Here is a 72,089-nt window from a genome sequence, read left to right on the forward strand (position 1 = left end):
TTCGGTCTAGATTTTGAAATGATCTTTTAAATTCAAATAGGGGATATTTAACGAATTACGCCTTTTTGAATTACTCCAATTTTTTATAAACAACTTGAAAAACTCCAAAAATAAACTTTGTATAACTTGTTAAGCTCTACACTTTTGCTTTTGGGCCCAACCCCAAAATATGCTTAGATTTTGAAATGGATTTTCAGGGTAGGGTTTAAATACTAAAAAGCGGGGTTTTCTCGAAAAATTCAAAACCTATACAAACTTTGAACTTGAGTCAAACAATACAATTCAACACTCATTACACAAATGTAAACTCATTTTAGTGAATGCATATCAAAGTTTTCACCAAATGCCAAATGCTTTGCAATGCATATGATGACATGTCAGATTTTAATACTTAAACACCCAAGGTGTTACAATCCTTCCCCCTAAAAGAAATCTCGCCCCGAGATTCAAAGCCATAGAGTAAGTAATGGAAAAGGAAATGTGTCAATCCAAAAACATCCAAAACTTGCCCATAAAATAGCTGAGGTCCCTTTACAAAACACAACTTGTACCACCGAAGTCAACTAACATTACTCTATTCTATATTGACGCTAGAAACTTTGGAAACTTTTCTAACAAGTAATCTTTTGATTCCCAAGTAGCTTCCTCTTCTGAATGTTGATTCTATTGTATTTTATAGAACTTGATTGTCCGTCTTCGAGTAACATGATCTTTCTGATCTAACACTCGGATAGGATATTCGGAATAAGTTAAATCCGGTTCTAGTTCTACTCCTTCAACTTCAACATTCTGTTCAGGCACTCGGAGACACTTCTTCAATTGGGAAACATGGAACACATCATGCATAGCTGCAAGATGTTCAGGTAACTTCAAGTGATATGCCACTTTTCCATACCTTTCCAAAATTTGATATGGTCCAATATATCGAGGTGCCAACTTTCCTTTAACACCAAAACGGGTAACTCCCTTCATTGGTGATACTTTCAGATATACAAAATCTCCTTTGGTAAATACCAATGGTCTCCACCTTCTATCCGCATAACTCTTTTGGCGGGACTAAGCTATCTTCAAATTATTCTGTATTTGCCTAACCTTGTCTTCTGTTTCTTTCACAAGGTCAACCCCAAAGAATCTTCTTTCTCTAGGCTCGGACCAACTCAACGGTGTTCTGCATCTACGACCATAGAGTGCTTCAAATGGAGCCATTCTAATACTTTCTTGATAACTATTGTTGTATGAGAACTCGGCCAAAGGTAAGCATTCGTCCCACTTAGTGGAATAGTTAAGGACACAACACCTTAACATATCTTCAAGTACTTGATTAACTCTTTCAGTCTGTCCATCAGTCTGTGGATGATAGGCTGTACTATACAGTAGTTTGGTACCCAATGAAGAATGCAATTGTTTCCAAAAATTGGAGACAAACTGTGTACCCCTATCTGACACTATGGTCTTTGGTACTCCATGCAAACTCATGATTCTTGCTAAGTACATTTTGGCATATTGAATCATAGGATATATTGTCTTGACTGGAAGAAAATGTGCTGACTTAGTGAGTCGATCTACAATAACCCATACTGAGTCAAATCCCTTTGATGTCCTGGGTAGACCAATAATAAAATCCATACTTATGTCCTCCCACTTCTAAGATGGAATAGGTAATGGTTGTAACTCACCAGCAGACCTCAAATGTATAGCTTTCACCTTTTGACAAGTATCACACTTTGCTATATATCTAGCAATCTCTATTTTCATTTTAGTCCACCAGAATCTTTGCTTCAAGTCATGGTACATCTTGTTACTTCCTGGATGGATTGATAACCTAGTAGCATATGCCTCATCTAGAATTGACTGCCGCAACTCAGGGACTTTTGGTACCACCAGGCGATCCTTGAACCACAACACATCTTCATCATCTATGCTGAAACATTCTGCTTTCCCATTCTTGACTCTTTCCTTGATATGGGCTATACCCTTGTTTTCCTTCTGAGCAGCAATAACTTGATCTTGAATAGTGGCTTCAACAATTATGTTGGTCAAACTTCCTTGTTGAATTACTTCTACATTCAACTTTTCCATTTCTTGACATAAATTCAAACCCATTATTTTCACTGCCAGACAATTACAATAACTTTTGCGACTGAGAGCATCTGCGACTACATTTGCTTTACTAGGGTCATAATGTACTTCCAAATCATAATCCTTAATCAGTTCTAACCATCTTCTTTGTCACATGTTCAACTCTAACTAAGTAAAGATATACTTTAAGCTCTTGTGGTCTGTATACATATGGCACATATTACCAAGCAGGTAATGCCGCCAAATCTTCAGAGCATGAACCACAGCTGCTAACTCCAAGTCATGAGTCGGATAGTGTTCTTCATGTTGCTTAAGTTGCCGGGATGCATAAGCAATGACTCGGCCTTCTTGCATCAACACACATCTAATACCAATACCTGAAGCATCACAATAAACATCAAACGGCTTCTCGATATCGGGTTGGGCTAACACGGGTGCAGTAGTCAACAGTCTCTTCAAAGTCTAGAAAGCCTCCTCATAATCTGATGACCAGACAAACTTAACTTGGTTCTTTAATAATTCAGTTATGGACTTTGATATTTTTGAGAAATCTAGAATAAACCGACGGTAATACCCCGCCAATCCTAGAAAACTCTAAACTTAATGAATTATGGCTGGCGGTTTCCAATCAAGCACATCTTTCACTTTGCTGGGATCAACTGTAACACCCCTGGTGTTTAGCTTCCACATTTGCACTGCATTTCATGAACATGAGCATCATGCATCCCTTTGTGAACTTATATCACATGAAACATGATTTCAAAACATTGCAACATGTTGTATGTTTCATGTGTGTTGTCTCTTTTATGAAATGTAAAGTGTGCAACACTTGAGTGCAACATGTGCCACTCACTTAGTGAAATAAGATTAGTTAATACTATGCAACAAGATCATGAAACATGTGAAACATGACTATGAAACATTTGCAACATTTCTTGTGTTTTTCATTGTTTCAGTACATACCTTGATTGATTCTTGTGTGACCAATGCATGGTGTGGCTAGAAATGCTTGTAAGTAACTTAGTTACACATAGAATGTCTTTTAGAACATTGTTCATGTTGGTCACTTTGACTAATTAGGTTTCCAAGTCATGGTTTGACCAAATTTGACCCCTGAACCCTTTTGTTTGACTGTTTAAAAAGTGTGGCTTAGGATGTTTGCATGTCTGAGCAACCTAAAGCAAAGATGTAGAGAATTATGTAAGGAACAAAAGTTATTTTATGGCCATCTCATGAAAATGAGCACAACATGCTCAAAAATGGCCCACAAGTCAGATTTGAAGGTGGAGTCAACACTTGAAAATTTTGCTAAGTCTTAACTGCCATTTCTGTTTGATTGAGCCAACTTGGGTATGATTTTACTCTCCATCCTTTGCGAATTAGACTTTGGTCTCTAAATGAGTTTTGTAGCTGGAACATAGGGCTTCAACTTTGATTTAGGGATGTTTTGCTAACTCGCCACCAATTTTGAGTTTGAACGCGTTGAAAACTCGCTGTTAGTTGGTTAATGGAGTTACTGAATCAAAAACTTCAGCCGATCATGGCCGACTGTGGCCAGGAGGTTGCCGCCGCGTGGCCGCCACGCGCTTGACTTAGGCTGACCACGCCACGTGCTGGCTGGCTTGAAATGAACGACGCCCTGCTGCCTCTCCACTCGCCTACACGCGCTCTGCCTCCTCTTCATTTTCTCCACTCGCCCGCTCTCGCGAAGCCGCTGCTCCCCATTGCCGACGCCGCTTGCTTTGCCACCATAGCTCACCATCGACACCGTGTTGTTGGCCAATCCATCTCGGTCGTCACTACATCTTCTTCAACTCCACCTCCCGGACCTGCCGCTCTACTCCATTGAACCGTTGGTAGGGCACATTTTCAATTTCCACCGTTAGAAACTTCACCGGAGCACGCCGTGCTTACAGTTCACGTGGTCGTGACGCTCCACCGCACCATGAGCTACCTTTTCCTCCGGTCCGCCACCGCACTAGCTTGCTAATTCTTTGGTAGTAATATCTCTAGACGCTACCGAGCGTGTGCCTAGGAACGCCTGGTGCACCTCACCCTGTCCGCCATGGCCGCGAGCACGAGCTCCTCATGGCCGGCCACCTTGAACCTTTCCTACCTCCTTTAAGCGCATGCATGAGGATCCTTATAAGCCTTAGTACCTACCTAGAAGACATAGTCCTCGGATTCACCGCCATTGAGCCAGAACAGCCATGCCGCCGTGATGCTCGGGGCGCCGCCGTGTGACCGTGCATGCGGTCAAGCTCATCGGCGCTACCCTAGCTGCCCTAACCTTAGGTTATCTCGGCGTGAGGTCTCTAGGTAACTCCAGCGCCTTTCACTGGGTGATATCATGGCCGGAGTTGGCTGGCGTGCGGTTGGACGTCCTCGCTGTCCGCCATGGCCGCCGCTGTCCATGCTCTGAGGGGCCATTCGCCGTGCCCAGTATATCCCTCAACGCGGTTGAGCCCGGGGATGGTGACGGTGGTGATGCAACCGACTGAGCCCTTCATGCCGGCGAGGTGAAGCTCACTGGAGCACCGCAGCAGTCCCTCCCCTGTTTTCGTCTCGTTGACGGGTGGGGTCGGCTGACAGCCGGGTCCCACACGTCAGTGGCTGTTGTTCTTAAGGATAGTTCAAATTTTCAGTTTTTACTGTTGTTTTGTAAATTTTGTAATTCCTAAAGTATTGATCCAAATGATATGATTCAAATTTTGTAAGACTCACAGTAAGGTCTAGTATTTAAGAAAAATATGTCTTGAGCACATTATGTAGAAATTTTGGATGAATTAAATAGGAACTTGAAAAGTGTTTTTGAATGCATGCAAACTTGTTTAAATCATATCTTGAGTTTCTGTGATCCAAAAATTATGAAATCTTGTGGGTAAGCTAGTCTTGTATAGTAGAAGATCTGGTTAAAATTTGAGAGTCATTGCATGTGTAGTTTTTGAGTTATAGATTTTCCTTTTATTGTTGGTAGATATTTGTGTGAATTTTTGTAAATTATCTATGAATCCTATAGCCATGAAACTTGGTAGGTAGTATCTTGGTACCTTAAAGATGCTAGGAAAAATATGAAATCTGTTGCTTGACACTTTTCACTAAGGTTTCCTAATTATGCCATTTTAAGCCATTCTGCCTTACCATTTTTGTGTAGGCTGTTGTACTTACTAAAATGGTGTGAAATTTTTATGGTAGTCTACTTAGGGCATGTAGGGTCTACTGTAATTTTTGTAGATTTAATGGTGTAGCTTTCATATATGTTTACTATTTCCTATAATTAATTAATTAAATTAAGAAAGGTATTAGAGGAAATGTTTTGGGAATGAACACCCTACTTTCTGGTGTTCTTGTGATATGTGTGACATGTGAGTAGATTTAATGTTGTCCAATTATATGTTTACCTCATGAGTTACTAAGTATTTCGCTTGCATTATGTCCCTCTGGACAGATCTGGGGACTTTAGAAAGCTCCCCATGATATTTTGGTTTTCTATGATTGTAATGAATACCAGAGTTGTAGATAATCTATGTATCTAGCTCCTGTCAAAAATTGAGGGCATTTGGCCTAGTAGCTTAGAAACTACAGCTGTTTAAAGTTAGGTTTCAGTCTTTGCTTATTCTCTACCTTGTGAGGACAGAGTTCTGTTGATTTATGAGTTCGGCCTAGTAAAGGTTTGAATCATGCTCTGAGGTCTGAAAATGTATTGTAGACAATTTTATAAGCTTTCCAGATTGTCTTGTTGCATATCATTTGGATTTATAAATCTCCAGTTATGGCTAGTTTACTGTACCGATACATAGTCTCCATTTGGTTGTAATACAAATGCTTGAGTGTATGCTTGTGCAATGTTCTCATTGATTGTTTAGGGGTTAGCCTAACTTGAGAATATGCTTAGGTGCAGGTGCTAGGTCATTAAAGGAAGATGAGCAATTATACCTTAGGTTGTATAAACGTGGTAAGTGAAAGTGATTTGAATAGGGCTTAAGTTGGAATCTGCAAACTACAACGAACATGTGCATTCCCCGAGCATCCCCGACATTCGTTCATGTGCATCTATGATATTTATCTTGCACATTCATGCAATAGGTGTGCCGGAGGGAGTGACATTGCTGGAGTTCGAGGGAGCCAACAAGGAGGAGGAACCCAAGGTGCAGGAAGCCGACGAAGCAGTCGCCGCGGAGGAATTGCTCGAGTGCCCTGACCACCAGCCTTCCTCGTTCCTGAAAGGCAAGCCCCGGAGCATATTAAGCCTCCCATGTTTTTACAAATACATTGAGTATCTTTTATTGTTGATGATGCATTAAGTATAGGAATTGGTTGGAACCCATTTGCTGCATTATATATCCTTCCTTGTCCAGATATCGCACTGGAATCCTATTTAAGTTTAGGAACAGGTAAATGCTTAGCCATGCTTAGTGCGGTAGAAGTCAGGTGATTTCCTGTCACCTGCGAGCTTTAGGACGAGGTGGATCACGGTTGGCTATATTTGCTATCGTGGAAAAGAACCATGTGAATAATGAATTAAGACCAGGCGGGGTCTTGTGTAGGTTTGAACATAGTGACTCCATCTGAGTCGTTTAAGGACCGATACGCTGTACGTCCTCATGTCATGTTGAACGCAGCCTAACACTTAGCTAGCCAGATAAGTTGTTCCGACCGCGAAGCCTAGTAGCTCGACTCAGGCCAGGGACGCGAGCAGTGGCGACATTCTGGAGGTAGTAAGGATGTGCGGAGAGCCATTGTCATAAGTCCAAGGCGGGTTAGAGTCCCGAACAACCTTGGCAGAGTGGTTCTCTGAGAATGTCGATCTGTTCAGACTCGTGACTCCTGAATCGTACCAAAGGTGACTTGTTGCGACCCTGACAGGGGAAGCAGGGTTTGTGTTTAGGAATACCCCTCCAGCTAGATAGGAATCGATTCGAATCGCCGTCTCTCCCAGATAGTGAGAACTTGACTGAGCAGCGGCAACGTAGATTCAATTAATTTAACGATATGGTTAAATGGATGATGATAAGGTTGCCACAATGAATACCTAATATGGTTATTAATGTTTGCACCCTAATAAAATGATTGCTTAGTACAGGTGCTAATATAGATAACAGGTTAATGGCTAAAAAGTTACTGCTAGTTTAGGTTAAGAGTTGATCATTATTACTTATGCGTTTCTGCGAAAAAGAAAGTGTCAGCCAGCTCCACTACATTAAGCTATGCATAATCCTTGGTGTCATTTGTTTGGTTTTCGACGGGTAAGTCTAGCTGAGTACATTCCCGTACTCAGGGTTTATTCCCTCTTATTGCAGATGACCTTCTATATCAGGGATTCTGCAAGTATTGTCTCCACCCGGCGGGTGATGAAGACTAGATCATGGGCATGATCTCTGTTCTCTTATCTAAATGCTTTTGCGGTCTGTGATCAGCAAACCAGTATGTGTATTTGAACTCGGTGTGTGAGTTAAACTAATTGCTTCCGCATGTTTACAAGACTTGTTTTGTAATAACAATGACTCTGTGATGATGTAACTTATTTGTGAACGTATGTGAAATGTTGCAACGTACGATATGTTATGTTGAATTACTGTGATCTTGGTTGTATGCAAGTTGGTTTGAAATCCTTCGAGATTTCGGTTGACTACCGGGTTTATATGGGCTCAAGTTTGAGAATTTGATCATTTCGGTGATTGTTTTTGTACTTGTGCTCTTATAAATTGGTCGGTTCTGTGACATCAACTGCAACTCCTTCGGCTAACAAGACATGTCCAAGAAATTGCACTTCCTTAAGCCAAAAATCACACTTGCTGAACTTGGCATATAGTTGATGTTCTCTCAAGCGGGTCAGAACAATTCTGAGATCTTCCGCATGTTCTTTCTTATTCTTGGAATATACTAAAATGTCATCAATAAACACCACTACAAACTTGTCAAGCTCAGGCATGAATACTGAGTTCATTAGATATATGAAATGAGCTGGAGCATTTGTTAAACCAAAAGATATTACCAAGTATTCATATAATCCATATCTTGTGGTAAATGTTGTTTTGGGAATATCTTCAGGCTTTATCTTTATTTGGTGATACCCTGATCTCAAATCTATCTTGGAGAAAACTTTGGCTCCGGCCAATTGATCAAAAAGCAAATCTATCCGAGGTAGTGGATACTTATTCTTGATGGTCACTTCATTCAATGGACGATAGTCAACACATAACCTCAGGGTCTCATCTTTCTTTTTCACAAAAAAATTGCAGGACATCCCCAAGGTGAGGAACTAGGTTGGATAAACCCTTTCTCAATCAATTCTTGTAACTGAGTCTTCAACTCGGCCAATTCCTTAGGTGGCATCCTATAAGCTCTCCGAGAAATCGGAGCTGTTCCAGGTTGTAACTCTATGTTAAACTGTACATCCCTATTAGGTGGTAGACCGGGTAAATCTTCAGGAAACACATCCAGAAATTCACACACTACCGGAATATCTCTAATCTCTTTGATAGCAGTTGCACAAATCTTGCCCACTAATCTTCTTAGAGTTGGAAGTTGGATGAGAAGTTGAGAATTACTATCAGGCAAACTCACCCTTAAGGTCCTATTCAAAGCATCTATAACAGCCTTATGTTGATACATCCAATTCATTCCCAAGATTACATCTATATCCTGATCCTTAAGGATAATCATGGTAGTGGAAAAAATATGCCCACCCAGGTTTACGAGTACCTGGTATACCATTTCCTTAGTACACAGACGTCCCCCGGGCGACTGTATAAAGAAACTTTCCTTTGTTGCCCCAATTGAAATTTCATGCTCCACGACAAATGTTCTATTGATGAATGAATGCGATGCACCAGAATCAAAAAGTATAACTATAGGGTGATTGGCAACAGTAAACATACCCATCATCACCGGCTCCCCTTCTGGAATTTCTCCAGCTTGAATATAGAACACCTGTCCTATTTTCCTCTCATCTTTGCCCTTCTAAACATTCTGATTGGGGTTCTTGTTTAGTGCCTGACTCTGTTGTTGATTGGCAGGGATCTTCTGATAATTTTGATTAGCCTGCCTAGGATATGGACATTCCCTGGAAAAATGACCAGTCCTTCCACAATTGTAGCACGGGTAGTTGTGACCCTGGGATGTTGGAGCATTGCCACCAGAAGCATTAGTTGACTGTGAATTCGGATAGGTTATAGCAGGACGGACATTTGACTGTTGCCCAGCTTGGAACTGCAGCGGACGATAAGGAGGATGATTACGATGTACTGGATGATAAATCACCCTCTGCCTCTTCTGATTTCCCCCAAAAGATCCAGATGGCACACTCTTTTTCTTTTTGAGCTCCTTATGCTGCTGATATTTTGACACTAAGGCAATTGCAATATTTATGGCCTCATGGTAAGTGACATTGGTACAAGTGGTCATCATAGTCTGCAACTTGGTATTCAGGCCTCTCATAAACCACCTCTTCTTCTTGGCATCAGTATTGACATGTTCGGATGCATATTGGGACAGATGATTAAATCTTCCCACATACTGCATCACGGTTTGATCTCCCTATTTTAAAGCAAGGAATTCATCTAACTTCATAGCCATCACTCCTTCAGGGATATAGTGGGCTCTGAAGGCAGTACGGAACTCAGCCCAAGTTATTGGAATGCCAGCTGGTTGCATAGCCACTAAGTTTGCCCACCAAGCACTTGCTGCTCCTCTAAGTTGCTGGGCAGCAAACGCAGGTTTTTGATACTCCATACATGGAATAAGGTCAAATTTCTGTTCCATGGTTCGAAGCCAGTCATTGGCCTCCAATGGTTCATCTGCCTTGGTGAACACTGGGGGTCTTGTGTCTGTGAAATCGACATATGTAGCCTCCTGTCTGTTATGGTGGCATCCACGGTTTCCATACATCTGATTTTGATTACTCTGAGCCATCTCATGAAGCAAACGAGAATTTTCAGCCGTCACATTGACAAGTGCAGTTATAGCATCAGCTAAATTTGTTGGAACTGGTGGCGTAGAATACCATCCTCATCTTGTGAAGTTTCAGGAACATACGAACCCCGCATACGACGCATCTGCTCATAACAAACCAAACTTTATTCACATGTCTTTATTGAATTGTACCAAAGCTTACTCTAGACACATTACATAGGGTTTACTAATGTACAAACAAACCCACGAGTATGACAACAAAACTATATAACTTAACTAGAGCTACTATTATACAACTCTACTCTTTTCCTCAATTTTTTCAAACTTCAGGCTCGGTATCCATTCCGGAATTATTACCGCCTTCATCATCACTTTCATCGATCATTACTAATTCTTCAGGATCTTCTTCCTCTTCCTCTCCCGATTCATCATCATCAGCAAGGATGACACTGGGGTCCATGGCATCAGCTTGAGGCTCATGATTCGGATTTAGTAGATTGCTAAGCCTATGAACTTCCTCATGTAGATAAGTATTATGTTCTTCTAAATCTTCTACATAGAATTCTAGCTCATGAGTTCTAGCTCTAGCTACATTTTCCCTCTGCCAAGCTTCATTTCTTCCCTCCACCGTACGAACCAACATACGTTCGCAGTTCCTATGCGCAGTGGTGAGATGCCTCAATTGACTCTATAATTCTCCTATTTGTATAACATCCAAAGCCCTATCTCTAATAGATTGTGCTAACTCTATAGAAACTCTTAGTATCTCTACCTGGGGGTCAGGCCTAGTACTGCTACTGCTAGCACCATCATTTCTAGGGGCAAGTTGATGATGAGGAACTCCTTTGGGTCCGGTGGACTTACGGGGCGTTATCTTGGCACGAGCCATACTGTAGGAAACCAATTTAATCCAAGTAAGACTATTTGATCGAAATCTAAAAAGTAGCTAAGATGGATTACATTCCTCAAACCAGACTCACTACTCAACTCCAGACTAAGAGGTGAAGGAAGTAACGAGTGAATTATTCATGATGCATGAATCGTTCTTACGAACAAAAACATCAAAGTTTATAATGCACATAAATAACATTTATTTTTATATAGGGCATAGTAATATTACTACTCCACCACACAACACCTTTCTAATCAAATACGGAATGGTGAGAAAGAAATAAGATAAGTCAGAAGCAATTTGGACCAAATTATCAAGTTAAATTTAGTCATCCCAAATCATTTTGAAGTTTTTGTAAAACAATACAACAAAAACCTTGTAACAATCGCTCCGATACCATTCTGTGGCAGAACTTCCTAAGTTATAGGGCCCACATGCACTTGTCACTGTCCGACGACCTTTGACATCTATGCATATGTTTCCATGAACTTAAAAAGACTATCGGGTGTCCTCGGGGAACCCCAAATCATCCACGATTTCCGAGCAGAATCACGTTACAGAGTCATTGCAGTATTACAACATTTATTCAAATATCAAAACCAGAGTAAAAAAATAGCGGAAGTCTTACGATAACATAGTTTACAAACCAGATGATTCAAACCTTACAAACTAAGTTCGATAATTATTACAAACCATAGTAGTAGTGGAGTGGCATAATTAATATATACATAACACACAAAATAAACATCCTACCCAAGGATCACACATTTACTTCTCATCGTCAGAACGAACGATAGTCATGCAGCACGATCCAAAATAGATCTGCTCATGAGGCTCACCTGCAACAAGGGTCAACGAACCTTGAGTACAAAAGTACTCAACAAGACTTATCCGAAATATTGACTGATAACTAGGAATGCAGGCTCAGGGATTCAAGGTATAGCTTTAACAATTATCAAAGTTCTTTTGCATAAAAGCTCTTTTAACAAAATTCTTTATATAGAAAACTTCATAAGAATTATATACAAAGCTGACACGATCCGTGCTGAGATCATGAAACTTCATATCTAACACCTTCACAAGCCTTATTCGAGTTCCAGTTATTAGTACTATGATGATGAACAGTGAGTTGAGTCTCCATAACCGAGGAGCAACGACGATTCGAACCGATTAAGCCCAGCTGGGAATTCTAGACCACACGACATATGCAGGTTCCAGACCTACATATACCAACCTACCCTTGGATCCTCTAAAACAAGAACGGGTCCACGCCACCCGAGAATATAGTACTCCACCAATCCAGCCCATTGCCACGTGGGTACACGCTATTCCCACCATCTCTCCACTCCCAGTGCGCAAGTAGCCCTTCTTGTAATAGAATTGCCAAGTTCAGGCTTACCAGAGAATGTGGTTAGTACTACAAATTCTCACCTCATGCAATTCAACAATGGACATGCCTTAATCGACACAGGCGGAAAGAACCTGCTCACAAGGCCTCCATGTCTTGTGGCTCACACACACCGAGTCCGCCCGGTCTAGATTTATTACTCCACATTCCCATATCACATGCTATCATAATTAACCAATGTTCCGTTTAAAACTTGCAGGTGGTAGGTAGTCACCCGACTTTCATCGTTCTACGCATAGCTAAGCAAAACTAGGCATATACGAGTTTAAAACTGGTAATATGGTAAATATGGAATAACAAGGGTGGTAATGCACCAATTAGGCTCTTACTTAACTCCTAACCACTTAATGCAGTAACAGAAAGCAAAAGTGAAATTAATTTATAAAACACAAGGTAGGGTTGTATGCATCCAGGGCTTGCCTTTGTTGACGGAAAAGTCCGATTCCTACGACGTCACACCAGTATTTGATCCGACCTCAACAGATGGAATAACCTCCTCAATAACTTGATTAACTACCATGTGTTCACCTTCGTCCACTACACGTAATAACAATGCCATGTTTAACATGATGCGGAATACGAAATATGATGCTCGATGATGGATACAAAAATTAACAATTTGAATACAACTTTCCTTCGTGGTACAGTTGCAAGTCAAACAAACTAAATCTTTTTCATAACACATACATCAACTGCCAAGGATCATTATCAACAAATGACCCAAGGTCATCACTCAATCCAAAATTACAAACAAAACCTAAATCACTAAAGGTTACTATTTGCTTTTATGAATTAATTATTTAATTCAAAATTATGAAATAAATCAACTTATTCTAATTGAGCTCAAAATTTTAGTAAATGTTCATTACATGATAACTAAGTGGCAAAACAAATTTCATAATTTTTGGACAAGTAAATAAGCCTAGAAAAATCATGGAAATCCATTTATTAATGAATTGAGCAATTTTTATCACATTCAAAAAGTACTGAAAACATTATTTCATATTTTTCTTAAATAATTTACATCGTAGAGAAGTCACACAAAAATTTTCATAATTTTTGGAGCTCTAAATAAATCTACACAAAAATAACAAAAATAGACACTATTCATTTATTTCAGAAAATAGAAAAATCCATTTTTGAACTACACAGTCACTGACATGGTGACCCCACTTGTCATCCCCTTCCTCCCGCTTTGACTACGGCGATGATGGTGCTGACCGGCGATATCTCGACGACGGTGAGATCAACGGCGACGGCGAATGCACTAACATGATCACTACATCCCGGCGCACCGATTTGTGGCACAAACGCGACCAATTACTGCCTGGACCAAGCACTACTCCGGCCATGGCGGCTGCGGTGGCACGGCGACACAACGCTGGCAAAACGAAGCCGAAAACGAGGAAACAGAGGGCATGGGAAGGTCCAGTAGCTCACCATGAACACGTTGGAGCAAAGAACGAGACCGGATAAGCTACGATGACATGGGTCGACGTTGACAGCGGTCACGGCAGAGCGATCTTCGACGACGGCGATGCTCCGGTAGCTGTGGTGGTCAAAATGAAAAATCAATGGGTCACAAAGCACTACATCATTGCAGCAAAGCCGAAACAAGACTCGACAAGGGCAGGGACTCACCGTAGCGCACTGGCCATGGCAACGCGGGCTCGACGGCGGGGCTGCCGGCCGTGGAGAATAAACACGACGAGGGGTGGTTCCCAGCGAAATTAAGCTGAATTGATGGGTTGGCTGAGCACATAAGGATAAGGCGGAGCTAATGGATGCTTTTCTGCAATGGCAGAGGCATTGGTTCAACGATGAGGGCTCACCGTAGATGATCGGCAACGTCGGGAAAAACAAAGGGCGAAGGAAGAACAACGACGACGGCGTCGGAGCTTTATAGGGCGGCCAAGGAAGCAAGGAGAAGCCATAGCGACGCCTTTCCTACGCCAGCACGAAGCCAAGGCCACCACGCACGCGCCTAGAACGCCGAAGACGATCACCGGCCATGTAGCTTCGGCGGTGAACACTACTCACAATATTTACAAGTTTGCCATTCGCCAAAATTCACAAATTACTCTCAAATTTTCATAACAACTCAAAAATCTCCAAAAACAAAAGTTGTTCAAAATCAAAAGTTCTACAACTTTGCTTTTATAACCATCTCCTAATTCAGTCTAGATTTTGAAATGATCTTTTAAATTCAAATAGGGGATATTTAACGAATTACGCCTTTTTGAATTACTCCAAATTTTTCTGAACAACTTGAAAAACTCCAAAAATAAACTTTGTATAACTTGTTAAGCTCTACACTTTTGCTTTTGGGCCCAACCCCAAAATATGCTTAGATTTTGAAATGGATTTTTAGGGTAGGGTTTAAATATTGAAAAGCGGGGTTTTCTTGAAAAATTCAAAACCCATACAAACTTTGAACTTGAGTTAAATAATACAATTCAATACTCATTACACAAATGTAAACTCGTTTTAGTGAATGCATATCAAAGTTTTCACCAAATGCCAAATGCTTTGCAATGCATATGATGACATGTTAGATTTTAATACTTAAACACCCGAGGTGTTACAGCCAGCAACTAGGACAAGTGCTCTAGACATTTATTCAATATTGCTATCTGTCACTGACTTGTGTGCCACATATACATATTTGTTCTTTTGCGTGCCTCCCAAGCTCCACATATACTTCAGATCGGTATAGAAAAAGACCCTTGCAATCTTGGTGTCACACCCTCACAGGTATCATGTACCAGCCACCGGTTGTACCGTCCACTGCTTTGCGTTGGTAAGAACCTTGTAAGAGCTTGATAAGGTGTTTCCTTTTGCTGTGATCTTGAGATGCAGCACCACTCCACTTGTGTAGTAGGATTATTAGGGATAACCTTCACTGTTTGTTGCTATGTTTTGTGTCTACGATGGCAGGTGATGATGAAGATAAGACGCCCAAAGACTTCAAGGAGTGCGCCAGCCAAGAGCAACTACAATTTGTTATAGAACATGCTCATAAGGATATGAGCAAGGCAATTGCCAAGGCTGTAACCAATGCGCTCAATGACCTCAAGCTCGGTAGCACTCTTAAGAGATTGGAGAAAAGAGTGTCCATGTTAACCAACAGGATAGTTGCATTGGAAAACCGTCCAGCGCCCGATGAAGATGTGAACGACGATGACGAGATGTATGATACTGATGGTAATGTTGATCGAGTAGCAACAAGGAGAAACATATTACATCTTCGTCTTCACACAAACACCATAGGTATGGGTGGCGCTCGACACTTCAACCGCCATCAAGGTAATCGTAATCGTGCTCCCGATGATCCTTATGCAAAGGTTAAATTTACCATACCTTCTTTTTCAAGACAATATGATGCTGAGGGATACCTTGATTGGGAGATGACAGTAGAGCAAAAGTTTAGTGCCCACCTTGTACCTGAGCAATATAGAGTTCAACAAGCTACTAGTGAGTTTAAGGACTTTGCCATTATTTGGTGGTATGGGCTAGTTGCAGAGGATGTTTTACCTGGTACATGGGAAGAACTTAAGATAGCTATGCGTGATCGTTTTATTCCTCCTTCTTATAAACATGAATGGCATAACAAATTGCAGTGCTTAGAGCAGGGCAATATGTCTGTCCAAGAATATTATACAGAGTTTCAAAAGTGTGCAATACGTTGTGGGATAGTAGAGGACATGGAAGATACCATTGTTTGGTTTTTTGGTGGTTTGAGGCATGAAATACAAGATATTGTTTTCCATATAGAATTTTATACTCTCAAATGTTTGTTCTAGCTTGCTATGCTTGCAGAAAAAGAATTGCAGGAATGTCAGCAAAAGAACCATACCAACATTGGCGACAACCTCAACCAGATTTTAGCAAGGGTGGAGCAAACATTTGCGAAGGTTGAGACTGCGATAAAAATGCGAGTGGTTACTTTCGCCACTACAACAACATCTTCACCACCACCACCTCCCACACATACCTTGGAGTCTGGTAAAACTTTAAACCATGCTGAAAATGCACAAACTAATAGAGATAGAGCTGCTAATGAAAAGAAAGAATTGGATGTTAAATCTGAATTGCCTTTGTCAAAAAATAATTATTCTAATAATGCTAGGGATAAAGAACAGCTGTGTGAAAATGCTTTTATTATACGTATGCCACAACTAGTGAATGAGTATGATGCTTTGGCTTTGGAACCAATTACTTATGCTGAACATAAAAATTTGCTTCCCATTGCTACCGGAAAAGATGAAAAGAAATTATTGTATTCTTCAAATACTTTGGGTTATATTGAGTTTGATACTTTATATGCTCTTAGTAGTTTAGAAGAGAAACTTAAATGTGTTGAATTGTCATGGTTGTCTACTTGTACATATCATTTTATTGGAAAATATAATTGTAAAGGAGAGTATATGGTGCATCGTGTCTATATTTGTTCAAATATGAAATCTCCTTATATCAAATGTATGATCAACCAAAGGATTGCAATTGCTATAATCTAGTCATGTCGAGTTCCCCTAGTTTTGTTATAAAGAAACACGTTAAATTTCAAGAAGGGGAGCAATGTTGGCTACTACCAACAACATTTTCTTCAGCTAATCACAAACCGAGGACGGTTTGTTGTCAAGAAGGGGAGGATGATGAGGACATGACACCATCGGATACGACCATTGTTTATAAGGTGAGCTCGTTCCTACATTTGCATAGTGATTTTTGGTACAATTCACTTGGTTCCACATGTATATGTTGTTATTTGAATATAGGTACAAATATGTCTCAACATGCAAGTTCATCAAAGTTGAATATTTGGTTCATCGGCAGCTCGACAGTGCTTCATTGGGAAGGCCATAACTCAGCCATCTGGAGTGCGATCGAGGTCAATGAGCACTTGATGGAAATCTTGTTTGATAAGATTTCAAATAGATCTGGTCTCATCTCAATATCACATCAGCAAGGCCTCCAAACTATCAAGATATTATGTCGCTGTTTCTGCTGGGAGCTACACTATCGTTATGGGCTTGTTATTCATCCTTGGAACCCTGGCCCAAGTGGGAGCACACCCCAAGGACTTGGAGAACCCACCAAGAAAGCCCTTGGACGTCCTCCTCCTTGGCCACCACCTTAGGAGGCCAGCAAGGACGTCCAAGCCAAGCCGGAGGCCCAGTCCAACTTGAGTTCGAGTTCATCTCGGGCTCTAGGACCAGCGTGTAGTAAAATGAACGTCCAGGTCGCATATGAACTCTATTTTTGATGATCCACATATGGATGGAAATTTAATTTGATAAGGAAGCCAATCTAAGTGGTTTCACGTCAAAAGCTCTTCGGAATCAACGGAAATCATCAAAACAAGTCAGCGTCCAGAATCTGCCAGGGTGCTGCGACACCTTCTTTTGGTCCGTTGGGCCGTGTATCGTGTTTGGGCCCATTAGGGGGCGTGTCTAGGGTAGGCGACGACCCTAAGACCTTTATAATCATACGCCGCCGCCATCATTAGGTTTTGGGTTTTGTTTTAGATCAATCTATCATTGAACAGATGCCATTATCGGTTTGCAAGACCCCAACTTCGAGTGCTTAATCATTCATCTGCAATTGTCACTTTAATTGAGTTGCTTTTTATCTTGTTCTTGCTTGTGTTCTTCGATTCGCAGCAGGGATTAGCCTTCTTGGCGAGGTCAACCGGATTGTGACACAGTTGATAACCAGAGGAGACATGGTGCTAAGGTTGCAGGGTTTGGGTCTTTGTGATCTGAAGCTAGATCGGTGTGTCGCTCTCCGAACAAATCGTTGTTTATTTTGAACCTAGCGGAAGATCGGGACCCTCGTCTACATTAAGATCCCTCATTAGTGAAAGCAAGAGAAGCAAAGTGTGCATCCACCCTTCTCATTAGGCTTGTCATGGTCAAGTGAGAGTTTGTGCTTGTTACTCTTGGTGATCGCCATCACCTAGACGGCTTGGTGGTGATTGGGAGCTTAGTGATCATCCAGCGGAGCTTATGGATGACCCAACTCAAGTTGTGAGCGGTTGTGGGTGATTCACCGTGATAGAGTGTCAAAGAATCAACCCATAGAGAGCACTTGATCCTTGTGTGGATCAAGGGGGAGCTACACCCTTGCGCAGGTGCTCCAACGAGGACTAGTGGGGAGTGGCGACTCTCCGATACCTCAACAAAACATCGCCGCATTCCTCCTTCTCTCTTTACTTTGAGCATTTACTTTGAGCACTTCAATTCTTGTCTTTACATTCATAGAATTGCCATGCTAGAGTAGGATTGGAACTTAGGTTGCAAGATTTTTTGTGCGGTAGAACATTAGAAACACTTTCTAGGCACAAGGGGTGAAGTTCGGCTAACCATAGGGTTTAATTATTGCAAAGAATTTTAGAATTAGCCCAATTCACCCCCCCCCCCTCTTGGGCATCTTGATCCTTTCAGGGACCACCTATGAGTCTCTGGTTCACAAACTAGGACATAAGGGCCTATGAACCACCAAGGAACTCCTAGACATTGCCACAAGCCATGCCTCGGGTGAAGAAGATGAGGATGTCGGCGAGGTGAGGCGAGATGAGGATGCCGGTGAAGGCACCTCCAATCGTCCTGCCAAAAAGAAGAACAAGAAGCAATGGTGCGAGGGCTCGCTCATGGCTGCCGCTGACCGAAGGGGTGGTCGAAAGCCCATGGAGGGCACTCCGAACCATTTCAAAAAACTACTCGAGGGGCCATGCCCAAACCATGCTTTCTCAGTCAAGCATCTGTACAAGGACTGCAGCCTCATGTGGCAGTTCTTGTCTGGAGGCTCCAACAAAGGGGAGCATAGAAAGGACCCTGACCCCACCATGGATGATGCTAAGGAGAAGGACGACTGCTTTCCAACATCAGATAGCTACCTCATGATCTTCAGAGGATCGGAGGCCTATGACTCCAAGCGCCGCTAGAAGATCGCATGCCGTGAGGTCTATGCGACTGAACTGGCCACACCTACCTTCCTCTAGTGGTTAGAATCTGCCATAACCTTCGACTGGACCGACCACCTGAAGAGCATCCTACAATTGGGGAGATATCTGCTCGTGGTTGACCCGATCATCGGTACGAAGCACCTCACCAAGGTACTGATAAATGGGGGCAGCGGCCTCAACATCCTGTATGCTGAGACGCTCGATGCCATGGGCATCGACCGAGCACGCGTTTGGCCGATCGGAGCGCCTTTCCACAGTGTCATGCCTAGAAAGCAGGCCTTGCCAATTGGGTTGCTCGATCTGCCCATCACCTTTGGGGTGTGTCCAAATATATGACAGAGACCGTCACCTTTGAAGTGGTTAGGTTCCATGGAACCTACCACGCCATCCTGGGGTGACCATGCTACGCAAAGTTCATGGCCATCCCCAACTACACCTACCTCAAACTAAAGATGCTAGGCCTAGGCGGGATCATCACCGTCGGCACCTCCTTTCAGTGTGCCTACGAGTGCGAGGTTGAGTTTTGCGATCACATCACAGCAATCATAGCCTCTATAGAGCTCGCAGCCCTCAGGAAGGAGGTTGCCAAAGAAGCACCCAACCCCAAGTGGTCGACTAGGTCCTTTGAGCTAGTGGAGGGCTCCAAGGAGATCCTCGTAGACCCCAAGAGCACTGAGGGCAAAATGGTGCGCATTGGTACCATGCTTTCCTCTAAAAAGGAAAGCGCACTCGTCGGCTTCCTCCACGCCAATAGAGACATCTTTGTGTGGAAACCCTCAGATATGCCAGGGATTCCAAGGGAAGTCGCCGAGCATGCCTTGAAGGTCTGCCCAGGCTCCAAGCTAGTGAAACAACGCCTACATCACTTCGATGAGGGGAAACGCAAGACCATCGGTGAGGAGATCGCAAAGCTTCTGGCAACCAGATTCATCAAGGAAGTGTACCACCTAGAGTGGTTAGCCAATCCCATTCTTATATGAAAGAAGAGTAGGAAATGGAGGATGTGTGTTGACTACACAGGTCTCAACAAAGTATGCCCAAAGGATCCATTTCCTTTGCAGTGCATAGACCAAACAGTTGACTCCACCTCAGGGTGCGAAACCCTCTGCTTTCTTAATGCGTACTCCAGGTACCATCAAATCACGATGAAAGAGTCCGACCAACTCACAACATCTTTCATCACTCCCTTTGGATCATTCTGCTACATCACAATGTCATTCGGTCTAAAGAACGTTGGGCCACATACCAGCGTTGTATGCTCAAGTGTTTTGAGGACCTCATCGGGTAGATCATTGAGGCCTACATTGACAACATCGTGGTCAAGTCCAAATGGGCTGACCACCTCATAATCGATCTTGAGTAGACCCTTGCAAAACTCTGAGCAAACAGCATCAAACTTAATCCCAAGAAGTGTGTTTTTGGGGTCCCAAGGGGCATGCTGCTTGGTTTCATCATCTCTGAGCGTGGCATCGAAGCCAATCCAGAGAAGATCTCAGCCATCATAAGGATGGGCCCGATTCAGAACATAAAGGGGGTACAGTGGGTTATGGGGTGCCTCACCATGCTCAGCCGCTTCATCTCATGCCTCAGCAAATGAGGTCTCCTCCTTTATTGACTTCTAAAGAAGGCCGATCACTTCAAATGGACATCCGAGGCCCAGGAAGCACTTGACATGGTTTAAGTAGCTCCTAACGAAGGCCCCAATCCTGGTTCCTCCTACCGAGGGAGAATCCCTTCTACTCTACATCATGGCCACCACGCAAGTGGTTAGCGCCGCCCTAGTAGTGGAGCAGGAAGAAGAGGGGCATGCCCTCAAAGTATAGCACCCTATGTACTTCATCAGCGAGGTCCTATCTGAATTGAAGACCCGCTACCCCCCAATCTAGAAGCTTTTGTACGCTGTCCTCATCACCAGGAGGAAGCTACGCCACTACTTCGAGTCACATCCAGTGACGGTCATGACGCCCTTCCCCCTCAGTGAGGTCATCCAAAACCAAGAGCCATAGGAAGAACCATGAAATGGGCGCTTGAGCTGATGGGTCAGGGCATTGCATATGCCTCCTATATAGCCATCAAGTCCTAGGTGTTGATTGATTTCATCACAGAATGCACCGAGGTCCAAACGCCACCAGTGGTCATCAATCAAGAGTACTGGACAATGTACTTCGATGGATCGCTAATGAAGAAGGGCATCGGCATGGGGCAAGTCTTCGTGTTGCCCCTTGGGGTACGCATGAGGTACATGGTCCATCTTCATTTCCCCTCCTCCAACAATGTGGCCGAATATGAGGCGCTCATCAATGGCCTACGCATTGCCATCGAGTTGGGCGTCTGATGCCTTGATGTTCAAGGAGATTCCCAGCTGGTCGTCGACCAGGTCATGAAGGAGTCCAACTGCCATGACGTCAAGATGGCCATGTACTATCGAGAAGTCTACCGGTTGGAGGACAAGTTCGAAGGCCTCAAGCTCAACCACATCCCAAGGCGTCTCAACGAGGCGGCTAACGTGCTTGCAAAAGTAGCATCCGGCCGAGAGTCGATTCCAACGGGCGTCTTCACCAGCGACCAGCACAAGGCCTCGGTACGCTATGAGAGGTTAGAACAAGGTGGTGATAGTCCATCCAATCCTGGCCTGAGGGCTGACCAACCGTCGGCTACATCCAACCCTAAAGTCATAGAGCTCAAAGAGGACCCAGCAATAGAGCCCGACCCTCTAGTCGACTAGAGGACACTCTACCTCGACTACCTCCTCCGTGACACACTACTAATGGATAGGATGGAAGCTCGATGGCTCGCATGTCATGCCAAGTCCTTTGTTCTTATGGAGGGTGAACTCTACAAGTGAAGCCACATCGGGATCCTACAGCGCTGCATCCCCTTCGAACAGGGGAAGCGTTTGCTAAGTGATATCCATGGTGGGGTCTACAATCACCATGCTACACCTAGAACCCTGGTCGAAAACGTGTTCCGATAGGGCTTCTATTGGCCTACCATGGTAGCCGATGCTGAGCAAATCATACGCACCTATGAAGGGTGCCATTACTACGCTCAGCAGACTCACCTACTAGCCCAAGCACTCTAGACGATCCCCATCACCAAGCCATTCATAGTCTGGGGACTCGATCTAGTTGGACCACTCAAAAAGGTGCCCTAGGGCTACACCCACTTGCTTGTCATCATAGACAAGTTTACAAAGTGGATACAAGCTCGACCGATTTCCACGATCAAATTCGAGCAGGCTATATTCTTCTTCCTCGACATCATCCATCGCTTCAGAGTCCCAAACTCCATCATTATGGACAATGGCACATAGTTCACTGGCAAGAAATTCCTCCAATTTTGCGATGAACATCACATCCACGTCGACTGGGCCTCCGTAGTGCACCCTCGGATGAACAGGCAGGTAGAACACGCAAATAGCATGGTCCTACAGGGCCTCAAGCCAAGGATCTTCAACCGGTTGAACAAATTCGATGCACGCGGGGTCAAAGTACTTCCTTTAGTACTCTAGAGCCTAAGGACAACCCCCAGTCGAGCCACCGGCTATACACCCTTCTTCATGGTCTATGGTTTTGAGGCTGTCCTCCCAACCGACCACGACTATAGAGCACCAAGGATCAGGGCATACGATGAACAGGGAGCCAAAGCATCCCATGAGGATGCCATGGACCAGCTGGATGAAGTGCACAACGTCCTCCTCCGCTCGGACAAGTACCAACAGGCATTGCGATGGTACCACAGCCAGCGAGTGCGGGGCCAAGCCTTCAATGTCGGGGACCTAGTCCTCCACCTCGTATAGAGCAACAAGGACTGCCACAAGCTCTCCCCACCATGGGAGGGACCGTACGTAGTTGTAGAGGTGCTCCGTCTAGGCGCCTACAAGCTTAAGAACATCGATAGCAAAATCATCACCAATGCCTAGAACATCGAGCAGCTACGTCGCTTTTACCCCTAATAAATGCACACTTTTCCTTATCAGTTTCATTATCAAACCCCCAATCCTTCTTGACATTTGACCCTAGTAATGGCAAGGGGTCGGGCCTCACTCGGGGGGCTAATATGAGTACATTTATCCTACAAACATTTTCTACGCATGCCCCTCTTTTTATGTTAGGACTTAGGAGCTAGGTTTACGGGAACAAGCTCTGAGTATAACTAGTTGGACTGCGGGATACCTATGCCCCAGTAGCTACAGTGTCTTTGCTCACCAGCATAATCAGAATTGGCTCGCCCACACTCCAAGATTTTATGACCATAACTATGGGAAGTGATGTAGACTAGGCCCGATCTTCCGAAAGGTATGATAGCGTCGATTGGTGGAGACTCGACGTTCACGATCTAGGCTTTGAACCAAGATTGATTCGGACCCCTGCAACCATTACACACTGCTTAGTTGGTTATCAACTACGCGAACGCGATTGACCTCGCCGAGAAGGCTTTCCTGCAAGCGAATCGAGAACACAAGCAAGAACAGGATGAACGCAATCTGAAATTGCAAATAAATATGAGGCTTATGAGATCAAGAAGGAGTTCAAGTCTTTATTCGAAAAGACTAATTGCCACAGGCAAACAAGATCAAGAACTGGGGCCCTGGTTCACAGCAAGTGGCCTTGGCGGCGACAGTTGCAGCAAAACGATGTCTATTTCATGAGGAAATCAAGAACTAAACAAAACACAAACCCTAAGGAGAGCGACGGCTGGTATGTATAGAGTCTTGGGCGTCACCCCCCATGGACATGGCCCCTAATGGGCCCAAACACGATACACGGTCCAACGGACCAAAAGACGGTGTCGCAGCACCCTGATAGATTCTGGACGCTGACTTGTTTTGATGATTTCCGTTGATTGCGAAGGCCTTTTGACGTGAAACTAATTGGGTTAGTTTCCTTATCCAATTAGCTTTCCATCCATATGTGGATTGTCAAAAATGGAGTTCGGATGTGTCCTGGGTGACCAGTTTAAGGCAGACTAGTCCTAGAGCCCGAACCGGACTCGAACTTGAGTTGGACTCGGCTTCCACCATGAAAAAGATGAATTGGACGCCCATGCTGGACCTCCTCCTCTACTTGGCTTGTATGCAATGAAGTAGTGATGTCCTCATCAGGAAGGGTCGAAATGCACTAAACCTCTTTTATAAAAAGAGAGAGAAGAGCTAAAAGGTTGTTTACTATAACAAAGAGCTCGTCCATTATGCACAAATTCAATGCTTGACTTTTCTGCCTAACTAAACTCTTGCATGGGATGCTCTCATCCTCTATTTCCGTAGGGAAATCTTGTCTTGATAGGTAATGCGAGTCGATCAGATGGCTTGGCCACCAACGAGAAGCGGATAAGGAGTAGACATGATCACGCTCATGTTCGGGGGGTTTCTGAACCCATCACTCTTACCATCGAGGTAAAACCAGTGCCCAGGTCGATCAGATGGCTCAAGACCACTGCTGAAAGATAAGCATCCTCACTTACTTACTTTACATATTAATTTCATTATTGAGCCTCCGACCCCAGCAACGGCAGAGGGTCGAGAAATGCTCAGGGGCTGGCGAGGGTGTCTATTCGCAAGACATTATCTTTGCCTAGCCCCTCCTTATGTTTAAAAAACTAGAGGCACAGTGTGTAGGGACAAACTTTTAGTAAGCCTGGTCAGACCGCTAGGACCCTACGCCCTAGTGGCTACGTCATTTTTTATCCACCAACACGATCAATCCTTGTCTCAGCACTCCAAACCTTAACCTCCACCATCTCAGGAAGGATTTGGAGGGGCCTACCTATGGAATCTCCATCAACGAGAGGCTATCAGGTTGCCCAAATCGATCGAACGGCTTGAGCCGCTGCCGAATGGCAGATATGGAAGAATGGGAGGCTCATGTAGGTTACATTGGTTCCATCATTAATGTCAGACCTAGACCCCCGCATGGACATATCCGGTAAGAACTCCCAGAACTCATCACTTGTGCCATCGAGGTAACATTACCGACCCCTGCTATTTATTTATATAACCATTCATACACTTATCTCATACATCTAAGCATCGCATATGCGATCGCTGCAACACAATGCTTCACGTCACGTCACAAAGCGGTAGTCGTCTCATTCGATATGAGCGGCAACCAACCAAGGTCCGAAGGCTGGCCCATGAAGGGCTCGAGGCCACCTCATGTCAAATAGAGCTAGGGGAAAAACGAAATGAGCCCTAGCGGCCTTGCCCGACCCCGCTCAAAAGCGGACAGGGACATCTCGACCTTTATCGTTCGATTCTAACCTTGAGCCAAGCCCATTGAATCTCCATTAAGGAGAGGCCAATGGGCCACCTGAGCCTATTGAATGGCTCAGGCATCTACATGGAGGTGGGTTAACAAGTAGTGGAATGCCACATGAGTGCTCTACCGACCCATCAGCGGATGACGGACCTGGATTCCACTTGAACATGCCCGTTAGCGAGCTCGCTGAGCGCGACACTCGAGCCATCGAGGCAAGTGTCATTAGCTCAGCCCCTCTAGTTGTGGAAACCAAGGATGGGGTGATGCATGAATCACGGCTGGCCCCTACTGAACCCCACAGGGCTTGGGGGCTCGAGCTGCCTGATCCTAGATCGAAAGATCGAGGGTCAAAAGCCAACTTGTGGAGGGCCTAAGGCCACCTCATGTCGAACAAAGAGCTAGGGGGAAAACGCAGATGAGCCTCAACGACCTATGCACATCTCGCTTAGAAGCGGACAAGGTCATCTCAACCTTCTCATTTGATCCTAGCCTCTAGTCAAGCACATAGAATCCCCATTGAGGGGGAATCTGTTGGAAGGCGGGTTAAGGAGCAATAGAATGCCACACGAGGGCTTTGCCAACCCCATCACAAGCGATGGAACCAGATTTTGTTTGAACATGCCTGTTAGCGAGCTCACCGAGCACGTCACTCGAGCCACCGAGGCAAGTAACGTTAACTCAACCCCTCCAGTTGCGGAAACCGTGGTCGGGGCGATAGTCACAAAAATGAGCCGACCCTTGATCGAATCCCTGCCATGCATGGGGGCTTGAGGAAGGATGGACTTGCAAGGAGACCTAATGCATGGTCATAGAATGATAGCTAAGATCCTAGGGTGAGGGTACGTGCGAATACAAGAGATGTATTCTCCTAAGTTTCGCTATCCTCCCCTCTATTTTCATTGGTGTTCGACCCCAGCAACGGCAAGGCATCGGATCTCACTCGAGGGCTGATAAAGGTATAGGTACACCTTTTCTGAAATAGTCTCCATGTCAGACCTCTTTCTCACGCTAAGCCTAGCAGCAAAGTTTGTGGAAACAAATAATTGATCATGTCTGGTTGGACTGCAAAAACACCTATGCCTCGGCGACTACGGTATATTTGCTCACCAGCATGATCAAAGTTCTCCCCTTACATCTCGGGCCCTATGGTCTTAATGAACGGAAGGGTCTGAATACATGAGCCTTCTCTTTTCGCATACAAAAAGGGAAGGAAACAAATTCAATCAAACAAAACAAAATGACGAAATTGTTTTTATGATATATATAAGGATTGACACTTGTTTGCAAGTTATAATAAAGCTCATCCAATCTATTTGACTACCTATCCCCTCTAGGGGAGAACTATGTCTTCAACTTTATCCACCAGGTTCCGCGTGAGAGAAGCCACCGCCGTCTCTATCTCATCCAACTCAGAGGCTTCGTAGCCAGGCATGGAGCCAAGGCTCATTGTCTCCAAGTCAATACTATTCATGTAGTGAGAGCGGGCAATGGTGAAGGCTTGGGTGATCCTAGAGCGAAGAGCTTCCCTCTTGAGATGGCACACCCACGCCATGATATCTACGGCACGGGCCGCAAGCGAGCTAGTCCCCTCCTATTGTGCCACATCTAGGTCATCGTAGACCACTCCAAGGGTAGCGCGCATGAGATCATGCTTGTCACTCTCCGCCTGAAGGCTCCTCCATGCCTAGGTGAGCACCGTGGCTAGCCCAGCAGAAATGCTCTCGGCCTCCAGCCTCTGGGTTATCGTGGTTCTGAGCTCGGCCTAGAAGGAGCCAATCCTCTGCTGGGCCTCATCGTGCTCTCGAATGGCCTGGTCGTGCTCCCCATGGGCCACGCCATGCTCCGAGTGGAGCATCTCTGTGGTCTAGCATAGCTTGTCTCGCTCCTTGCACAGCCGGGCAACCACCTTAGCATCTAGGTTCGCCCTCTATTGTAGGTCCACAAACCTCCCCTTAGCTCCCAGCTTGAGCTCCCGCTCCTTATCTACCTTGGCTAGGACGTCGAGGATTCGCTGGTAGGCCTCGGTGTCCCTCTGGAGCAGCTCGTCCTGCTCCTTCTAGACTCTGGCGGCCTCCTCCTCATTCTGTCATGCCCTCACCAATAGTACCTCAAATGCCTTCCTAGCCTCCTCCATGTCCTAATGGGCCTCGACCTCTCGCAGTCGGAGACTGGCCACCTTCTTAGCTAGGGGAGTCAGCTCGACCACCCTCTATTGGGCGGCAATGAGTTGGGCAGACACATCCCCATGTAGCCAAGCCTCATCGATGAGGTGGTACCAGCACTCCTTCTGCACACGAAGGAACCGAGATTTCTCCTGGCTACGAGTGATAAGGAACTAAAAGAAGAAGATGGTCAGAACATAAAAACACATGAAGAAAGAAGAGGGCAAAAAGCAAGATTAAGTGAATACCTGGCCGATGGGAACGACAACGTCGCACAGGCCGCCCCTATCCTGGTTCAGAGCGCGGTCGGAAGCTCTGACCGACCCATCGTCGGCAGCGGCACCGCCTCCATCACAGGTTCTTCAGCAACCTCCGAGGGTGTCCTTCGAGCCTTCATGCCTGCTTGTCCCGCCAAGGGCACAGGCACCACCATGGGTCGTGCCTGATCAGCTGATGAGGCAATGACGCTGGCGCCACTCTCGCCTGAAGCGGGTGCAACATCAACCGATGGCCGTCGCCTCACCTAAATGGCGACGCTCTTCTTGGGCGCCAGCGCCAAAGAGTTGCCTTGACTTAGGATGCTGCAAGAAACAAAAGGCGTAAGTCATGCTGAAACATAGAGAAAAAAAAGAAAACAAAAGAGTTAATGACTTACATCGGCGTTGTTGGGCAAAGAATGTGTTTGGGGGATGAACCCCTAGGTCCTTGCTCCACCTCGTCAAGGTGGGGCCATTTTGAGCCTGCCCCCTACTCTGGGCAGAGGGGCTCGCATCCCTTGCATCTCGATGTGCGATGACGGAGCCACCCCCTCCATCGGCACCTCAGGTGTGGTGGTAGATCCGCCAGCCTCAGTTGGCTCTTGGGGCACGGCAGCGAAGCCACCCCTCCCCATCGGCACCTTGGGTGTGGCAGAAGATCCACCTGCCCCTGCTGGCTCTTTAGGTATGGCGGCGGGGCCATCGCCCTCCGCTAGAACCTCAAGCGCAGCGATGGGTCCACCCGCCCCTACTAGTTCTGAGGACAGGCCGATGATCTGGCCCGCCTCCTCTGGCCTCACGGACTCGCCTCCCCCTGCATGGAATGGGAAGGGTCCCTACAAGGATGAGTGGATACCTGTCAGCGTATCCTCGCTCTCTAGGTCATCCCACTCGATGTCGGCAACTACCTCATCATCATCATCATCATCACTGTCCATGTCCTCCCCTCGCTACCATGCCCATAGCTTCTACTGCTTCTTCCTCCTCTTGTCCTCCTTCGCTTTCTACTACCGCTCGGCCACAGCATGGTTGGCCATCGTCACGGACGGGTCCTTCGGCAGCAGAACCGGGTGATCCATAAGGACGAGTCTCTTTGGCTGGTCCCCTATCTCAATATCAGCATCAAGAGGTCAGGAGTTCAATTAAAAAGGAGGCACGAGGAAAGAAAATTTATGAAGATGATGTACCTCGGTTCTAGCCACATTGGGGGTGTCCTAGCACTGGATACACAAACTTGAGGACAACATCGACGTCATCCCGCAGAGGCTCCATTGCCTTCTTGATGTGTTGTGCCACTTTGGAGGGGGAGAGCGCTCCCTCAGGGAGCACCGTCCCATCGAGTGATGCCTCGAGTGCCATCGTGTGTAGGGGAAGCGCGCGCCTCATCAGCGATGCCTCCCTCTGTGTGTGGTAGGCACCAAAGATCCGTGACCCCTTCACGCCCCTCTCCTTCAGGATTCCGATGGCAGTGAGATGGTCCTGGATTCTCTTCTGTTCTTTCTCTAGGACTCCACACTTCCTCCACGAGTCCGAGACCTCTTCGATGAGGCACCCAATAAACTCTGGCAAAGGGGCGGTTGTGTCATTCTTGACATAGAACCAATGCGAATGCCACCCCTTGTCGGAGGTCGATAGACGCATCGGTGGGTACTCACTGACCCGGTTGTTGCAGAGCTGAATGTCGACACATCCCATCGGCACGTTCAACTCCTACTTCTTCTCCCACTTCTTTAGGAGGGTGATGGCAAAGAAGTACCACCACAGGTTGAAGTGGCAACTAATCCCCAGGAATCCCTCACACGGGGCGATGAATGTCGCAATGTGCTGGATTCCATTGGGATTAAGGTGCTACAGCTCTACCATATAGTAGTGCAGCAATCCCTAAAGAAACTTGTGGGTGGGGGTGGTGAATCCCCACTCATGGAAGTGAGTGAAGGACACAACATAGCCGTCAGGCAGTGACGGCGTGTCCTCATCACCGGGCAGCCACCACTCCTCAGCGGTAGTCCGCGTGCAAAGAAGACTACGGCGAACGAGGCCCTCCAGGCACTAGAGGGTGATGTCAAAGCAGCACCATGGCTCCATTGGAGGATTAGGGTGGGTGGATGCAAATTCGATGATGGTTGGGATGCGGATGCGGGAAGCTTAGGCGATTGGCGGCAAAGGTTGTAGATGCAAAGGCAACAAGACAAAGTACGAAACCCTGGGGGCGAACCCTTTGATTTTATAGGGGCGACGGATGCGAGGAAAGCAACCATCCGCCTAGATCTCCATGCCTACCATGATCTGCCACCACATCACATTGTGGGATATGTGCCCGTAATCCCTATCCTTTCCCTCCGAAGACGCGTCGGACGTTTTGCCTCCCCGAGCGAACCAGGACTCTTTACCGGCAAAAGGGATATGGGTCAAAAAGCATTTCTCTGGCCTGTCTAGGCCTAGGAGTTCAAGGGCTGGCCCAAGGCACCCTTTTACTGGACTAACCCTGGCTAGATCCCCACGAGTGGCCAAAACTCAGGCGCACGAGCTTCATGGGAGTCTTGGCCCATGATCAAGTCTCAGCCAGGCTGACCCTAGCTGGATCTCTGTGAACGGGATACCAGGATCCCAGTTGAACTATCCGGCTGACAAACCATCAAGTCTCACGGCCACACCCGCGAAGGGTCCGACCTCAATGAAGGAGAACTCACCGTCTTCAGGGCACGCCATGGGCAACAATAGAGGGGGCTACACCCACCGAGCGCACCCGCTAGCAGGTCAAAAAATCCCCCAGACAATTCTACTTGAATCACCCGGGGGCTCGGGGGCTACTGTCGGGGACCAATACTAGGGTGCCTGAAGAAGAGTTAATACCTATCAACATTGATTCGTCCTAGCATCAGGAGCACGACTGCACCTCTTGCTGGGCATCGCCTCATCCAGCCACCAAGGCCACGGGCTTCGCCTCGTCCGGTCCCCGAGGGTCGGCTCGACCTTAGCTAGCTCCTAAGGGCTAGCTTCGCCTCGCCTGACCCCCGAGGGCTAGCTCCACCTCGCCCGATGTCTGAGGGCTATTTCTACCCTGCCCGATGGCTGAGGGCTGGCTCCACCTCGCCCGATGTCTAAGGGCTAGTTCCGCCTCGCTCGACGTCTGAGGGTCGGCTCCACCTCACCCGACGTCTGAGGGTCGGGTCCACCTCGCCCGACGTTTGGGGGTTGTTTCCATCTCGCCTGATGTCTGAGGGCTGGCTCCGCCTCACCCGACGTCCGCGCTACTCCTTCATAACTATGCGCATAGATAAGGCAGGGCACTCAAGTCAACCGCAATACCGAGGACCATATCCTACACGCCTGCAGGAAAGTACCATTAGGATATGACAAGGCGGGCGCTTTAAGCCCTTTCAGGCATGTCAGAGCTCGAACAGTGTTGTAGGCGCCGACATTTGTCTTACAGTGTTGTGGGTGTCGCCATTTGCCCTCGGGCGCGGATCCTGACGGAAGCATACGACAACCACTACGGTTCAGGAGAAAACTTGCATCATCTACAGTAATGGACGAACGTTCACTGCGTCGCCTGCTCCCCATAGGGTCGATGATCAGCACCCTGGTCCGTCGCTCCGCTCGCCAGGGCAGGATGGGACGTGAACAGTTGCTGACAAAGCTAGAACATGGCATCATCAGCGAACAGACGCCCAGCGCGGCCCTATCAGGATTAGCGGACATGCACCCAGCATGGAGCTATCCCTGGCACCGTTTGTCCTATCAGTGGGACTCGCTCAGAGGAAAAGAAAGACCCGGCATCTTTGAAGGACCTTCTTGGCCTCTGGTTTTTCTTCTCTCTTCCATCTGTAATCCATGCTTTTCCTTGGTCTATAAAAGGGAAGGTAGGGCACCCCACTAAGAGGAGGGATCAATTCAACATACCACGCATCACATCACACACAGCTGAGCAGCAACCAAGCTCTCGACGACCACTCGACCTTTTCATCAGAGACTTGGGACTTGTCCCTCTCTCGCTCGTTTGTAACCCCTACTACGAACTTTTTTGTGCTAATAACATGGGCAACCGCTACGAACTGGATGTAGGAACATTCTGCCCGAACCAGTATAAATCTTGTGTCTTTTAGCACACCATCCGGGTCCAACGCACAATAACACAAATTTACTCGTTGATGTTTACCGAAACACCGACAATTGCATTGCTATGATGTTGACTTAGTCAATAACATGGCAATGGTGTTATTGCTACAAAAGTCCTGGATTTTTAGATCAGGGCGAGACGGAGGATAGTTGACTACTCATTACATACAACACACATTGCAACCAAAAATTTTAAAAGTTGAGATTTTTATATTACACATAACCACAGGATGTTACAGTCATCGTCAAGGCTGCTCTCCTGTTGGAAGCTTCTTGACTACTTCTTGGTGGAGTCCCTGTTGCTGTGTTGCACGAAGGAGATATGCTTGGCTGAGATCATTTCAGAAGGATTATCTCTTCTTGGCATTGGTGTTGGGGTGATCTCTGAATGACTGATGGATTCCTATGGTTGCCGTAATGCTATTAAAATCTTGCTAAGATGCTACTAAAATTTTGAATATTTTTTCAATATGAAATTTGATTTAAAATAATTGTAAATTGTGCCAATTATTTGGCTAAATCTAACCATTTTTTGTCAAAATACAATAGCAATGTCTTATTTTAAATCAGAGGTGAAAACAACTAGAGAAACCAGTGGCGGCATGAACAGTGGCGGCGTTCGGCGTACGTCGTCGCCGACCCGCCGGACGCCGGTAGCAAGCAGCCAAGCACATGTTGTTTGGACCGTCCCCCCCGCGCGTGCGAGCAGGTGGTCTACGCACCTGCGCCGGGCACAGTATCATGAATGCTCGGCAGTCGGCAGAGCCGATACGAACCACGGCACGCGCCAGCTGCGACCTGCGACTGCGAGTGCGAGTGCGAGCATGCCACTGTTCGCCCCCCATTAAAAATCGACACGCGGACCACGCGTGGGCGTTTTCGGCAGCTTGCTTGCTTCACGACGGTTGGTGCTCTCTGGTACAGCTATTTAAGCACGGATCAGACGTTTACGATCGAGCGGTAATCAGGCGATAAGAGAGAAAAAAATACTACTACCTCACAAGGGATACTCAAGATGTGGAGCAAGAACCACCAACGCCAGAGATCTGCCGGAGACAAGATACCTCGTTGGACGGCGGCGTTGCCATCGAGAACTGCAGGTTTTCCAAGCCAAGAACGTCTTTTTTTTAATGGACAAGCCAAGAATGTTGGCAGTCCAGAACGCAAGCCTGGATCACGAACCCAAAAGCCTGTATGAGGCCCAGGTAACTGGACAACTTGATTCACGTGCCATGGACCAACCGCTCTCCACGGGCTGTCCAGTGATTGTTTGGGTTGGGCTCTAGCCCCGTGTGGGCCGCGCGTTCTGAACACCCCGAACCTTCGATGATCATTCTCCGAGAGAAAACGCCACGAGCGGCGAGACGGCGGCGGCCGCATATTTTTCTTCCGCGTTGACGGTGGGGCCCGCCGCCGGCCAAACATTAGGACAGGGGCCATGTTTAGATCGTAAAAAATTACAACCTGATGAATAGTAGCGTTTTCGTCTTATTTGGTAAATATTGTCCAATCATGGACCAACTAAGCTCAAAAGATTCATCTCGTAATTTTCAACTAAACTGTGCAATTAGTTATTTTTTTTACCTACATTTAGTGCTCCATACAAGCGGCTAAAAATTGATGGGACGGAGAGAGAGTGAAAAAACTTGAATTTGAAGGTGATCTAAACCAGGCCAGGGTGGGAGAACCAAAAGAAGGAAAGGAAGAGAGAGAGAGAGAGCCAGGCAGCCCCCAACGGCTGGCTCGCGAGAATCCGAGTTTATTTCTGCACGCGCTTCCAGGTTTTAGCTGCTCCATCAGGGTAGAGGGGGAGAGCGATAGTTTTGTTCTACTGGAGGAAGAAGAGCAGGGAGCAAGATGGGGTCCGGATCTTTCCTCAAGGTGCTGGCCAACAACTTCGATGTCCTAGCCGGGTATGGTTTTTTTTCTCATTTTTTATTTCGCCCCCCTGGCGATTCGTTTGATTCTTGCTAGATGCAGCGTTTTCTCGCGGTGGCTTTTCGTAGGGTTCGACGTAGATTCTGTTTGAGCGAGCGAGCGAGCTTCATCCCGATTGTTGCTGTACCGAGCGGCATGGGGGAAAGTGTGCGCGACGGGAATCTTCCGTTGCGGGTTGTTGGGTTGCTGTGGATGAACGCGTTTGGGTTCCCTCTTCCCGGGGATCTCGGTGTTGCGATGAAACTGTGCGATGGGTAGTTGTGGCTATATACTTGATTTTGGGATTGGATTTTAGTGCCTCAGTCAATTGATCGGTAGGCTTAACGCTGGGGTTTACTGCAAAATCTCACCAGCAACTGTGGAAGGAAACTCAATACTACTAAAGGTTTCCTTTTTTTCTTTGGTAGGTGATAGTAATCAATCAGGGCATCTTGGAACTGTTTGTATAGTGGTATTCGAATCTAAATCCTTCAAATTTAGTTCAAAAATTCAACCCCAATACACCAGATATTTCAAGGTTTCCATGCTGGGTCTTCAACTTCGACCGTTTGTGTTACTGATCAGTATCCTGATTCCAATGTTTCGTGATTTTGCTTGTGATGTAATATTTTGTCTTGTTTGTGTGCCATTTTGTTCTGTTGAAATCTACCATGCTGTACTTCTGTAGCTTGGCCCTAGATTGTGCCGCCACCATTATACACCCTATGTGAAAGTTGCCATGCCGCGGACAGAAAGCTGCAGAAATAAGTGGTTTATTACCATTAGGTTAGATAGCATCGGTTCGAAATGTTTGGAAAAGAGCCGATGCATTAAAGAACTGTTGGCCTTGCTGTCGTGTGAACTAGTACAGTGGCATCATACTCTTCTGCATTTTCATCTTCATGGACTAGGGAGGATGGAGCTGACTTCCCCTGAATGAATTTTATTTATTTTAGTAAATGACAATGTCACATACCGTATTATCTGGGGTACAGGGCTTACTCTAGGAAGTAAATATGGCAGCTGTTAGCTATATGACTGAGATAGATTACCTGATGCTGTCAATGTAAATTCTAAGTTTCTGGTGGCCCTTTGTTCGACAGTGCTTTCTTCTGGTGATACTGAGTTTCTCTTTTCCTGTTTCTTTTCAGGCCACTCATATCACTTGCTTATCCTCTGTAAGTATCACCTTTGTCGTTAACTGACTGTCTCTCGGTTTTTTCCTCTTGATACTATGTGAGCACTATTGTTATATTTCTAATCACTTTCTGTTTTGGCACCTTTGCAGATATGCTTCTGTTAGAGCAATAGAGACAAAAGATCCTGTAGATGATCAGCAGTGGCTCACTTACTGGGTGTTGTACTCATTTATCACTTTGTTTGAGCTAACTTTTGCTCCAATTATCGAGTGGTAAATAACACTTCTGGTCATGTCTCAATGTGTTCATGTTTATGGTTTTTTGGTGGCCTTTGTTATTATTTGCAAACATCAGTGGTGGTACATGGATATAGCTGTGTTTGGTGCATCAAGTTGGTGAATCGAAAACTGGATATGCTCACTTTAGATCTTTATTTGCAGGCTTCCATTTTGGTCATATGCAAAGCTGTTCTTTAACTGCTGGTTGGTCTTACCTTGGTTCAATGGTGCTGCTTATGTTTACGACCATTTTGTGCGGCCAATGTTTGTGAACCGCCAAATAGTGAACATATGGTATGTTCCAAGGAATGAGAAGCTAGGTAAATCTGATGATGTTCTGTCAGCTGCAGAGAGATATATTGAGCAAAATGGACCAGAAGCATTTGAGAAGCTCATCAGTAAGGTACTCCTGTTCTGAACTGGTTTTTTTTTTTTTGAACCGAGGAACACCCCATTTCCATTACGACATAATGGAAATACAGCAGGTGGAAAGCATCACAAGAAAGCAGAAACAAGAAGAGAACTGTGACTCCATCCAGATTAGTTAAAGCATGATTCTCTGATTCAGAGCATCAATGCCGACCAAAGGAGACACCTGAATCTACCAGTTTAAACTACAAAAGTATCAGGCATTACAGCCAACCGGACGTAATGCAGAGTCTTGCATATATACAGTGCTTGACTCTTGGGCCACCCATCTTCACATCACATCAGCACCATCCTCGCCACCCTGGGAGTCTTGCAGCTGGAGTTGCTTGTTATTCTTGGAGTCAGCCAAAAGACACGTCGCCACCTGTACCATTGTGTTGATGCTTTCCTCAAGCTCCTCCTGAGTCTCTTTTGGATAAAGACCTGTCTAGTAATTCATTAGACCACATGCATAACATATAATTTCCACAGGACTTTAAATCATTTTTCTTTTCAAAACAAGCTTTGTTCCTGGTTTTCTAAATAGCCCAACAGTTCGCAGCTATGCCAAAGGTATAAAACTTCACCGTTTGGCAGCCACCTTTTGAACAATACCCAAAATTGCTGTAAATTGGTTGGGATGTCAGAGCTTTGGCAACCACTGCCCAAATAACAGGTGATACAGATGAAGAAAAGATGTGCTATAATTTCATCGTTGTCACAGAAACGATACTCGGGGTCACCTGATGTTGTCTTTTTATGAGGTTATCTTTAGTGAGTACAGCATTATTTTCCAGCAGCCATAACAAGATTTTGATTTTTGCTGGGATTCTACCTTCCCATAGCATCCTATAATTATTGCCAGTCTCATTCAAGGTTAAAACATTGTACACAGACTTAACGGTGAAAATGCCATTTTTTTTAGGCTTCCAGGAGATAACATCATTGTTCTCCTGAAACACAACCTCTCTCGCTAGAGATTGGATGTGCTGCCAAATAGACCGAAGGTCCCAAGGAAGCCAATGCCTAAAGCGTAACTGGAGATCTTCCTCTTTGGCTTTTTAAACAGAGATATCTTGCTGTTCACATAAACAGAACAAAATATATGATATTTATGAAGCAAGTAATCTTCATTCAACCAAGGGTCCCTCCAAATCAAAGTGTTTTCACCATTTCTCATAAAAATTTTCCTTCCCTGAAGATAGATTGGCTTGATTTTTAGCAGATCTGCCCAAATTGGAGAGTCATCGTGCTTTTAGTTATCAGACAAATGGATTGCCCTTCAATATATTTAGCGTTGACAATTTCTTGTTAGATCCCTTTTCATGTTTAAGTTCCACCACCACTTGACTAGAGGTTGATATTAAGCTTCCTGAGGTCTTTTATGCCTAAAGCCCGAAACCACCTTTCTTTTTGCTAGCACAGACCCTTGTCCATTTCACTAAATGGTATTTTATTTCTTGATACTACCCCCTTGCCAGAAGAAAGCCCTTCTTACTTTGTCCATGTCATTAATTACAGTTTTCTGAAGAAGATACATGGACATATGGTAAATCGGGGTATTAAACAAACTAGTGTTAATCAAAGTAGACAAGCTAGTGTTCTGAACTGAAATTATTGCAAATTAACTAATGATGTATTTTCCTTCAGTAACGCATTCCTCTTATCTAATGCAAGGCTCATACATTGCTGCTAATGATGCCAGTTACTGTCTTGCAAATCTGCTTACGAATATGAAGCATATTTTATTGGACTTTAGTTGTTCATCTGCAAATGCGTGTATTGGTATTATCCAAGGACACCCCTCGCAGGCCGAGTTTTTTTAGTATTATCCAAGGAAGTATCTTTATGTGGTTTTACCTATTAGTCTATTACTGTATACCATTGCCGGGAAATGTGAATGGAACTTCTCCACATGCATTTACATGCTATATATGAATTATTTGTGCCCCATCTCTTGGTTTATTCACCACCACAGCCACTTGGTAATTACTTAATTGCAGTCTACAAAGTCTTCAAAATCAAGGAACACAAAGCGGTCGATCTTGGAGGAGGCAGAGGCTGAAAACAGAGCTAAGGCTGAAAGAGAATCGTGGGGTGAAAATCCCTTCTACGACAAAAATTACAGATACTAAACCACTTCAAAATTCACTCGGCAGGTTAGTGGAATCATAATTTGAAGGTGATTTTTCCAGTATCTTGTTTTGTGTCGTGGTTTTTCAGTTTTGAGCTTCTCCTTGACAGTTTGAAGACGACCTTGCTCACAATCCTCATGCAAGCTTTAGACGCTTCACAGACTGAAGACGACCTTCCCATATTTCTGACTGAGTACTGTACCTTGTTACACCCACTGCTACTGAAAAATGTTGAGTTCTAGAGCAATTGTGGACTGTTTGTAAATGGAGGTAGATGCTAGCGTTGATCATTTATGTGGGCTTTTGGATGGTGTAATATCGTTATCACTCAAGTTACTACACCTTTAGCAATGCGCGAGCCTTGATTTTCAGTTTCCATTTTGTCTTTTCGAATATGATATACAGTGACTGTGGGCGTGTGATCTGCTGGAATTTCGAGCGAACACAATTCAGCGCCTCGTATTTTTTTTCAAAATTTGTTATTTCTGTCACCAGATTTCTTTCAAGAAATATGTCAAGTTTCTTGCCTCACGATTCAGTGCAGAGATTCGCACTGCACTTCTTCCATCTCCGATGATCTTCATCAACTCCGGTGAGGTGATGGTTCGGGTTAGGGTTTTGGAGTTTGAAAGTGTTATTAAGCCCTAATTGTGGGTTTTAATGATAATGACCACGTAATTAGAGAACTAATGAGATTTATCGAGATGACAAGCAGGGAATTTATATTCGAGGATGCTACACAAAACGGAGGAGCCCCTAATTACAAATGTAGATGGCTTTAAACTCAAAGGAGGTTTAAATTCTTTTATATTTTGAATTTGAGTATAAGAAAAGCCGTATTATAAAGGGAAACACAATGCTTAAGCTAAAATATGTTGCCAAGTGTTCAAACAACCACATACATCATCAGATTCACAGCTAAGGCAGTCTTCACTTCACTATTACCCTTTTTGTCTTGCGTGGTGCGGCACTGCCGTACTTGAAGAGAGGCACTGCCGCACTTGAGTCGCGGCACAAGAAAGTTAGCGTCCACGCTGACTTCCCCGGATGGCCCAAGGTCACGGGCAAGGTCTCGCCCGACCCCAAGGTTGCGGGCTCGGTCTCGCCCGACCCTAAGGTCGCGGGCTCTGTCTCGCCCAACCTCTTGGCCGCGGGCTCGGTCTCGCCCGACCCCTTGGCCGCGGGTTTCGTCTCGCCTAAAGTCACAGGCTCCGTCTCGCCCGACCTCGAGACCGCGGGCTCCATCTCGTCCGATCCCTTGGGTGCGGTGACTGTTGGGGGCTGGGGGTATATATACCTTTTCCCTTCCTCCCCAACAGCGATCTGCCTCTTCTTCCTCACTTCAGCACGCTCAAAACAGAGCAGGAGCTCTCTCTCTTCCTCCATTGTTGACCTCAAGCCCCCAAGCAAATCCATTGATTTTCCCATCAATCCTTGAGGGAAAAGGGTCCAAAACTCGATTCGACAGCAGCTCCATTGATTCTCAACTCTAAAGAGCACTTGGTTCTCGTTTTGGCCGGTGGTTGTGTTTGTTACCCTTAGAGCTTGGCTCTTAGCCGGCTAAAGCGTCGTCCGTGGAGCTTACCAACTTGTGTGGCAGCCCTAGATGATTTGTAACCATCTCTTGAAGTTAGTAAACTTACATCTCATCTCAAGAGTTAAGTCTCTTAACTTGAGAACGAGGGAGGGTTAGAAAGCCCTACGCCTTAGTGGCTAACCTCAACAACGTGGATATAGGCAAGCCTTGGTGGCGAGCCGAACCACGAGATAAATCATTGTGTCATTTGTGCTTGATTTACATTACTTGCATGACATATTATGGTTGAGGTGATTTCTAGGGTTTCTAGTCGATCTACTTGTGTGTGATGTTCCTACCACTTCTAGCTCTTGATCTGTGATTGTCATATCTGCAGTAAGCTAAAAAAAATTTCGTTCATGGTTTTTGAACTGTGATTTAAAGTTGTCTGCAGGTGCGGTAGTGCCGTTGTTCTGGCCCGACAGTGCCGCTGGATGAATTTGATAAAAGTTTGAGTGTTTGTTTTGATAGACCTATTCACCCCCTCTAGGCCAACCAGAGATCATACAAGTGGTATCAGAGCAGGTTACCTCATATACACTTCACCGCGTGAGGTATGGAGCTCAGAGAAGGAACTAGTGGCGCGAAGCGGGTGGATGTCGACACGAACAGCAGCGAGCTGGGCGCGTCAACAGCAAGCAACACCATGCTACCACATCTTGAGGCTACCGATGCCGAAGGAGCTCTCAATGAGAATGAGAGAAGAAGGAAGGAAGAAAGCTAAAAAGAGAAGCAAGAGAGAAGAAGGAGGAGGAGCGGTTAGAGGAGAAGAAGCAAAGGAAAGAAGAAAGAAGGCTTAAGAGAGAATCAAGAAGAAAAAAAAAGAGAAGCTAGGAAGAAGAAAGAAGAAGAAGAAGAAGAAGAGAAGGCAACAAGTGCATCATCAAGCATATCAAGTAGTTTTGAAGATGGAGATGATGATGAGTCATACCAAGTGTCGAAGGAGAACAAGAAGGAGAAGAAAAGAAAGGGCAAGGCCGACAACAACAAATATGTCGTCGTATCCTTTAACTATTCTTCTATTCCTATGACTAACTATGATCGGAGGTCTTTCATCAATGTGCCTGCGGTAAGTTACCTTATTTCAATGGGGCTAACTTTGCCAAGTGGAAGCACTTGATGAGAGCCTATCTTAAGATTGTTTGCAATGGATATGAGCCACTGGTTGATCCCAAGAACCCAACACTAGAAGAGATGAGAATAATTCACATCAATGGTCAAGCCACAAGTGTGTTGCTTAGTGCCTTGGATGGTGATGAGTACAATAGAGTGATTCGAGTTGATGTTGTCAAGCAAATATGGGACACTTTGCACCTAGCACATGAAGGGGTTGACAAAGTGAGAAAGGCGAGAATTGACTTGTTGATATCAAAGCTCAACCGGTTTGTAATCTTGGATGGAGAGGGGTCACAAGAGATGTTTGATAGGTTGATAACAATGGTGGACAAGATTAGAGGCTATGGTTGTGATGAGCTAGATGATCACAAAGTTGTCAAGATTATGTTGGAAGCTTATTCACCTAGAAATGAGACCGTAGTAACTCTATTTAGAGACAAGAAGAAGTTTGAGTACTTCACACCAAATGATGTACTTGGAAGGATCTTGACCTTTGACATGTAAAGAGAAGAAGCAAATGAGAGGATGAAACTTGGAGAATTGCAAGCAAAGCTAGAGGGCATCAAGATCAAAGATGTAGCTCTCAAGGCCAACAAATCAAGCAAGGCTTTACAAGCAAATCCAAGATCAGTCAACAAGCTTCAACTAGCAAGCCCAAAGCAAGCAAGCAAGTTCAAGAAAGAGTAGAGACCACATCATATTCAAGTGAAAGTAAAAATAATGATGATCAATATGAGAAAGTTGATGTTGTTGCTCTCTTTATGAAGAGGTGTCACAATGGGCTAAAGAAGCAAGGCTACAAGGTAGTGAAGAGAAGCTTTCCAAACAAGAAAAAGAGGACATGCTACAATTGTGGAAGCACCGATCACTTCATTGCCAAGTGTCCATATGAGATAAGGACAACAAATACAAGAAGAACAAGAAAGAGGAGAAGGCTGACCGTAGAAAGAGCAAGAAGTACATGAGAGAGGCTCACATTGGGCATGAATGAGACTCAACTAAAGAGAGCACATGTGAAGAGGATGAGAAGGTTGCAACTATTGCTATTCACAAGTCATCCCCTACACCAAGGCTCTTCAACGACATGTCTAATGATGACTACTACTCCCCTCATATTTGTCTCATGATAAAGGGTGAGAAGGTAAAATCCAAATCGAAGGCCAAATCTCCTCCACCTCCTAGTGATATCTTTAGTAGTGATATAAGTGATAGTTCTAGTGATGATGAATCTAGTGATAAAGAAATAAACATGATAACTAAGAATTTGGATGGAAAGACCAAATTATTCATCACTAAGCTAATGGAGAATTTAGAGAGTGTCCAAGCCAAGCTAGAATCTAGAGAAGAGACTCTTATTCAACAAGAGGATCTCTACATTGCTAGCAAAGAAGCTCTTGCATTAGAGAGAAGTGAGGTGGAATTCTTGTGCAAGGCTTTGGCCAAAGAGCAAGAGGACCATGCTATCACAAAGAAAGAAAATAAAGCTCTCGAGAAAAAGTATTGTGATTTAGATGAAAAGCACAAAGAACTTGAGATGCAATATAGCATTCTTTAGAATAACAACTCACATCTTACTAAGGCAAAGGAAACATCTACTCCCTCCACTAGTCAAGGTTGTGGAAAATGTTTTAATCTTGATTTGAATGCATATTCCACTAACCCTGCAAACATGGAAGCTATGAGAAAGGAGATTGCTAGGCTCAATGAAGTCATTGAAAAAGGGTGGATAAGTGTGACCCAATCTAATGACAAGAAGGTTGATGAATCAAAAGGGCCACAATTCAAGCAAGGAGGGCATCCCTCAATCAAGCATGGGCTTGGACACACAAAATGAGCCAAGACAAATGGAAGAAGGATAGTGAATAGCTATGAGTGTGTGCAGTTTGAGTAAGGGTAAAATTGGTACAGATCAGCCTGCACAGACCGCGGCAGTGCATCATCCTCGAGCGGCAGTGTCGCGCAGCGATAGTGCCACGGTGAAGGGCGACAGTGTCGCGCCCCACAAAAATGGGAAGGCTACCAATTCTGCTACTGATCAAACTAAGCTCAAGAAGAAGGTGTACCAGGAGAAACAGGTTTTCCAGAAGCCAAAGGAATCAGTGTGGGCCACCAAGAATAAGTATGCCTATCAACCGAAGACTTATGCACCTCGACAAAGCTTGACATCATGCTTTATTTTGAGCAGTGTTCGCCTAAACGGCCTAAACGGCCGATTAAACGGCCACTAAATGGTAAACGGTGGTAAACTATTTTATTTAGGGGGTAAACAGAAATTAAACGGTTGACCGTTTAAACGGTCAAAAAACGGGAAAAACGGTCTAAACGGCCTAAACGGAACAGAGATAAACAGTATTAAATGGGCTAAATAGCTGTTTAAACGGTTGTTTAGGCGAACACGAGGTAAATCTAGTTTAGTTTTGTATGGATAAATTTATATACTTAAGTTTATTATATTTATAAATGTGTACAGTTGATATGTTACATGCATAAATATCTATATTTGGTTCTTTTTACATGCATAAATATATATACATACCAAAATAATTGATTTTTCCTCGGATAAATATGTATAAATGCTAGAATACTTTATTTTTACATGCACATATATAATTATATGTATTTTTTTAAAGTATAAAACCGTTTAGACCGTTTAACTTCGTTTAAACACCATGTAAATAGCCTAAACGCTAAATGAAGGGCGACCGTGTAAAGATCGTTTACCGTTTAGGAAAACATTGATTTTGAGGAACAACAGCAGTGGGAAAGTGGTTGTAAAATATGTTAGAAAGGAAACCAACATATATAGGAATACTTCTATTTGGGTTTCTAAGATTCTTGTGACTAACATGTAAGGCCCCAAGTCAAATTGGGGACCAAAATCTAGCAACTAAACTTGTTTTGTAGGCATACTCTTCCAGTGGATCAAGTTTGGTGCTTGATAGTGGATGTACAAATCATATGACCGGAGAAAGGAGTATGTTTCCATCATATTCCCTGATGATGCACTCAAATGAAAATATTGTCTTTGGAGACAATTCAAAGGGGATGTGATTGGTCTCGATAAAGTTGTTGTAACCCTTGAGCATTCAATTACAAATGTATTACATGTTGATTCATTGAGTTACAATTTGTTGTCTGTTTCTCAATTGTGTGAGATGGGCTACAATTGTCTCTTTTTGGATAAGGGTATGGAAGTCTTTAGAAGGGAGGATTCCACTGTTGTCTTTACGGGTCAATTAAAGAACAAGATTTACTTAGTTGATTTCAACAAAAGTAAAGCTAAGCTTGAGACTTGTTTAGTGGCAAAATCTAGCATGGGTTGACTTTGGCATCACTGACTAGCCCATGTTGGGATGAGGAACTTAGCCAAACTTCTAAAAGATGAACACATCCTTAGACTAACAAATGTTCACTTTGAGAAAGATAGGATTTGTAGCGCTTGTCAAGCCAGAAAGCAAGTTGGAGCATCTCACCCACCAAAAAGCATCATGACCACCAAGCAACCATTGGAGCTAAAACATATGGATCTCTTTGGATCGGTCGTCTACCTAAGTATCGGGGGTAACAAATATGGTCTTGTTATTGTTGATGACTATTACCATTTCACTTGGGTATTTTATTCTTGCATGACAAGTGCCAAGTTCAAGAGAAGGTGAAGATATTTGTTAGAAGAGCTCAAAAAGAGTTCGGTCTTCCCATTATTAAAAAGTGAGAAGCGAGAATGGGACCGAATTCAAGAATAATCTAGTTGAGGAGTTTCTTGATAAAGAGGGCATCAAGCATGAGTTTTCAACTCTATACACCCCTCAACAAAATGGTATAGTAGAGAGGAAGAACTGTACACTCAGTGACATGGCAAGGACAATGCTAGATGAGTACAAGACGTCGAACATCTTTTGGTGTGACGCTGTCAACACCGCTTGCCATGCCATCAACCGCCTCTACCTACACAAGAAGTTGAAGAAAACTTCATATGAGCTTCTAATCGGTAACAAGCCTAAGATGTCCTACTTTAGAGTGTTTGGGTGCAAGTGTTTCATACTTAACAAGAAACCCAAAATCTCTAAGTTTGCACCTAAAGTTTATGAAGGTTTTCTTCTTGGTTATGGATCAAATGAGCATGCCTACCGTGTCTTCAACAAAACCTCTAGGAGAGTTGAGATTGCCGTAGATATGACATTTGATGAATCTAATGGCTCTCAAGTAGAGCAAGTTGATTCAAGTGTTGTAGGAAAGGAGGATCCACCATGTGAAGCAATCAAGCAATTGGCTATTGGTGATATTAGACCACAATAAGATGAAGTCACTGAAGTGGTGGTTCCTCAAGTTGATGCTGCACCTATTTCCGCTGACGTACCTGATGCTACACTTCAGCAAACACCTATTGCAACTCTAGAGTGTAGGCAGTGTCGCACCTACACAGTCAGGCAGTAGCTGATTCGACTCCTAGCTCAGTGGACAAATCCTATAATCCCATATTTGAGCAAGATGATGATGAAGATCCAGAAGATGAACAAGAGGCCATTGAGCATCCAAGGCTAAGGCAAACAATACAATAGGGATTATCCCATTGATAACATCCTTGGGAGTCTTCGAAAGGGGGTAACAACTCATTCACATTTAGCAAACTTTTGTGAATATTACTCATTTGTTTCCTCTTTGGAGCCTGTTAAGGTAGAACAAGCACTTGGAGACCTGGATTGGGTGATAGCCATGCAAGAAGAGCTCAATAACTTCGAAAGAAACAAGTGTGGACTTTGGTGGAACGACCCAATACCAACTGTCATTGACACCAAATGGGTCTTCCACAACAAGCAAGATGAGAATGGAGTGGTGACAAGGAACAAGGCTAAGGTTGGTTGCTCAAGGTTTCACTCAAGTAGAGGGTTTGGACTTTGAAGAAACATATGCACCGATGGCAAGACTTGAAGCAATTCGAATGCTTCTAGCCTATGCTGCTCATCACAACTTCAAGCTATATCAAATGGATGTGAAGAGTGCATTTCTCAATAGCCCTATTCAAGAACTTGTCTATGTTGAGCAACCACCTGAGCTTTGAAGATCATAAGTTCCCAACCATGTCTACAAACTCTAAAAGGCGCTCTATGGGCTTAAGCAAGCACCAAGAGCATGGTATGAATGCCTTAAGGAATTCTTGTTTAAACAAGGATTCAAATAGGCAAAGCCGATCCTATCCCTTTTCACTCTACAAAGTTGGCAAAGATATATTTGTGTGCCAAATATATGTCGATGACATAATATTTGGTAGTACTAATCATTCTTTTTGTGAGGAATTTAGTAGGACCATGACCTAAGAGATTTGAGATGTCCATAATGGGTGAATTGAAAGTTCTTCCTTAGATTTCAAATCAAGCAAGTGAAGGATGAAACTTTTATTAGCCAAACAAAGTACACCCATGATATGCTCAAGAAGTTTGACATGGTGAATGCCAAGCCTATCAAAACTCTCATGCCAACCAATGGACATCTAGATCTCAATGATGAAGGGAAAGCCATAGATACTAAGGTATATCGCTCCATGATCGGCTCTCTACTTTATTTGTGCGCATCTAGGCCCGATATTATGCTTAGTGTGTGCATATGTGCTAGATTTCAAGCTTAACCCAAAAGAGTGTCACTTAGTGGCTTGTTAAGAGAATCTTGAGATATATAGTACATACTCCTAACATTGTCTTATGGTATCCTAAGGGCTCTAGGTTTGATCTACTTAGGTATTCAGGATTCTGATTACACCAGGTTGTAAAGTAGATCGAAAAAGCACTTCAGGGATATATCAATTCCTTGGACGGTCCCTAGTGTCTTAGAGTTCTAAAAAGCAAAATTGTGTAGTCCCTTTCCACCACCGAGGCCGAGTATGTTGCAGTCGGTGCATGTTGTGCTCAACTACTTTGGATGAGGCAAACCCTTCAAGATTTCGGATGTCACTTCACTAAAATCCCACTCTTGTGTGACAACGAAAGTGCCATAAAGTTAGCCAACAATCCTGTAAGCCACTCAAGAACTAAGCACATAGACATCCGATATCATTTCTTGAGAGACCGCGAAGCCAAAGGAGATATCGAAATTTCGCCATGTCAGCATCCGAAAAGCAACTAGCCGATATCTTCACTAAGGCTCTTGATGAGTCAAGGTTTTGTGCTTTGCATAGTGAGCTAAATATTCTTGATTCTTGTAACATGGTTTGAACTATAACACACCTTGATTGATAAACTAGCATGGATAGGAGAAATGAATTGCAAAAGTATAAATATTATGCTTAAAATGTTTTATCATAAGAAACAAGTGCATTATGATCATTGTTTGTATTGGTTATTGGTTGCTGATCATAGTGTGCTTAAGATATGTGTTCATATCTAATATATATAGAGGTATTTAGTTAGCAGCTAAATCTTGCTGGTCTGGGGAATGCGATTGTGCCGCGCCTGCCTTGCGACAGTGCCGCACTGCGGCGGTGCCGCGTGTGGACTGTGGTAGTGCCACACTTTAAATTTCAACTAGAAATTTGGCTCATATTAGCTGTTACCATGGGGTCCATCTTTTCTACCTATTTTACTTGGCCCTAGGTAACCCTCTCCTCTCCTATCTCCTAGCCGCCGCCTCTCTTCTCCTCCACGCACGCACAGGCGACGCCTGCCGCTCTGTCCAGCCACACTGCCATCTTCAGGCATTGCCGCGGCCTGCTGCTGTTCTTCTACATCATCATCAGCAGCAGTCCTAGCTTGTGGATGGAGCCGATTCATCTCTTTCCTCCTCAATCCACATGAACCAAGATGGCCTCCTGGAGGTGATGATGACCGAAGGGGGAAGAGGATGATGACAGAGGCCTCGAGGACAAGCAAATGCCTCATCGTGGTCATGGCAGGACCATAGGGGGCAGTAGCAGGTATAGTAGACAGAGATATTGCTAGAGACAGGGGGAGGAGAGATCAGATGATCCAAGATGAGGAGAACTTGGAGAGCCGCACTATTCCTCCTAGGTGCTTGCCTAGATACTCCACCTCATCTTGAGGAGTTTGATAGGAGCTACATCAGAGAGTATTCTGAGGATGTGGTTATGAGGCATCCTATTGACACATGTGCTCATCCCATGCTCAGCTATGCTGGAAAGTTGAAGATGGTAGAGGAAGCACGTGAAAACAATCCCTATGAGCAGTCAAAGGATTTGGAGATAGACTACAAGTTTTGGAATGAGTTTCATTCCAACTTCTATGCATATGTGAACTTCAACTCCAAGAAATCCAAAGTTGTCAAGATACAGTATGTTGATTAGGAGGAGATGAAGGTAAAGAATGAGCCTAGATTCAATAAGGTGATCAAGGCTTGTGAGTTATTTGGCCTCACTAATATTAGGAGCTTTAGATATAATTGGAATGAGGAAAGTGCTAGCCTAGTTCATTGCCACTTTCTTCTATAGTATCTACACTGATGAGATTCCGTGTATGACTAAGGGATGACATTATAGAGTTGATTTTGTGACTTTTAGCTGGATCCTTGGTTTTGGAGAGGAGGAGCGGGGCTTCACTTACATTCATGATGAGGCTAGAGCTGAGATCCACGGACATTGCATATATGTGGATTGATAAGAGAAGTGTAGATTGGAAGGTCAGTGGCCTGAAGAGCTGTTATTACATTCTGAATAACTTGATCAGGCACACTATCAATCCCAAGGATGGAGCAGCTTCTTATCTTAATGGATATGTGAGGAATGTGCTTGCTAGATTTGCTCCTGGAGGTGATAGGTTTAATGTCCCTCGCTTCATGTGGCATGAGCTAAGGAACGCCATGGAGGATGGGAGAAAGGGGATACCCTATGCCCCCTATCTCATGTATATGATTGAGAGGGTCACTGGCTATAGATTTGACTATTTGAGAAAGATGGTCTTCACACCATCTACAAAATTGAGAAGACCCTGAGGGGTAGGTGCTAGCAGGGTAATGAGACACTCTCCATAAGTTGAGGACATGCCTGAGTCGTCCCGCTCTAGGCCTCATAAGGAAAAGAAGATAGAGAAATTTGGGAAGTGGATCAAGGCCATCTTTACCACATGCACTTATGCATCGAGGACCACATATCAGGACTGGTTGGAGAACCGTGAAGCCAACCGGAAGGCTAGAGAGCGTGCAGGGTTGCCACCTCTTTCTCTAGTTTAGTCACCGCTGAGGTTTGATAACCTCCCTAGCCTATCCAATGCTGATTCAGAGAATGAGGAGGAGTAGGAGTAGGAGCAGGAGCAGCCTAGAGCTTGATCCTCACACTAGTTTGAGGACCAACTTGTAGTCCATGAGGAGGAGCACCAGGCATGAGCGCCACACTTCGACCACTCATCGCCAAGGGAGGGCGGTGGTGTCTTCTTCTTCCTTCCGATGACGATGATGATGATGGTGGAGAGGAGGACGTTGCAAGGTGCTAGTGGAGCTGCTGGTGGGGATGATGTCGATTGGGACACCATCCAAGAGGATGAGGAGTGAGTGTTGGTCTTTCATATTTTCTTCTCTTTTGGTGCTTTATGCCAAAGGGGGAGAAAATTAGAGGGGTCAACAACTTTTTCAATGCCATGGAGGTTGCTGCAGCTAGAGTCATGTTAGTATTCGTTTAGAGTAGTCTTCATTAGGTGAGAGTTTGACTAGTCCATTAGAAACTCTATTTATGTAATAATACTACTTAAGTACTTTATATATGTGTGGGATATAGACATATATTAATCTATGTTGTCGCTTGTGATACAATTGTGTTAGAATATATATCTTTATATGTATCATATGGTGTGTAGTGTCTGTTCTGATCTATACTGTTATAGCAAGTGCGGTAGTGCCACACCCTGCTACAACAAGCAAACCATGTTGTGCATAAACTATTATTTGCATCATATTTTACATACCTGACACAGTATGCAGCACCCCACAGGAGCATGGATATAGGGGGAGCCCCATCACTTTCACTAAAATGTGAATCTTGGCTTCTCATGCCAATTTGAGAATTCAACTCTCTATTCACATACTTAGGGAGAGGATCTACACCCATGGCTTAAAAATCTCAGTATTTATTTCATATCTTTTGTAAGCTCTAATTGGGTTGTCATCAATTCACCAAAAAGGGAGAGTTGAAAGTGCAATCAAGCCCTAATTGTAGGTTTTGGTGATGATGACCATGAAATTAGAGAACTAATGAGATTTATCGAGATGATAAGCGAGGAATTTATATTCGAGGATGCTACACGAAATGGAGGAGCCCCTAATTACAAATATAGATGGTTTCAAACTCAAAGGAAGTTTAAATTCTTTTAGATTTTGAATTTGAGTATAGGAAAAGTCATACTATAAAGGGGGACACAATGCTTAAGCTAAAATATGCTGCCAAGTGCTCAAACAACCACATGCATCCTTAGATTCACAGACAAGATAGTCTTCACTTTACTATTACCCTTGCTATCTTGCGTGGTGCGGCACTGCCGCACTTGAAGAGAGGCACTACCGCACTTGAGTCGTGGCATAAGGAAGTTAGCACCCACGCTAACTTCCCTGGATGGCTCAAGGTCGTGGGCAAGGTCTCGCCTGACTCCAAGGTCACGGGCTCCGTCTCGCCCGACCTCAAGACCACAGGCTCGGTCTCGCCTGACCCCTTGGCCATGGGCTCCATGAAAGGTCCCTATGTGGTTTTGGTAATTGAGTGACAACCTAGGTGGACTAATTGTGTTTATGTAAGATACACAGGTGATTAGTCCACAGGTACATGTGTGTGAGCAACATATGCCATGAAGGTGGAAATGGCTCGGAGATGTTGCAAAGCTCACACATGTGATGATGAAGGAGCTCATTGCACATGAGACATGACATTGAGTCATGTGATCAAGGTGGAGAAGATCAAGACAAGACTTGGCTTGATGGACCGATTGTAAGAGTGAAGGGCAAGTCGAAGGCTTTGGAGCGATGGACTGCGTGGTGGTGAAGCTTGAGCAAGACTTGGCGCCGATGGACGAAGGCAACAGTGAAAAGCAAGTGAAGTCAAGATCGATGAACCAATATGATCATGTGATGATATGAAGTGGATCATATCATTGTTGATCATGTTGGTGCATGTGTTGCATCGACATTGGAGGAGATGGAATGGAATGCGCAAGGCAAAGGTATAACCTAGGGTATTTCATTTCACCGGCCATAGGTGTGTAGAGAAGTTGATGACCGGGTTTAGGATAGATGACCATACTATCAAGAGGAGCAAACTTGTTTGTATATCGGTCATCTAGTGCCACTCAAGTGATCTAACTTTGCATCGTCGCTAGGATCGAGTGGCGTGGCAAGTTGAGTGGCTAATCCTTTGGAAAATGATTGTGAAAATGCTAACACACATACACATGGTGGTGTACACTTGGTGGTGTTGGCACATTTGCAGAGAAGAAGTTAGTGAAGAAAAGGAGTTGAATGCGTTGGTCACGGGGTGACCGGACGCGTCCGATATTTCCCGATGTGACCGGACGCATCCGATTTCGATACCGAACGTGTTCGGTATTCTGGCCAGGCATGGGTAGAGTTGCCGAGGTGACCGGACTCTGGCTCATAGCAGTGATCGAATGTCGAGCAATCACTGTTCAGCATCAGGTCGTGGTGATGTGGGGCACAGGTGTTGGTCCAGAGAGGACCGAACATAGGGGCGCATCCTGTCGGCCACACCGGACGTGTCCGATCAGAGTCGAGCGGCTCTAGGAGCTCTCTGGACTTAATTGGACGCTGCCCCTCCTACATCTGATAGGTCACACTGGACGTGTCCAGACAGAGTTGAGTAGCTCTAGGAGCTCTCTGGACTCGATCGGACGCCACATGTCCTGCGTACGGCCGGTCATACCAGACGCGTCTGATCACAGTTGGGCGGCAATGGCTATTTCGTTTGAATGGGACACATGGCGGTCAATCAGTGATCGAGACGCAGCGACCGGACACGTCCGGTGCACACGACCAGCGCGTTCGGTAGTCCTGAAAATTGCCCAGTGAAGGTGTAACGGCTATTTTAGCCTGTGGGGCTATAAATAGGAGTGTTGGTCGGCCTTTGGCCAAAAGCTTAGTAGAGCTGAGCATACTAGAGCCTTGGTGGCTTATGTGGTAGTGCTTGGGAGCCCTCTAACTCATTCTAGCTTGATAGTGTTCATTCGATTGAGTGAGTGAGCGATTCTAGTGCGATTGCATCGTGAGGTTACATCGAGTGACACTAGGTGGTCGTCTTGCAAGCCGGTGGTGCTTGTTACTCTTGGAGGTTACCACCTCCTAGATGGCTTAGTGATGGTCTCTGTCGAAGCCCATAAGAAGCTTGTGCGGTGCTCTGGAGAAGAGCTTTGTGAGGGGCATTGTGCTCGCCCTACGGGAGCCACCAAGAGCAACTCTAGTTGAGCGTGTCATTGAGCTACCCTCACTTTTAGGATAGGTTTTTGCGGTGCCCGACGTGCGGGCTTGGTGGGTGATGCTAATTAGCCGCCGAACCACCAAGTGAGCGGTTGACACAATGGGGACGTAGCGTGTTGGCAAGCATGTGAACCTCGGGAGAAAATCACCGTGTCACCATTGTTCTTCCTGTTGGTTTGCAATCCCCTTACACAAGCTAGTAATTACTTTCATATACATTGTGCTTGTGTAGTTGCTCTTGTAATTAGTTAGCTTGTGTAGCTCTCTGGTTACCTTCTTGCTTGTGTAGCATAGAAGTAGCTCCCTTGTGTGGCTATTTTGGTTTGTGTAAACTTGTTAATCACATTGCTTAGTTTGTGTAGCTAAGTATTTGTGCTCTCTAATTGGACATTGGTTGCCTTGTTATTAAGCATTGCTAGTGAGCTTAGGAGCTTTGTGCTTTTGCTTACTAGAATTATGTAGGAGCTTCCCAGTGTGCAAACTACTAGTGACATAGGTTTGTGTGACCTTAATCCTAGAATTGGATAGGTGAGCTCTAGCTAGCCCGGCACCATTGTTGACTAATTAGGATCTTTATAAGGTGTTTGTGAACTTCAATAGAGGGGTGTAGTCTTGGCTAGACCAATTGTTTTAATTCCGCATTTGTTTCGGTTAGCCGGTGCGATTAAATTTAGAAATGACTATTCACCCCCCTCTAGTCCGTCATCTCGACCCTACACTCTGTCTCGTCTGACCTCAAGGACGTGGGTTCCATCTCACCTAAAGTCGCAGGCTCCGTCTTGCCCTACTTCTAGGCAGCGGGCTCCGTCTCGCCTGACCCCTTGGATGCGGTGACTGTTGGGGGCTGGGGTGTATATATACATTTCTCCTTTCTCCCCAACGATGATCTGCCTCTTCTTCCTCACTTTAGCATGCTCAAAACAGAGCAGGAGCTCTCTCTCTCTCTCTCTCTCCCTTCCTCCATTGTTGACCTCAAGCCCCCAAGCAAATCCATTGATTTTCCCATCAATCCTTGAGAGAAAAGGGTTAAAACTCGATTCGAGAGCAGCTCCATTGATTCTCAACTCTAAAGAGCACTTGGTTCTCATTTTGACGGTGGTTGTGTTTGTTACTCTTGGAGCTTAACTCCTAGCTAGCTAGAGCGTCACCCGTGGAGCTTACCAACTTGTGCGGCAGCCTCGGAAGGTTTATAACCATCTCTTGAAGCTAGTAAACTCATCTCTCATCTCAAGAGTTAAGTCTCTTGACTTGAGAACGAGAAAGGGTTGGAAAGCCCTAAGCCTTAGTGGCTAACCTCAACAACGTGGAGGTAGGCAAGCCTGGATGGCGAGCCGAACCACTGAATAAATCATTGTGTCACTTGTGCTTGATTTACATTACTTGCATGACATATTATGGTTGAGGTGATTTCTAGGGTTTATAGTCGATCTACTTATGTGTGGTGTTCCTACCACTTCTAGCTTTTGATCTGTGATTGTCATACCTGTAGTAAGCTAGGAAATTTCTCCGATCTAAGTTTTCGTTCACGATTTTTGAACTGTGATTCGAAGTTGTCTATAGGTGCGGCAGTGTCGCTGTTCTGGCCCGACAGTACCGCCCTCTAGAGCGACAGTGCTGCTGGGTGAATTTGGTAAAAGTTTGAGTGTTTGTTTTGACATGCCTATTCACCCCATCCCTCTAGACCAACTAGAGATCCTACAGAGTTGAGGGTTGTGGAGGTTTTATATGGTTTCTCAGCTATAGAGGGATGCCCGAGGAGGCCATCGTGGTGGTGGCGGGTGTGACGGGTGAGGGCGCAAAGCTCTTTTGTGTTGTCGGATCGAAGGTAATGTATGAAACCAAGAACAGTGAGTAAACTCCAATAGCAGTCAGACGGATCAAATATCTAAAGTTGTTGTGAGCTGTTTTTTTGTCCCACACTTATTTCTAAAATAGCTTCACACATAAAGCTGTGTTTCCCCTCTCACAAAGACATGAGTTGGGATGAAGCTGAAAAAGTAGCTTATCCTAGCGCTCTCCCTCATTTCTCTCTCCTATCCATGCATGAAGCTGTTGGTGAAGCTGTTTTGCCAAATAGTTTTTCCAAAACAGCTCAGCTTCACCTAGAAAGTTGCTCAAGAAGCTATTTAAAAAATACAACTTTACTAATGAAGCTGAGTTGTGCCAAACAAGCACTAAATTGTTTGGAATTGGAAGTTGTTCCTATGAGAATCTTTGACCCGTTTGAGAGAACTCTGCTCCTTGATTCTTAAACTCTGCTCCATGATTCTCTGATAGAGTGATTTTAATGGATTCTTAGGAGGGAGCAGAGTGGAGAGCTGATGAGAATTGATTCTCTGCTGATCTCCATTAAAATATAACGAGTAGGGTGAAGCAGGTTTTTTAGTTTCTAGCTTGTAGCGTAAATGAAAAAGTGGTTCTCTTGCATTTTCAACGTTTGGTTAGTTGAGAGTGATTCTCTTCGAAGAAGTTAAAGCTGGAGCTCTCCAAACGGCCTCTTGACCACCTGATTCCAGTGACCAGCAGGCTCATCAATCATCTTGCGATGGAAATAGCATTCTGACCGATGCAGAATGGATCGAGCAATTGAAACCGGTGTTCACATCACTGTGTTCCGCTCACCTGCTGGCCAGAAGTACCTCAAGCCGTCAGGCGTGTGCGTTTTAGGTATTGGCACATTCTAGCACCATCTGATTCAGATATTGCTGTCCGTTCTTGGCTTTTACCATTAGATGGATCTCTTAATATCTCTTGTACTTTTTGCAGATCTCTTGTTTATTCATCGAAGATTGTTGATTTAGTTACAACTTGCAATAGATTTTTTGCTTTTACTTATATTGTCGAATATGGCTCTTATCTGAGTTCTAGAGATGCGCTAGTCAAGGCACTTCAGAAAATGATTGTAAACCCCTAACTTCATTGGTGCCTTCTTGGATTTCTCAGTCTTACTGACCTGCAACAGGAGACGTTTCACTGAACAGCAAGCAGAACTATGCTGGGCTGAGAACACCGATCGGCACTGCAAGAGCAATATGGTATTGTGACTGGAGCCAGTATCTTCCCATCAAGAACAATTCGAGATTTCGAGAAAAGGAGTACTGTGCCATAATCTTCGACTGACTGGTGCACATATTAGCTTTTTCCTGCCTGCAACTGTATATTTCCTTTTGTTTGTTTGAGAGGTAAAGGTGTAGGTGTCGTCAGTTCGTGGCAGCCACTCTGTTTTTTTCTTCTGGGCAGGCGGTTTCAAGCAATGGATGGTGTGTGCTGGAGATTGAGCTCACTGAATTCCTTGCCCTCACCCCTGGGCTCCAGCTAGCCTGATGAAGTCGCTTGTTGTTTATATATCTTCCATCGTTGCCTTCTTCTCCGTACGAAAGATACAGCGGATGTTGAGGTTTTATGAAAAACAACATACCATGGATGGCGTCATATCTTATAGTTGCAATTGGGACATTTGGATTGGAAAACTGGCTTGGAGGGCTAGTTCGTGCAAAATGTCTGCAGTGGCTGTTAACCTTTACCTAGGTAATTCCTGTGTTCCAATCGGTTAGGTTCACCTGCATCCTTGGGGTATTCTAATTGGTAGCATTTTAGACTTCCAAAGCTGCGTTTACCTGTACTCCCTGTCTCCCTACAGGTACTTGATCTCGCAGATCGGCACCCTGCAAGGCTGCAATATATGGTCTGACTCTACCATAACTGGTAGAGGATAGCTGTTTTTATGCAATTTGACTTGATTCGTATTTGGTCTCGTTCCCTGATTTTATGATATTGATTTGAATTGAATATTGGTTGCAACAAGGCTTCAAAAGAAGAAGAAAAAGGCATGGTTGGAACTTACCATTTTGGCCACCTTTTTTTTCTGAACTCTGATATAGTATATATACTCCTGGAAACCATGTACATTGTGCCATTGTGGTCTCCTAGACCCCGAGCCCCGAGGTGATACACTGAAAATCTGATACCCTTGGATTTCAGTTCGTCCATGTGGCAAGCTGGGTTGAATGCAGAAACACAAAGAGAATAACAATAAAACAGGTTTGGAGTTAGGATTTCAACCCAATCAAGCAAATTTTATCCATTGATGCGCTGCATTGCTGCAAGGCTAACCTGCAACTTGGCAGTGGATTAACAGCCTGAAAGGGGCAGGTGGATGTTCCATTTCTACTTGATAAAGAGCAACATAGGGAACCTGCTTGGAATCGTCCGACAGATCAGCTGACTTAGGAGACAAGTCGATGCCAGGGGAATCCCTGCCTTCAACCTCCACTCCAGCCATTATCTTACCAGGAGCAAAAGAAGAGTTGCATTCCGATTCGTGATCCCTCTATTCCAATTAGACAATTCGAACGACTGATCTGTGAACTGCGATCGGGCATTGACTAGCACCACCCGTGTATCCCGCCAGGCCACCACGTCGCCGGACACATTCACGTGCCACCGGTCTACGCGTTCGGCGTTCCTGCGAGGAAGAAACTGGGCACGAGCCTCCATTTCAACCGACCCTGCCGCCTCAATTCCTCGTGCGACGACACGGCGAAGGTAAAGTCCCCACGTCGAGACGGGCTGGAGCTTGACTGACCGCCGATCGATGCAGCAGAGGCGGTCGTCACGAGCCTTTCGCCCGGCCTGCTCCTCCCATTCACCGGGAGGGCGACGACAGGCCCGAGTGACCGCCGCGCATGCGCATGTACAGCGCACAGCCAGACCTGTCGGCGCGTCCGTCGCGGCCTACGGCCCGGCAGCCGGCACGACACGCCGGTGGGGCTGGGGCCACGGCATGGCATCCCATGCAATGCAATGCAAAGCGAGGTATGTAGACAAGTAACACAGCAGTGCACTCACTGGCTGCCAACTATCTCCTCCTCCTCTGCTCTCATTAGACACACCGGCTAGCTAGCGTCCGCCAAAACAGACCCGACGTTTGGCTGTTACTGTCCTAATAAAGTACCCTGTGGCTTGCTTAATTAGGCGTCGCGGCACGTAATGCACGATTAGATTGGATTGAACAAGCTAGCTGCGTCATGACAGATGAGACAACAAAATAAATAAATAAATAAATATATATATATATATATATATATATATATATATATATATATATATATATATATATATATATATATATATATATATATATTAGATATATTACCAATAGTACACGTTGATCCATCGGTAGCTCGCGGTCGGTCGGTTGTCTGTGAAGGGGAAACAACTCGATCCAGACCACAGATAGGTTTACATTACACGACGAGAAGGAAGAAGAAGGGAAGCCAATGCAAGATTACAAACAAATGAAAAAAAGGAGTTGCTACTACTAGCAAGCAAACAAACAACGAAGAGCGGCGAAGTGCGTGGAAGGGATAAACCATGCGTACTTAGGCGGCGGCCCTGCTAAGCTAATGGCTAATAATGCCCTACACCAAAGCAAGTACTTCATTCTACTACCAATTAATGATAAGATAAACCAGCCTTCTCGTCGGCGTCTGATCCTTAGGTATATTCAGCTGCTATATGGTACACTCAGCATTGCGTACGCTGAGAGCTAGCTAAATCGAAGAGGTCGTCCTCGCCCATGGAGACAGTCACACAGACGCTGCACGCGGCGTGCAGTGTGGGCGGCATCGCCATGGCCGGCCACGGACGGACGGACTTCAGCAGCTAGCGCAGGAGGCTGCGGATGATCTCGGCGCCGGGGCTGTTGTGGTCCATGGTGGCCATGAGGTCCGACAGGCGGTCGCTCAGGTTGTCCACCTCCCGGTGCAGGCTCTTGATGTAGCTGCACGTCTCCTTGAGCAGCTTCGTCGTCGACGCCTGCAGCACGCATCATCGTTTACATCAGACGTCGACGACCTTGACCTTGAGCTAGACCGGCACGCAAACAGGCTACACATATAGGAGTACGCACGCACGTCGTACGTACTTGCAAAGTTGCAAGCGGTGGCACTACAGTTTATGTCTAGCTAGCTTTATGGATGTGTGTCGGTGTCAGCAGTGTCGTCAGTACTAGCTACTCAGTGCCGTGAGAGAGCTAAGCTAGTAGCAAGCTTGTGTCTGCACATGAACATTCACGCCGCCTGTCTGTGCGCCTGATCATGCATCGGTTGCTTTGAATGTGCACGCGTACGTACCTCTCTGCCGACACGGCGGCGCGCGCTGGGGAGCAGCGTCTGCAGCCTGGAGATAAGCTCGTTGATCTCCTCCTCCGAGACCGACGCGCGGGACCTCCGGCTCGACATCGTCGTCGTCGTCGTTAGACAGAGAATGCGGCGGCAAAGACCGGCCGGGATCGAGGAGGCTGAGCGATGACCGGTGACGGAGACGACGATCGAGAGCACCGAATGAAGAGCGAGCTGAGTTCGGGGGTGCAGCTAACTGTGAACGATCCGATCGATCGAGCTCAGGAGGTGATGAACGCTGGACGGCTCTGAAGTGTGGCGATGGGAAGCAGAAAGGGAGAGGGGCCTTAATTTATAGGGGAGCCGGCCAGACGGGGAGTTAGTTAGCTGCTGCTACAAAGTAGTAGGTCCGCCTAGCCGAGCAGCAGCGGCCCGAGCTTGAGGTAGTAGAGAAGCCGGCCGGAGTCAGGGCAGCGGGCACAAGAACAGGAAGATGTAACGCGATCCGTCATGGCGCCAAGACAGTGATGTGGTAGAGGAAACGGCCCGCTGCTGTTGCACGCATCTACAGAGAATTTAGGGGTTTTGGGCCCCGCGGGTCCCTCTCTCGCTGTCAGCAGCGGACGCCCACGGGCCCACGGGCTAGTTATTTTGAGTTACGGCCACAGACCAAACCTCCCCCTCCACTTGCCGCGTGCAGGAATTCAGCTATGAATATGTAATAATAACAAATAATGAAATTTAAAAAAAATTGGCCTCCTTCACTATCGTCATGGTCTAAATTTTCTCCTGAGCTCTGAAATCAGGCAAAGTATCATTTAAGTTACCACTCTACACCGGTTAGAAATGGGTTTTCATGTGCTTTCCTATTTTTTAACTAAAAATTTCTAGTAAACACTTAATATGGTTTTTAAAACATAAAAAACTCTCTAAGCTTCAAATCTTAGAGACAGATTGGGCACGAGAAACTCAAATAAAGTATTTAGATAACAAAAGCTTCTAGAAATTATATTTTAGCTCTAAGAAAATGGAAAAAGTATCCAAAATATATGGAACAATTTCTAAAATATTCTAATCAATGTCTAATCATGTTTTAAAAACTTTCCATGACAAAAATATAAGATGCAACTAGTATGAATGCAACATACACTAAAATTGAATGCTTTCGTGTTGGTTACAACTCATGTTTTTGTTGTGAAAATTTTTTGAAACACGCTTAGACATTTATTAGAATGATTTGAGAATTTTCAAGATTTTTATGGATATTTTACTATAGGTAAATCTAATTCCGTGAAGCTTCTACACATATTCATGAGCTCTAAATATTTACTTGGGTTTATAGTGTACAAACATGTCTACACAAATTTTCTTAGGATTTTTTAAGCTTATAGGTATTTTTTGTGGTTTGAAAACCTAGTTAGGTGTTTACTAGAAGTTTTTAATTTAATAATGAAAAAACCACCTTGAAAAACACTTTTAACCGAGGCAGCGAGCTAATTTAAACAGTTTTGAGAGATGAGAGGGGCCGTTTACCTAGTAGTTTTAGAGTTTGAAGAGGATACCTAGACTACAACAATAATTCATAAAGGCAAAAGGAACTTTTTTCCAACTGAAATTTATATATCAACCAATGTACCTATATTTGTACTCCTAAAAATACAGAATTATATCCTAAACATTGCTTCTTCTCACTTTTGTTTCATGGGTGTCAAAGCACGCCACTAGCCAAAACATGGCCTTGGCACCGTGGATTCTACATGGAAAGGCAAGGATAGTGCGTGAAAAAAAGGATTTCACTTCCAATTCCAACTAGAACATCGGTATTGTGCTCCAAGACATAGTTATTTACTTCTTCCTCTCTTTGCATTTTGTTTCAGCATTGCATTGTCCATATCAAATCGGACCCTTGCCTCCATTGGATACATACATTTCACCCCTTCTCTACACTAGTATCACTCCAAACCTCCTCCTTGATTATTCCAGCTCCTCAAAAATGACTTTGAGATCGTACAACACTTCTACCTAACCCTCCTACCAATATCAAAATGTGGATCCACCTCTAGCATGCTACGAATCAAACCAAGTCACAAAATGCATCACAAAATATGACCAACTAAAATTTCAACAACAAATATGTACCTTGCTCTTTCCTTGTTTGTCACCAGTTGTCGGGTTCATAAACCCGGGGTCCCTCGCGGACCGGCTTCCCAAACAAAGGCTCGGCCCAAGCAGACAACGCACAACTCATGGGCCGGCCCAAGTATCTAAACAGCAGGCCAGAAGGGTGATCCTATCACCGACCGCAAGGTCTGGCCGAGGAGGAGCGACGCCCGTTTTCCGACTCCAGCCCACCTCTCCGACCGGAGGGCTCACTTTGGTCTCCAGCCCGCATCCGGACGGCCTCTCCGACCGGAATGCCTGGCCAAAACACTACTTCCGACTCTGACCCCATGTCTTCAACCGGGGTACGTAAAAACCCTGCTCACTGCTTGCCTCCGACTGGCGCGGTCAGAACCGATTGGGACCGACCAACCGGGGACACCCGCCCGGAAAGGACCAGGGAACAAACGGAGAAAGCAAGGCAAGGCACACAAGTCAACCACGATACCAGGGACCGTACCCTATACACCTGTAGAAACAGTACTCTGCAACCGCCCTAACACAAATAGTGTTGTAGGCGCTGACATTTTTCCTACATTATTGTGGGCGCCATTAACTCACATACGGTAAAGCTCCCCCCCCCACATGCCTCTGGGCATCGACCGTGTTTGTGGGCGTCGGCATTTTCCATACCGAGTGAACATGGTAAAACCCCTCATATGCCTCTAGGCATCAACAGTATAGCAGGTACCGACATCTGCCATACCCGAACAAAACGACGTAGCCTCCCACGTGGATCCGACATCCAACAGTGTTGTGGGCGCCTACCATCATCATGTACCCGCCAGCGTGGGTAGCAAGGTTTAGAAGCATACATACTCTCTCCCTCTCACTTGTAAGGCCATCCCCTTCATCTATAAAAGGGGATGCGCTCTCTCCCAAGAGACTAAGTTAGGCCAGGTCGATTCAAGTGCTTCTAGATTCATTAGATCGATCAAGTTCACTAGCTCACAACCACAGAACCGCCAGGTTCAGACCTCAAGCACATGCATGAACACTTAGCCCATAGCGGAGCTCCTGTCGCTCTCGATCCTTCCGACCGAAGCTGACCGGACCTCTCGTACTCCCCATCTTTCTCCTTCTCGTTTGTAACCCCACTGCAAACTTCGAGCACCTAGGCTCAGGAATAAAGTCACCGACCGACTCAAACTGGACATAGGGCACATTGCCTGAACTAGTATAAACCCTATGTCATTGAGTGCTAGGCCACCTCTGATCACAACGTATGGCAAAACTAAAAATATTTATTTGTTGGTCATTTTCTATACCGACAGTTGGTGCCGTCCATGGGGAAGACGTTGTACGTTCAACACTTTTTGGTCATCGGATGGCCCACTTTTCTGCCACCTTCACCATGGTGGACTCAGGCGATACGACTCGCTTTGGCTCACTAGAGTTTCCCGCACTCCCACTGGATGGGATGTGGGTTCCACTAGTCTTCGAGCCATCCTAGGCCTTCCTCTTTGGAAGCCTAGACTTCGTCGCCAACCGGCTCGGCGTACTACACCTCCGTGAGGAGGCACTCGTTCCGGCGCCCATCGAAGGGGCACCCTCTATCAGCTCTAGGATGCACAACGACTTCAACAACGAGGCATCTGCGCTTCTTTCCGAGCAAACTGTCTGCTCAAACCCCGCTATGAGTAATGTACATACTGTTATTTACTTGCTATTTTCTATCTTCCGCCAATTACCTAGAGGGACCCTGTTGTCCCCATCGTGACCGCCATACGACCGGTTCCCCTATGGCCTCATGTCTCCCACGGACACGTACGCCTAGGGGCTCCAAAGGATGCCGACGCCGCCCCCTCTCACGTCTGAATTCATGGGGATGGCGAGCTATGCTCCCACTTATTTTCTCGACCTCGTGGATGATGATGTTGAGAGTGACAGCTCTAGTATCGGCGACGTGGCACCTAGCCACCATCCGTCCCAGGAATGTGCTATGGTGGACGCTCTGGGACAGCCACTATGGGTAATAGAGTCCTTGCAAACTCATGCCCCTCTGAACCGTCGTGCAAAGACCCCCGAGCTCACACGGGAGCACGGCGAGGAACTACGACAACAGTGGTTGCACCAGCCACCGACTGCGCCTGCACGCTCGGTGCTCCACACTGCGCCCTGTGCGCATAGACCAGTAAGCGGCGCCTGAGGTCACGCCCATCGGGTCCAGCGCAACACCATGGACAGGGGGAACGATCCCCCATAGTTTGCTCGGGGCCAATCAGAACATCGCCGCTGCGGCAATGCTTCTGCGCGGCCTTCCCGAGCCGAACAACCCTCAGGAACAGACGATCCACCGGAACCTTCGGGCACTGGTGGAGACCGCTGCTGTTCAACAAGCGGAGAGCTCCGTATCGTGACACCGACTCGCGGCCTCACTCCCCACTAGGGGAATGGGGACGCAGCAGACAGGTCGCTCCACCCGCTCATCGCCATGATCGCCGAGCGCAGCACAAGAGGCCGCATCGGCACCTCATCTTAACTTGACGACCGCTCCGCACTGACCGCCTATATACGCGCGGCTCGGGCCAAACCAAGACACACGCAGCAGCGACCGGAGTCCCAGCCCTGAGGGCCTAGGACCATGGACCTTTGTCCAACACCTCCAGCAAGCGCTGCTCTTGCCGTGCTCCAACGGAGGCCAAGGCAAAGGTAAGGCCAAGCTCCAGGATCAGGATGAGGGCCCCTCCACGCAGAAGGGAAAAAAGAACAGAAAAGATCACCGCCGACCAGCCAACTCTGCGATGGTCGCCACGACTGATCACATGGGCAAGCAACCCCAGCAGGACCCTCCGGGCCACTTCCATGAGCTCATGGAGAGCCCATGCACCAACCACGACTACCCCGTCAAACACCTCTACAAGCACTGCGAGCTCCTCAAGCACCTTCTACGACAGGCCGGTGGGCCGAAGGCGGAAAAAGGCGAAGAAGCAGCTGCTAAGAAAGGGGGCATAGTGGGCAAGGATCCGGATGACTGAAGGTTGAAATAATCTGATCGGACGCCTACCGACTGAAGGACAACAACGACGACATTCTCACTGAACGCTTGGCATAGCTATGTTGTTTTTTCTTCCCCTAAATTTCAGTATTACCATTGTTTACTTAGCGTTTGCTCCTATAAGAGCACCCCGACCCAAACACTTTTCAGCCTGGGTCGCTCAGGGGCTCCACGAGGGTACACTACTACCTCTCTTTTTCGTTTACTATCATATGGTGAAACTCCTTCTTACCCAAACAAAAGGGTAGTTCGTTCCTTTAATTTGCCTTACATAGCTTTGCTTTAAAACATTCTGACCAATCGCACCCCACCTTTCCCTAAGGTTACAAGCAGCTGAGCCTCACGGGCCACACCCCGGGCTCCCAAGGTTGCAGCCTACGGGATGAACGGGCAAGTACGAGAAAGAAAGAATAAAAAACAAAATTATGCTAAGGGAAAAACTAAGGAACGAAAGGGACAAATTTCCCCAAACAGAGTGACTCCATCACAAAAAAAATTATACCGATTGTAGTCATTAAAACACAAAAGAGCGTTTACACGGGGGCTCCCCCACGAACTTAATCTTTTTACATCTACTAAACTATTTATACTTTACAAGCTATTGGGGGTTGGGGCGGCTCGGCGGCATCCACTGTCAGTACGACTGGCGAAGGCGCGGGCTGCTCACTCCCCAGCAGGACGACATTTGGCTCGATCGATGCCGAGGGCGATGTCCACCTATGACCCAGGCTCCGTTGTCATCCGTAGGCTGGGCACGTCCTCCCAACGCACGCTTCAAGCCATGTCTTCACGGCGGACGTCCATCACCCACTGCGCAGAGACTTGCTCTGCCACTAACCTTTTGTGCGGCAGCAAGCTCTCCTCGAGCGATTGAATGTCCTCCATGCTCAAGCCATCAGCATACCTACTATAGATAGTGGCGAAGTCTAGGTTCGGGTGGTACGTCGCCACCGAGGTCAACACCCCCAACGCTCTATAGAATAGCCCACTTGAGATAAGGTCCTGAACCACATCCGGGACCTCCGCCAGCTAGACAGTAAGCGCGCTGGTACTTGACGCCGACCCAAAAACCTCCGAGACAACAAGCTAAGCAACATTGCGGATCTAGTCAAGTTCCCCCTTGAGAGCACGTCGCTCTTCACAGGACTTGGCCAGCTCCTCTATATTCTGGCCAAAAGTCGCCTTGACCGTCTCTAGGTCCTACTCCAGCGACTTCACCTTTCCGCCCAGCTCTAAAAGAAGGGCGACAAGCTCAGAAATAGGTTGAAGGAAGAAACCAACGCAACGAACAACAGAAAAGGTACGTACCGAGGTAGAAGTTCTCAAGGGTGGAGAACTCCTCCGCGCTGCCGGTCCACCTGCATGTGTAGCCGGGCGCTCGCCTCCTCTGTCCCCATCACCCGGCCCCGAAGCGCGAGCACTTCCCGATCTGCCTCCGACCGAGCCTTCTGCTCCGACTCTAGGGCCTTCTACGCCAACTCCAGGGCCTTCCACTCCGACACCAAGGTGCTCCGCTCTGACTCAAGGGTCTCTAGGGATTTTTGGAGCACCGCCTCGGTGTCTCCCAGGGATGTTCACAACCCCCACCTCGGTCTTCGCCTGGCGGGCCTTCGCCGCCTCAAGCCCCCGTTCGATGGCAGTCACCCGCTCTGCTGCACGCTGCCCCCTGCCCGCGCTACGATCGCCTCGGTCACCTGGTCCTAGGACTCACGGCGGGCAGACTCTAGCTGATGCTCAAGCTCAGCCACCCGGGCTTACTCCATCCAAAGGAAGCGGGACTTGCGAGATGACATCTCCTTCAGACCCTACGAAAAACAAGCATGCTGAGGCAACCAACAAGAGATTCAAAGGTCAAGGACAAATACGGGAAACTTACCTCTACGGCGAGCTGCAGGTCAACCTCGACTAACTGCTGGGTGGACTTAACCCGCTCCTGGCCGTCCTCGAGCTTCGCGGGTAGGTTGGCGAGTTTGGACACCATGGCGAGTCCTTCCCGCCCCCCAAGGATGTCCTAGAGCTGACACTCCTTGGAATCCCGAAGGACGAACCGCACCTTTGTTGGGTCCTCGGAGCAGGGCCACTCTAGGTCACCATCCAACAGCCCACCGGAGGGCCCAGCCTCTGATTGGACCACCGCTAGCTCCCACGATGACACCAGTAGCTCCACCATGTCATTCGCCTCGTCGTCACATGGGATCTCCGCCACCTCGATTGCGTGGGCCATTGCCAGCCGTTCCGAATCCATCCCGGTCGTGTCTCCCCCCGGCGCCTTTAGCTCCAACCTCGAGGGTGAGCCGTGCAGCCCTCCACCCGACGAGGCAGGGAGCTCAATCTCCCTCTCCTCTTTCGCCTTAGCTGGTGGAGGAGGGGCCACAAGAGTTACCTCCGACACGACCTCCACCATTAGCACCATGATCGCCACCAATACCGCCACCGCCGCTGCCACCGTACCAGCAACCGACCCGAGGGGCACCACCCCCGAAAGGGAAGGGTTCACCGCCACCACCCTGTTCCCCCACCGCTCGCCGCGATGCATTGCAGGGTGGGCCTCCAAACCTCCCGCACGGGAGTTGGGGCAATGCTCAACCCTACCATCGCCCGATCGCTGACAAAAATTATAGATAAGTCATACTCCAAAAAGACTTAATAGCAAAAAGATAAAAAGAAACAAAGAAAGAAAGAAAACATTCCGGGAGGTAAGCGCCATGACTCTGAAGGCAAGACCCGATGTCGACGGCCTGTAGGGCAAGGACCGCTCTCAGTCTATGACCCATGCCCCCTCACTTCAGGCGGGGGTGAAGTCGTCCCAATCGGCTCCTGCCTGGCCTGCGGGTCACCGTGACTCTCGGCTCGAGACTCCTCGACCGGAGCAGCAGGCGGGGCATCCTCTAGCTGCGAGTCGCTCGCTGGCACCAGTCCTAGCAACACACGGGTGCCAGTCCACTCCTCGAACCGCCCGACTTGCTCGGTCGCGTCCACGATAGGCGGGGACAAGACCAGCGACGCTACCAAGGGGCACGGTGACCACGTCCGCTTCGCCTCTCATTCGCCGACGGCGTCCGCGCTCGCCGCATGCTTCCTCACCACGGGAACCACCGCGCGCCTCTCCGCCTCCTGCTCATCACCAGCGGACATCGCCATAGCGTCGCGACGCTCTGCTGAGGTCACAATGACCTCCCGACTTTCCTCCTCCTCGGAGAAGACATGTCATCCACATCTGTGGGATCCTCTGACTCGAGCTCCGACTCGATGTCACTCCTACATTCCTCGGCCTTCATGCGTTGGGCGATCTCCTGCTCCTTCTCTTGCTTCCATTGAACCTCATTGGTTCTCTTCTTCTTCCTAGCATCCGCCGCCTCCTTCTAGGTGGCCTACCAGGCCACACCCTCCGGTCCCTTGGGAAGGTGCGGCCAGGACTTGTAAACTCCAAGCCCCTATGGAACGGGTGGCTCGAAATCAAAAAATAGGAAAGCAGAGGAAGAAGCATAGACTAAATAGAAGGGAGCATACCAGTCTAGACATGATCGTGGAGTTGAAAGGTGTGGGCTTCCCATCAACCTTCTCTTTGGGCCTCAGCTACAGCACTCGGCCAAGGCGACTCCAGACCTCGTCGTCCGATAGCTCCTCTGGCGACGCACGGTCCGGGTCCATCGGGCCGTTGTACTTCCACATCGGCTGCATCATCTTCGCCAACGGCGTAACCCAGCGGCGGTAGAGGGTGTGGAACACCCGCACCCCATCAAGGCCATGCCGCACGAGCTTCCGCAGCTCCTCCTCGATGATCTCCACCTTCGTCTTCCCCCGACGGGCACAACCCCACGACCAACTATCCTGCTTCTCTGGCCTCCCACCGGTGAACACCGGGAATAGTGCCTCTGCTAGATTCCTGATATAAAACCACTCCCCATGCCACCCCTGGTTGGAGTCATAGGGGATGTACACAAGATACGATCCTTCTGCGCTCAGTTTCCTCTACAGGGCAAAACCCTCCACCCAACGCGACCTCAGATGGATTCCCCACCGTCAAGCTCTCTCGAAAAACAGCCGCCGAAAGAAGTCCATATGTAGCTCCATCCAGAGGAAAGCCTCGCAGACGGTGACAAAGCTGGTGATGTGCAGCACCCCCGTCGATTGAGGTGCTATAGCTCTAGACCCCACTCATTGAGGAGTCCGCACAGGAACTAGTGCGCGGGGTATCCTAACCCATGCTCATGGAAGGCGAGAAAGGAAACCACCTCATCGGGCCGAGGTTGCGGAAACTCCTTCCTCCAGGGAGCCCTCCAGTGCGCCACCTCCTTCGACGGTAGAAACCCCTTCACGGTGAAGGCCTTCAACACCAACTCCCTCACAGTGGACGACCTCCAGTCTGACATTTTACTCTAGGATCACAGAAGGATTTTTGAGTTTTTCTCCTTCTCCCTCGCTCTCTCCCTTTTCTTTCCTAGAAACCACCGCGGTCCTCAAGAATGCTCTCGGCAAGAAGGAAAAGGAAAGGAGGCGACATATGAGGAACATGCAAAAGAACAGGGTGAAAACCTTCTCCCTTCTCCTACATAAGGAAAAGGGTACAACTAGTTAGGGGAGGGCGTGCTGATTGGGAAAGATGAAATGGCAGAGCGAAAAACCCTCTCTCTTTCCCATTTAATGTAGATGAGACGCGCCCTGACCGATGAGACGTGCCCTGCCCAACAGAACGGCTCCTGATCAGACAGGACATGGCCTGGATATGGCCCACCACTACCACATGCCAACCACTACCGCACGCTGGGCACAAGAACCAAAGTGCCACCGCACACAGGTAGCTCTCCGTATCCCCGGGCGGGACTTAGAAAAAAACCCAAAATGATCTCTGTCAAGAGAGACCATCGGGCTTCCTAAGTAGATCAAATGGCTCAGGAAAAATACTGACGGACAAGTAAGGAGCAAAGGACGCCCCATGTAGGCCATGTCGACTCCGTCATGAACGACGAGCATGGGTCCCGGTCGGACATTTCTGACTGGAAGCTCTTCAAACCCTATCACTCGAGTCATCAAGGTAACACCACCGACCCCTACTATTTCTTTATTTAAATCATTTCATACATCCATACGCACATTCATTCCATACGCCCATGCCCCTCGGACAATTTGGGCCCTAAACCGCCCGGGGGCTCGGGAACTAAGCATCGCACGTGCAGCGAAATGCATCACAACGCTCCGTGTTGCATCACGAAGCGGCAGTCGCCCCATTCAACATGAGCAACAACAGAGCAAGGAGAGAAAAAAAGTAGATGTGCCCCGTGCGGCCCTCGCCCAATCTGGCAGACAGGGTCATCTTCAACCTTCTCGTTCGATCCTAAGCCTCTACCAAGCCCATAGAATCTCCATCGAGGGGAGGCCATTAGACCACCCTGGGTCGGTCTCCGGAACGACCCAGGCATCTATCGGGTTGCAAGTAAAGGAGCAGTGGAATGTCACAAGAGGGCTATGCCGACCCTATCATGAACAACGGACCCGGATTCCACTCGATCAAACCCGTTAGCGAACTCACCGAGCGCGTCACTCGAGCCCGAGCGATCGGAACAAGTGACAAAACTCAGCCCCTCCGGTTGTGAGGAACCGAGGATGGGGTAACGCACACAACTCAAACTGACCCCTACTAAGGCCCTAACAGGGCTCGGGGGCTCAAGACACCAAACGCCTAGTCTGTGACCCCGAACCACCCCATCCGACTACGCTTCGACTGCGCTCCAAAAACTACCTGGGTCTGCGACCCCAAACTCGCCCCATCCGGCTACGCTTTGACTGCGCTCCAAAAACTACATGGGTCTATGACCCCAAACTCACCCCATCTGGCTATGCTTCGACTGCACACCAAACGCCTGGGTCTGTGACCCTAAACTCGCCCCATCCGGCTACGCTTCGACTGCACTCCAAAAAACATCTGGTCTGTGACCCCAAACTCGCCCCATCGGGATCCACGACTCTGACTTGCCCGATCCCACGGAGCGCATCGACACCAGGATCAGCGAGCTCCATCTCGACCAATCTCTAAAACTAACTACTAACTAGTCGGTGCGCGGGCTGCACCAAGGCCAGCATCCACGACTCCGACTCGACCGATCCCACGGGCCCCCCCGACGCCAGGACCCACGAGCTCCGTCTCGTCCGATCCCTAAACTAACTGCCTCGCCCGATCCCACAGCGCGCACCGACGCCAAGATCGACGAGCTCTACCTCGCTCGATCCCAAAACTAAAAATGCCTCGGCTGCGCAACGACGCCTTGGTTAAACAATTCCATCTCGACTAAAAAACACGCACACACGCCCGCTGACAAACACCCCCAGACGATTCTGCCCGAATCGCCTAGGGGCTCGAGGGCTACACCCGTGGGTGCGCTCACGCGCACCCGCTAACGAAACGAAAACCTCCCTCGCTGGCAACACAAAAAAAACCCAGACGATTCTGCCTGAATCACCCGGGGGCTCAGGGGCTACACCCGCGGGTGCGCTCGCGTGCACCCGCCGTCAAGACAAAAATCCCCCAGACGATTCTGCCTGAATCGCCCGGGGGCTCAGGGGCTCCTGTCGGGTCCATAAACCCGGGGTCCCTCGTGGATCGGCTTCCCAAACAAAGGCTCGGCCCAAGCAGATAGCGCACAACTCATGGGCCGGCCCAAGTATCTAAACAGTAGGCCAGAAGGGCGATCCAATCACCGACCGGAAGGTCTGGCCGAGGAGGAGCGATGCCCGTTTTCTGACTCCGGCCCACCTCTCCGACCGGAGGGCTCACTTCGGTCTCCAGTCTGCTTCCAGACGGCCTCCCTACCGGAAGACCTGGCCAAAACACTACTTCCGACTCCGACCCCATGTCTCCAACCAGGGTACGCAAAAACCTTGCTCACTGCTTGTCTCCGACTGGCGGCGCGGTCAGAACCGATTATGACCGACCAACCGGGGACACCCGCCCGGAAACGACCAGGGAACAAACGGAGAAGCAAGGCAAGGCACACAAGTCAAACCATGATACTAGGGACCGTACCCTATACACCTACAGAAACAGTACTCTGCAACCGCCCTGACACAAATAGTGTTGTAGGCGTCGATATTTTCCCTACGGTATTGTGGGCACCATTAACTCACATACAGTAAAGCTCCTCCCCTCCCCCCCCCGCATGCCTCTAGGCATCGACAGTGTTTGTGGGCGTCGGCATTTGCCATACCGAGTGAACATGGTAAAACCCCTCACATGTCCTCTGGGCATCAACAGTATAGCAGGTACCTGACATCTGCCATACCCGAACGAAACAACGTAGCCTCCCACGTGCATCCGACATCCAACAGTGTTGTGGGCGCCTACCATCATCATGTACCCGCCGGCGTGGGCAGCAAGGTTTAGAAGCATACGTACTCTCTCCCTCTCACTTGTAAGGCCATCCCCTTCATCTATAAAAGGGGATGCGCTCTCTCGCAAGAGACTAAGTTAGGCCAGGTTGATTCAAGTGCTTCCAGATTCATTAGATCGATCATGTTCACTAGCTCACAACCACAGAATCGTCAGGTTCGGACCTCAAGCACACGCTTGAACACTTAGCCCATAGCGGAGCTCCTGTCGCTCTCGGCCCTTCCTGACCGGAGCCGACCGAACCTCTCGTACCCCTCATCTTTCTCCTTCTCGTTTGTAACCTCACTGCAAACTTCGAGCACCTGGGCTCAGGAATAAAGTCACCGACCGACTCAAACTAGACGTAGGGCACGTTGCCTGAACCAGTATAAACCCTATGTTATTGAGTGCTTGGTCACCTCCGATCACAACGTACGATAAAACTACAAATATTTACTTGTTGGTCACTTTCTGCACCGACGCCAGTTGTCCAGCTCCATGACCATCCACCATCTGCACTCCATGCTCTAGACTCCCCTTGGCCTACTAGCCGGTGCGGATGATCTAAGAGGCCCACCTACACTTGACACAAGGAAAGAGCAACAGTGACGGGTGGTGAAAGTGCTAGTGGTGGCGGTCGGTTAGGTGATGCTAGGGAGATGAGGGGGGGAGGGGGGGACGCTTGAGTAGTCGTAGAGGGGTAGAAATTTAAAGACACTATTGGTCAAGGGTTTATGATTTCAGGGGCCCATGTGCAAATTTGCACCAAGTAACGAGCGGCAAATTTTCGGTTGGCGTCGGGGCTGCATTGTGCAGGGTTGCAAGCTAAGACCCATTTCAGTTTGGACCACTCATGAGAACAAACAATATTTAGGTGTCTATTTTTGCATTTGATAAATTTATTAAAGACCGGCAATGCTCTTTACTCGTACTTGGATTATCATCTTGAATTGCTGGGCCTTGTTTAGATTGCAAGTTTTTTCACTCTCTCTACATCACATCAAATCTTTGGACACATGCATGGAGTATTAAATGTAGATAAAAAAATAATTAATTACACAGTTTGATTGTAAATTACGAGACGAATCTTTTGAGCCTAGTTAGACCATGATTGAACAATAATTGTCAAATACAAACGAAAGTGCTACAGTATCAAATACTGATTTCTAACCTCAATCTAAACAAGGCCCTAGACGCGCTCAGATTGGTAAAGCCGAAAAGAGGCCTCGGTCAACTAAACTCCGGGAAACAACGACAATAAATAAAGAAAGAAACTTAACATTGCAAAATACTCCAAAAAGTGCATGCATGGGTTGGTGGAGTCCACCCGGTCTCATCCTTGGATAACAATCCGATCCAAGGCTTGCGATCTGCGCTGGAGCTGTTAGAGCAAGTTTAATAATACAGTCA

At 46.5% G+C, this 72,089-nt stretch overlaps 3 protein-coding genes across 3 annotated transcripts; 2 read left to right on the top strand and 1 right to left on the bottom strand.

Annotated features, from left to right (window-relative positions):
• Positions 1 to 21,670: 21,670 nt before the first annotated feature.
• LOC136525848 (uncharacterized) lies at positions 21,671 to 21,985 on the top strand. The gene has a single exon (XM_066518699.1). The coding sequence runs from the start codon at positions 21,671 to 21,673 to the stop codon at positions 21,983 to 21,985; it is 315 nt and encodes a 104-aa protein (XP_066374796.1).
• Positions 21,986 to 33,738: 11,753 nt separating this feature from the next.
• On the top strand, positions 33,739 to 38,306 carry LOC136527418 (HVA22-like protein a). Its single transcript, XM_066520143.1, has 6 exons — positions 33,739 to 33,968; positions 35,124 to 35,150; positions 35,261 to 35,383; positions 35,552 to 35,792; positions 37,801 to 37,956; positions 38,042 to 38,306. Exons 1-5 carry the CDS (start codon positions 33,913 to 33,915, stop codon positions 37,930 to 37,932), a joined length of 579 nt encoding a protein of 192 aa, XP_066376240.1. The 5' UTR covers positions 33,739 to 33,912; the 3' UTR covers positions 37,933 to 37,956; positions 38,042 to 38,306.
• An 18,899-nt stretch (positions 38,307 to 57,205) lies between these two features.
• On the bottom strand, positions 57,206 to 58,580 carry LOC136529386 (transcription factor ILI4-like). The gene is made up of 2 exons (XM_066522460.1): positions 58,171 to 58,580; positions 57,206 to 57,853 (listed from the first exon to the last, which is right to left on the bottom strand). Exons 1-2 carry the CDS (start codon positions 58,276 to 58,278, stop codon positions 57,701 to 57,703), a joined length of 261 nt encoding a protein of 86 aa, XP_066378557.1. The 5' UTR covers positions 58,279 to 58,580; the 3' UTR covers positions 57,206 to 57,700.
• Between the last annotated feature and the right edge of the window lie 13,509 nt (positions 58,581 to 72,089).

Source organism: Miscanthus floridulus, chromosome 19 (assembly GCF_019320115.1).
Source record: "Miscanthus floridulus cultivar M001 chromosome 19, ASM1932011v1, whole genome shotgun sequence".
Lineage (NCBI taxonomy): Eukaryota > Viridiplantae > Streptophyta > Magnoliopsida > Poales > Poaceae > Miscanthus > Miscanthus floridulus.

Bases quoted from the DNA above. Each gene is read 5' to 3' on its own strand.
- LOC136525848 (XM_066518699.1), top strand. From the start codon at position 21,671: ATGGCCATGTACTATCGAGAAGTCTACCGGTTGGAGGACAAGTTCGAA.
- LOC136527418 (XM_066520143.1), top strand. From the start codon at position 33,913: ATGGGGTCCGGATCTTTCCTCAAGGTGCTGGCCAACAACTTCGATGTC. The intron at 35,384-35,551 runs GTAAATAACACT...CTTTATTTGCAG, and splicing joins TTTGCTCCAATTATCGAGTG to GCTTCCATTTTGGTCATATG. The intron at 35,793-37,800 runs GTACTCCTGTTC...ACTTAATTGCAG, and splicing joins TTGAGAAGCTCATCAGTAAG to TCTACAAAGTCTTCAAAATC.
- LOC136529386 (XM_066522460.1), bottom strand. From the start codon at position 58,278: ATGTCGAGCCGGAGGTCCCGCGCGTCGGTCTCGGAGGAGGAGATCAAC. The intron at 57,854-58,170 runs GTACGTACGCGT...TGCGTGCTGCAG, and splicing joins GCCGCCGTGTCGGCAGAGAG to GCGTCGACGACGAAGCTGCT.